Consider the following 60,948-nt stretch of genomic DNA (forward strand, 5'->3'; position numbering starts at 1 on the left):
AGTTCACTGTAGTCAGTTTTTCATTACAATAAATGAAAGCACAGACATAGCAGATTATGCCAGTTTAATGTACTTTGTAAGATATGATTATAAGAACACAATTCATGAAGAGTTATTGTTTTGTAGGCCACTTTCAACAATAACAACAGCTGATTAAGTTTTTATTTAGTCAATAATATCATAATTCAGAGTGGTATTCAATGGGGAAAATGTGTTAGATTGAGTGCCAATGGTACTCACTCAATGGCAGGTTCTCATGCAGGAATTTTCCAAAGGATCCGAGCAGCGACACCAGACTGTGAATGGGTGCATTGCAGCATTCATACATAGGCATTAGCCGTGATGTAAACGCCCTTACTTTTCAATTCAACTATGAAAGAATGTGTTAAATTCATAAACTATATAAAATCTAGTTTGTTGAATTCCAGAATCTTTACTGTTTTGTACAAAGAATTAGGAAATGAACACGAGCATCTCCCATTACACTGTAAAGTTCGGTGGTTATTAAAAAGAATTGTTTTTAAAGACTCATCGAAATGAAGAATGAAGTTATCTTGTTTTAGGAGCAACATCCCCCATCAGCAAAGAATGCAATATTTGAATGTAGAAACAGGTTTCATAATTTGTATTGGGTAATTACAGTGGCCTATTTATGTGACCATTTTTGCTTCTTAAGTGCAAACATAAATATTTTTAAAGTTCAGGAAGAGACAGAAGCAGCTATAAAAAAATTAACTTGTGGGTACATCGAATTGAGAAGAGAAATTATAACTCTTTCTATACTTTAACAGAATTACAAAACCAAGATGAAGAAGGTAGTATTCCAGATGAAATTTCCTTATCAATCAAAAAGCATCTTTTGGGGCTAAAATCACGTTTAAAGGAATATTTTCCTGTAATTGACAGCAATAAAATGTGGTTCAGAAACCCTTTTACTGTTTTCACAGAAAATGAGGAAGGATTACACGAGGAAGGATTACACGAGGAAGTATTAAACGAGGAAGGATTACATGAGGAAGGACTACACGAGGAAGTATTACATGAGGAAGGATTACAAATCTGCGAATCAGAAATGATTTTATTATTGAACTGTTGTTTGACACTGCACTAAAAGACCGTTTTAGTCAAGTCTCATTAATCACTTTTTAACTGAACTTTGTGCTGAGTATCCACATTTATCACAAAACAGTGAGATTTGTTATGCCCTTTGTCACGACTTATAAATGCGAATCAAGCTTCTCAACGTTGGTTTCCTCAAAAAAAAAGTACAGGAACCGATAAGATTTTAAGCCATATTTGACGATCAAACTGACTTCTTTTCCTTCTGATTTGAAGTTGCTGTAGGATGAAAAAAAGCATCGTTAGGTAAGTTATTTTTTTTAAAAGAGCACTAATAAATAAACAGTTAATATAAATATTAAATAACAGTTAAGTATACCTTTTTATTTCTTTTACATAGTAGTACTATAAAACACCTGTATATTTTATAATCAATGACGTGTTGATAGAATAATAACATTCAAGTTGATGTTAGGACTTAGCCATGTCTTAGCGGGTTATCCAATTAGGTATTTGAGAAGGTCAGGCCTCATGAAAAATTAGAAAAATAAACCTATCCCTTGTTGAAAAAGTTTGAGAAACGCTGTTCTAGCACCACACTTGCTACTCTTGTACAAAACTCTCGTGTTGCCTGGTAAGTCTCCAGTTTACGCCATAATCAAACACTTTTTTCTGGTCAGTAAACTTGATTGTGTTCTATTGTATTTTCATTCGGCTGTTGTAGCGTGAATATAGCAACAGCACAACTTTTGTTTTTGCGAAGCCTTGTTTGTGCATTTCAACTACTAATTTCACTCACTCTTTCTTCTAGGGTTTTTGCAAACATCTATCCAACGTGGTTTACTGTAAGGAGTTCTATCTATTCTAATCACAGTCTGTTTTAATACCTTTCTGTTTCCATACTGATACAATGATCATTGTTTACCAATCATCTGGTACTTTTCTTTCGTATCATGCAACGTTAAAAATCCTCGTGAGCTATAATATCCCAATCACTTTAGTTGTTTTCATGGTTTCTGCGATTAGACTCGATGCCTGTTCATTGGTTTACTTCGAGTTCACTTTCTGCTCTGAATAATGGAATAAACTGGTTTGTTTCTTTCTGCTTTTCTTTTATGATATAAACAGATATAATATTAGAATATATATAATATACCGAATATATTCGCAGGAGTAGCTAGGCAGTTGTTGAAACAAAAAAGAAGGAAATTCATATTTATAAAGTTATGCACGGGATTGTCAAAAGCGTTTAAACCTTATTTACGTTTCCTATATTAGTGAAGCGTACGAAAACAGTTTATTTCCAGTTAGAGCTATAGCGGAAATTATGATCTCCTCTTTTATATTTTGATTCTAAGAAATAAAACAAAATAATCCTATAACAGACATTCAATACAGAATAATATTTCCCTAGCGACATATAGTTCCAGTTTTACATTTGTGTGTACAGTGACGTGTTGTTAAGTCACTAGCATGCCAACTTGTTACCATCTTTGTGCTTCGGAGCATTTGATTACATTGGAACAAAGTGGCCCGGTATTGCTGAGCCTATTGACTTGTGAACAAATATTTTCAACAATATTGTCATGAAAATGTTCTCAGTTTGGACATTGAAATATTTGGTATGTAGGGGATTTTTCAATGAAGATATGATAACACCAAGAGAGGACACATTATATTTGGAGAAAACAACAACATGCTTTGACCAAATATTTTTAGTAATAAAACTGAAAATTATTTTCGAATCAAAATATTCACAGATAGTAAAAGTACATGTAGAAATATAAAAATGCGTAAATAACTTATGTGTCATAACAAAAGTAAATGTGGTCTACCCAGTGTTTTATTTCAGCTATAATTTACTATGTAGTTTTAAAATATCTTTTCACTCATGTGGTTCTATCATGAGAATACCCTTGCCTATAATCAAAACTGAAATTGAAAGAAATCTAATGAAAGTAAGATATTTGTATTAAGGAACGCCCAGATAGGGGTTGAAACTTGTACAATGACTATCCTGTTTCAGCTTTTGTGTAGAAACCAAAGTTTTATCTCATTTTTTTCTATCACTGGATCTTCATACTGTTGATTGAACAAATATATAATAGTTTAGGGGATATAGAGAAGTTTTAGGAATCGATGTTAGCTTTTGTCATATAAATTTGTTGTTGTTTTGAATTAAGCACAAAGCTACACAATGGGTTATCTGTACTCTGCTCACCACGGGTATTGAAACCCGGTTTTTAGCGTTGGAAGTCCGCAGACATACCGCTGTGACACTGGGGGGCTGTCATGTAAATAACAACAGTGGACAACACGTGTATGTTGGTGGAGTGTGTGATCCAGAGCAGTCTGGTGGACTGGAACATTTACAGATGTAAGAGATCCTTTGCAACATACAAGTGAGTACATATAAGCCACAGCAAGAGTTTTTTTTTTTTAATTTATGTGTAAATTCAAGTTTTAGGATATAATATAGTTCTATACAGGCCATTTCAGCTTTCAAGCATATATTTTCAGCTAAGACTTTGACGAGTCCAAATCCAGTTGAATTTACAGATTTGATATTGACTTCTTATACGTAAAATAAAATATCTTACTTGTTTTATCTGTCATATTTATTAATCTAGCCAGTTGCATTTCTACGTTCTTTATTATTATTATCTATTTTGTATTATGAAATACCGTCAATGTACTAGCATAATAATGTTTAGAAGTGATAACAACAGATGTGCATGTTCGTACGTGTGCAAGTTATGTTCACATAAACACTAATTAATATCAAATGGCTCAAACGCTAAAAGCAAAAATATTTAAGTTACAAATAGAAGGCATTTTTACCAAATATATCGTCTTATCATTCGAATTCAAAGCTTTATCAAAGACAATAAAGCCTGTGCCTATTATTTCAACCCTAAAAAATGAATTATCAAATTTAACGTATCTTACAAACATACAGTAAACTCAAACACTAATTAGAAGACAAAATCAGAGAATACGACAACTAATCAGGTTGCCACAATTTAATTTAATTTAAATTTACCTGATTCTAGTATAGTAAAAATCTTCTTCAAATGGCATTATAACAATAAAATTAGGCTACACATGCAGATCTACAGTTGAAAGGCCAAGGGTCTGCGCCGCAATGATACTGAACGCGTTCCATATTTTAAACTGTTGGTGCATATAAGAGTGACAGTTAATTCCATTATTCAGTTCAAAGCCCGATAAAGTCCTTGTGGCGAGGGTGCTGATGACTGGCTGTCTTTGTTTTAGTCAGTAGCTCAAAATTAGAGAGAGGTATACTAGAGCCAGAAGGTTCTCAATCTGGCCATTTAATTTATGTGCGCATACTGTCTGTTCTGTTATTAAGCACAAGGCAATACAATGAGCTATCTATGACCTGTCCACGAAGGGTATCGAAACCAGATTTTAAGCGTTATAAACCCTCAGAGTTATTTCTGAGCCTTCGAATGGAGGGTATTTCGGTATTTCTGCTAAGTCTTTCTTAAATTATTATTAACATTACATTCTTTCACATCTATTCCAGGTTTTCTTTTTATTATATTTGATGTTCCAGTTTAAACATCAACCTTAACGATCAGGAAAGAATCGAACATTTCTCAACTCAACAGTGATTGTAAAATTTAATTAACACAATTTATTTTGTTTATGAGTCCTTGGTTTGTTTTGAATTTCGCGCAAGCTACATGAGGGTTATCTGTGTTAGCCTTCCCTAATTTAGCAGTGTAAGACTAGAGGGAAGGCAGCTAGACATCACCAACCACTGCCAACTCTTAAGCTACTCTTTTACCAACGAATATTGGGATTGATCGTTACATTATAACGCCCCTACGGCTGAAAGAGCGAACATGTTTAGTGTGACGGGGATTCAAACCCGCGACCCTCAGATTACGAGTCGAGCTAGCGTAAATAGCCTTCGTGTAGCTTCGCGCGAAATTCAAAAACAAACAAGCATATGCAAAAATTTTTTGTACGACACAGCGCCCTCTCCGGACAAAATGTAAATGTTCGTCATTTTGTTTCTGGTAGCCTAATTAATCTGAAATTCATACCGAGAAAAAAAATTATCTCTATGCATTTGAGACACTACTTATATATCAATTGACCTTTATAGCGATTCTTTCGTTATCAAACCATTTCTTACTGTATAAATTATCTACTAATACAACATTCACTTTTAACGAATATAACAACTTTGATGATTTTTTCTCACAGTCGTTTTATCGATACTGCCGAAATGTTTGATATGTTGGATCTAGTGACATGTCTTTCTCATCAAATCATCCAGACACAAGTACAACGAACTGATGAGATTGAATAAATGACATTATTTGACAGTAGTATCCCATGCGTTTATTTTAGTATAAATTCTTATTCTCTCGTAGTTGTTTTGTACAATGTGAAATCAAAAAAAATAAATCTATATTTTTTAGATAAACCACATGTTTCCTTGCTGTCAGTTAAATATTATATTATTTCAAGTAGAAGGGTACACAACCCCAAAATAATAATTGTCTGATATTTCATCTGATTAAATACTACAACGAACAACATGAAACAGTGATTGTCAAACGTTTCCCTGATTTCGCTAAATACGATAGGTTTTCAAGAAGGGTTGTGAACAAGATGAAACAGTAATCGTTAAACGTTTCTAGATTTAATTAAATACTACAGCTTTATAAAGCAGAGTCGTAAACAGAATGAACCAGTGCCTGTCAAACGTTTCCCTAGTTTCGTTAATGCGACAGATTAATACAATAAGCTGTATTTCTCAAACGTTTCTCTAGTTTCGTTAATACGACAGATTAATACAATAAGCTGTATTTCTCAAACGTTTCTCTAGTTTCGTTAATACGACAGATTAATACAATAAGCTGTATTTCTCAAACGTTTCCCTAGTTTCGTTAATGCGACAGATTAATACAATAAGCTGTATTTCTCAAACGTTTCTCTAGTTTCGTTAATACGACAGATTAATACAATAAGCTGTATTTCTCAAACGTTTCTCTAGTTTCGTTAATACGACAGATTAATACAATAAGCTGTATTTCTCAAACGTTTCTCTAGTTTCGTTAATGCGACAGATTAATACAATAAGCTGTATTTCTCAAACGTTTCTCTAGTTTCGTTAATACGACAGATTAATACAATAAGCTGTATTTCTCAAACGTTTCTCTAGTTTCGTTAATACGACAGATTAATACAATAAGCTGTATTTCTCAAACGTTTCCCTAGTTTCGTTAATGCGACAGATTAATACAATAAGCTGTATTTCTCAAACGTTTCTCTAGTTTCGTTAATACGACAGATTAATACAATAAGCTGTATTTCTCAAACGTTTCTCTAGTTTCGTTAATACGACAGATTAATACAATAAGCTGTATTTCTCAAACGTTTCCCTAGTTTCGTTAATGCGACAGATTAATACAATAAGCTGTATTTCTCAAACGTTTCTCTAGTTTCGTTAATACGACAGATTAATACAATAAGCTGTATTTCTCATGTAGCTTAGTAATTGAACATTTAGAGATTAACATTACCAGCACCTTAGTCATAGAACAAAGAGTTAACCTGAAGATGACCTAGAAAGGTCGAAAAGGCAAAGCAACACGAGGCCTATCTGCGATAGAGTCCCTAATTTAGCAGTGTAAGACTAGAGGGAAGTCAGCCAGTCATCACCACTCATTGCCAACTCTTGGGCTTCTCTTTTACCAACGAATAGTAGGATTGACCGTCACATTATGACGCCCCCATTATGAGCATGTTTGGTGCGACCGGGATTCGAATCCGCGACTATTACGAGTCGAACGCCTTGACCCACCTGGCCATGCCGGGGCCCGACAACTTTGAATTCCATGTGATTATTGAAGGTGCTTATTTCAACTTTGCAACGTCGAATTAGCTTGATACTATTTAAGGTGTATTAACTTGTTATAAATTCTTGTAATTATGTGTTTAGTTTTTTAAGTTTTTGTTTTTAAACTCTTATTTATCTCCTCAAAATATAAAAAGGTTTAGTGTTCATAAGTTTCGTAAAACAAAAACTGTTTCAACGCTAAAAACGTACGGCCTCTGGTTCGAACACTCAATTCGAAAACTGAGGGTAAAGGGACCGAATCATGTCACGTCATATGATTCTACTTTTAGCTGTGAGAACGTTATAAGTGATGGTCAATCCAACTTTTCGTTGATAAAAGACAGGCCCCAGAATTGGCGGTGGGTGTTGTTGACTATCTGCCTTCCAACTAGTCTATTATTTCAAAATTAGGGACGACTAGTGCAGATAGTCGTTGAATAGCTTTGCGCGAATTAAAAGAAACAAGCAAAAAACGTTACAAAACAGCAAATTGACAATTAACCACAAAGAAAGGATATTAAATGCAACGACTTCTAGACCAGTTACGCCTTGTTTGTTTATTATATTCGTTATTATGCACAGAGATTCACAATGGGCTACTTGTGTTGTGTTCACGGCAAGAATCAAACACTGAAATTTAACAATATAAACCCCTGAGCCACTGAAAAAATGGAGACAATCGGTTAAGACATCATAGCCCTGGCGGTGTCACATATAAACTTTGTTAATAAATAAATAAGATACAAAACAAAAGTGTGATATAAAATAGTAGTTTTTGCTTCTATTTTTTGCAAATTTCGCGCAAAGCTACACGAGTGTTATCTGCGCTAGCCATCCCTAATTTAGCAGGGTACGACTAATCATCACCACCTACGGTCAGATCTTGGGCTACACTTTTACCAATGAATAGTGGGACAGACCTTTACATTAAACGCCCTCCCAAGGCATGTTAGTAACAACATGTCTCACTACACTGAGCTAAATAAGTAAAATATCGTTACTTCCAGAAATGCGCACATCTGCGTGAACTAAGATGTGTCGGAGTTATTTTCTGCGCACATCTAGATAAGTTAAGCATATTTTTAGGGCGTCTTTTCCTCATGCGTATTTAAGTATAGTGTGTTAGCTGTGTAGGACATTCCTGATGTATCCGTCATTTTAATCAGCAACTATTGACTCTATCTTTGTTTACTTAAAGCTATATTTTGCGTATTTAAATCTTAAGTCGTGAAAGATATTCCATAGAATGGATCGAAGAGTTACGAAGAAGTTTGCCTGTCGTGAATGAAGATATTATCGTATTTTATAGTTTAAAAAAATTGTTATGACTACAGTTAGTGCATAAATGAATTAGGAAAATATGATATTTATTTAATTCAGTAATTTTTCAAGTGAAAACACTATTATTATTTCAGCTTGTGACGAGTTTGTTTTCTAATATGTAATGAGTATCAGCAGTGCAGTTTCGAATTCGTTCTTTGACATTTGATTTGTTGTTTTTTGTTTCACTGACTATTCGTTATCATTTTTTTCTTTTTCAACATATCTCGACTTCCTGCATTTGCAACTAGAATCTGAAATCGTTCAGAATTTTAAAAACTTATCTGATTTTATGTCAATTGTGTCTTGCCCAGATGAAATGTCTTTCAAAAGCAGTATTCTTGCAGCACAAAGAAAGGATTTAAATAGGATTAGTCTTATTTAAAGATTAGCGTTATTAGCAGCTTAGTCATAGAACATTTACAGATTAGCGCTATCAACAGCTCAATAATAGAACTTCTCAAGATTAGTGTTTTCAGCAGCTTAGTAATGGAATATTTGGAGATTAGCATTATTAGCAGTTTAGTCATAGAACGTTTAGAGTTTAGCATTAACAGCAGCTTAATTATAGAACATTTAAAAATGAGTGTTATCTGTATTTTTTCACCTATACAAAACCATAATGGGTAATTTTGTGAAACAGGTATAACAAGGAAGAACGTACGTTTTGTAAAACTGCTTCATAAAGTAAGTCCTTACATAAACTGACTGTTCTGTTAGTATTGCTGGATCAAACGATGAAATACACACTGATTAAAAGGATGATACGTGTTTATAATACGTATATGTAACATTTAAAGGATACCTATCCTCTTTAAGATATTTTTAAATGATTGTATTTCACCATCAAGTGTGTTTTCAACTTACGCATAGATTAAGCAATCAACGATTTGGACAGAATTTCAATTTATCAATGATCCTAATATTATTCAATATATTTTACGAACTTGCCTGTCGTTGTTTGACTGTGCTATTACTTCTAATGATTTTGGATTGAAGAACTCAGTGCGCCGCGCTGACGAATCAGAAGATCAATGGTTCGCGTCTCTTCTGTGATTTGGAGATGTGGGTCGCTATAAAAATGACGGTTAAATTTTGTTATTCGATTATATAGGAGAAGCCGAAGAGTTGGCGGCAGTTGTTGCTCCAGCACACCACTTTATAATTAGTTTGTTTGTTTTAAATTTCGCTAGCCGAGTGCCTTAACCACCTGGCCATGCCCGGCTCCATAGTTTAAACCAAGAGTTATAGAATATTTTATATATCTGGAACTTAACAGTAAAATACACGTCAGTGATGACGTAAGCACAAATAAAATTATGAGAGTGTTATTAGTGCTGTGTCCGCTGAATATTTTTATTCACCTCAGTGATGTTAATAAAAGAAAAAAACAAAAAAAACGATGCTGCCGGACTTTTACTGCCGCGTAAAATTTGCCGCCCTATACCTGGGCGGAAATGCGTCACAAAGTGAAATGTCAATTCTGTCTTTTCTGAAGGTAAACGTTTTAATCAAATAAAATATTAATTTCTAATTACAACAACCTCGTGCTTTATTTTAAGTAGTTACGTATGACGAAACTATTGAATTAAAATACATTAACGATTTTTACTGTCCTTTTTTTAATAACAAAGTGTAGTAAAATTGTGCTACTTATGAAGAGGCGGAGGTTACTTAAATATATTGCTAATTCCAACTTTACAAGCTCTCTTTACCAGGATTTAAGTATATTTAATAGACTAGTGTTAAGGTTACTTTCGCAAATAATAGTTACTAATACTACACATGGAAAAGTAACACCAAAGATCCACCACGAGTGCACTGTAGTTCCTAAGGTCAGTTTATTGACGTCATGCACTTGACAACCTGGCGTCGTTCTCAAAAGCGGATCTCAAATTAGTCTTAACAGATATCAGATAGTTGATAAAGTTCTTTCAGTGATATGCACGATTTGGCGATAAAAACCTGTCGGTGCTAGCCTATCAAAGAACAATGGTTTAATATGTATTCCCACACCAAACTAAGAAATTGATGCCCAGTCGTCGAGAAACGTTGATTTTACGACATGGATTTTGGAAATTCGTACAGAGGTAAACATACGTCTTCGCACGTGCACGCTGAATGTACCTGTAGGTTTTTATTAAGGAATACCCTCTGCTTCTGCACTGTAATATGTCATACATTTTAAGGGCTGAAACATGAGAACAGTTCATGATTGTCGTAATCATGATTTATTCTAAGCCTTTGATTGAGTAAATCAACTCATTTAGTGAGCTCACGTGGCGAAAGAAACATCTTAATGCACATACACTAAACGGTTTATTTAAGTTAAACAGAATGTTTTAAAAACCGTTGCCAGTTTCAGTAATAACACTGTTTCTCCTCTCCAAAAGAAAATACGTGTAACCTAGCAGGTTATTAGCAGCGGTATTAAAGAGTTCGAGGTTCGACAAGTTACTACTTCATGAAATAACGATTCCGTCAAATCTCGATAAAAGTAGGGTTTAAACTGGTAATTCATGAAGATATAGTTTGAATCGGTTTGATAAGATGAAGTTCAGTCAAGTTACAAAATTTTTACTCTTTACAGAAAATGATTTACTATATAAACAACTAAAGAAGACACAGACTTAGTTTAAAAATTAATTTGTGTATGTCAGAAGTGATAAGACGTAATGCAGGGTTTCATATATCTGAGAAAAAAATGTTTCGTAACCGTTAAAGGTTTTGGTAGGACAGAACAAATCAAATTAAAATTAGAATATATAAACACACGTATTGTATAGTTACACACAACATTACACTTCAAACATTATATTTTTGTTCTTGTTAAAGGTTTGCTTGTTTTTGCATCAATCACAATATCACACATTGAGCTATCTGCACTTAGTCCACCATGGAGAATCAAGCCCCTGATCTTAACAATATAAGTTTGTAAGCATATCCATGACTCACTGAGGGATTTTTGTTAAAAGATGAAATTGTGTGTGTGTGTTTTTTTTCTTATAGCAAAACCACATCAGACTATTTGTTGAGCTCACTGAGGGGAATCGAACCCCTGATTTTAGAGTTCAAAGATGAATTTAAAAGTATAAATCATAAATCCAGAAACTTACTCCTTATTATTAAAAATGAAAGTTTGAAATATATGTTGCTAAAGGAGTCCCCCGATTGGATAGCAGTAAATCTACAGATTTACAAAGCTAAGATTTGGGGTTCGATTCCCCATGGTGAACACAGCAGAATGTGATGAAAAATAAATTATAAATTATAGAATACAGAGGCTGAGTACAGTTATATTAAAACGATTCTGGAGTCTCGCCACATTGTTACATTCCATTTTATTACGTCTGGTACTGTTCTACTTGGAAACCATTCATCTTGACAATAGCCCTGCAGCATAGTTCCTATTGTAAAGGCTTCTTCATAAGGCTGTCATGTGCAAAGCACAACATTCATCCCTACAAGTGCGATGCGTCTGCAACTTACCAAGTATGTCTTCGTAAGAAATAACATGGATGCTCTTTTATTCTCTAGCTGCTTGAAGTGCGAGGTGTCGCAGAAGTAATTTGTGTATGCGTGATTTGTGTTGTTTCTCCAGGTGGATATTCTCCTGTATGTTTAATAATGTTGTCCAGGAAACATGGATTCTCATCTGTTACAAGATGCCGTACTTTGCTTACCATGTCGCGGGTAAGGCTTGTTGCAAGTCCCTTTCAGAATAATCTTAACAGCCCAAAGTGATCCATATTGTATTATTTTCCAATGCTACTAAGTTCCAGGGATATCTCAGACTTGGAAATTCAAAATGCTTTATCTAAACACGTCTTTATGAATGTACGAATACTTGCATCAGAATGGACTGCTACATGTCCATCTTAAAGCTATTATTTTTTATATGCTTCACATTTCGTACGAATTGTCAAACAATGTAAAAATGCAATTCTCATACATTTAAACCAACATGACTTTATATGGACTAGATTTTCGCATGACTTGCTGACTTTTGTTTTGAAAATAGTTTTAATATAGCCCACTCATCTTCTCTACCTACAAATAACGTAATCGTTGTCCACGGTAAATTTTGATATTCTTTTACCTTTTTCCCCCACCCCCAGTAGCACAGCGGCATGTTTGCGGACTTACAACGCTAAAAACCGGGTTTCGATACCTGAGATGGGTAGAGTACAGATAGCCCACTGTGTGGCTTTGTGCTTAATTCAAAACAACTTTTACCCTTTGCGTTCATTTTAATCGATAAAAAGTGCCTGACACTTGGATTTTCGTGATAGCGAGATGGCGGGTGTGTCCATTTGGCGCGCATGTGCACTGAATACTGTCATAACGTTTTGTAGAAATTCACCCCTACTGATCAGACTTTCCATACTGGTGTAACTATTTTCCACATATTATCTAACATGAATTCTTGAAAGTTTCACGGTTCGAGAAATAGCTGCAGAGAGCGTTGAAATAGCTGTATATATATAATCATGGATGAAAAAGAGTGAAAATGAATAAAGAATGAGGTTTTATATCCCCCCCCCTGTGGCCTCTAGTGGCACAGCGGTATGTCTGAGGTCTTACAATGCTAAACACCGGGTTTCGATACCCATGATGGGCAGACCACAGATAGTTCATTGTGAAGCTTTGTGCTTAATTCTAAACTAACTATCTCACAACAATCCCCCTATAACAGATTCGAGAACCTACAAAAGTTTCATAGTAGCCAAAGGGTGGAAAATGAAATCATCTTTGTCACACTGAAGATGGTACTTTAATCTGAACGACAACTTATTATTATGGCCAGATCTAGGACTTCCTAATTTTTACCTACTAATTATGTGGTTATTTGTATTTGAAGTTAAGCACAAAGCTACACAAGAGGATATCTGTGCTGTATCAAAACCCGGATTTTAGCGTTGTAAATTCGCAGACTTGCCGCTGTGTCAGTTGGGGGGCTGATCAAGTGGAGAGCAGTCAGTTACTAACAGCCGTTACCACAAGGTCCTTTATCTGACTTTGGACAGAATAACGGAATTAAATGCTTTGGCAGTGCGAACTATAGACCTATCAATGCATATATTGGTTCATTTACTACTAGACCATGGCTAATCTATTAAAAATAAGAAATACTGGGAATAGTAGTTCATTTTGGTTACATAAAGACTGAAAATCCTTAAAATGTAAAAGACTCCAGGATATTAATTTTAATCTGAGGTTAAAGATGTAATGATTACCAGAGCTTTCAGAACCTTACACGACCTTGCTGGCTGTCTGCCACTCAAATACTGATCTCTTGAACGAAGTTTGACGAGAGTTTAAGTACGTTGAAACTACTTAGTGCAACAACATAGGAAGAGGCTCTCCACCCCCAAGAGGCTCAGCAGTAAATTGAAAGGTTTATAACGTAAAAAATCCGTGAAAAAACTTCGTAAAATGGACGGTAACTGCCTGTTGTGGAGACACAAATGTAGAGCACGAAGTTTCGAAAGTCTTCCGCCTCAGGTCTTCAGGTCATTGTGTGTGTATGTGTTGTCGGTCTTTTATAGTGTCCTAGATCAACAATACCTACACACACAATGACCTGAAGACGAAAGGCGGAAGACTTTCGAAACGTCGTTCTCTAAACTTGTGTCTTTACAACAGGCAGTTGCCGTCCATTCTACAAAGTTTCATTATGAATACCCTGCTAAACAATCTATCAAAGTTAAAAATCTGTTTTTTACCCCTTTGAGTTGCTTTGTGTGTATCAATAAACAAATAGACATACGAAGCTGATGTTATTCTATTTATACAACTATAAAAAGTACGGTGTAAAATTCGGATGCTACGTATTCTGACAGAACATTTAGACTGGCTGATTTAAGTTGTGATGATTAGCTATCAGTTTCTAAACGTGTGCTGTTTTCCTTAATCTCGGTTTTTCGGCTTGCTTCGAGTGGAAATGTGATCATTTCATTAATTAGAATTAACCAGTTAAGTGCACACAGAATTTTCAAATAAAAGATAGTTTCAGTACATCCTTATCTGGTACATCCTAAAGACCAGTCTTTAAAACAACAGAGTGACAAACTTGAAGCAGTAGCGACTGATAGTGAGATAACGTGTAAATAATTTGTGTTACAAACAAAACTGGCCCGCCATGACCAGGTGGTTAAGACACTCGACGTGTAATATGAGAGTCGCGGTTTCGAATCCTCGTCACACCAAACATGCTCCCCCTTTCACCCGCTGGAGCGTTATAATGTGACGGTCAATCCCACTATTCATTGGTAAAAAAGTAGCCCAAGAGTTGGCGGTGGGCGGTGATAACTAGCTGCCTTTCCTCTAGTCTTACAATGCTAAATTAAGGACGGCTAGCGCAGATAGCCCTCGTGTAGCTTTGCGCGAAATTCAAACCAAACGAAACCGTAATTTTTTTCTTCAAAAACAATTTATCTATAAAGTATGCAAGGTTTTGACTTTCAGGTATATCGATTAAAATCAACAAGTGGCGTTTTTATTTTAAAAATACGCGTTTTCAACAAATCATTAAAGTTTAACGTTTATTATCGAAAAAATAAACATTAGGTCATTAGTTCGCACTATAGGTGGTAAAATGGTGATATGAAGTAATCTTGAAAAGAATGTCAGTTGTTTTTATTGTTAGTTCACTCGAGTTTTTCAGCTAAATGTTTTGATATTTTTTTATCTTCTTTTCATCATTTAGTGCTGATTATATATATACTCTTAGACAAGGACAGTATAGCACCAGAACAATAGGAAAAGAAAATGTAGCACTAGAACAACAATTAAGGAAAGCATAGCACCAACACAACAGTAAAGTAAAATGTAGCACTAGAACAACAATTAAGGAAAGTGTACCACCAAAACTATAGGAACAAAAAGTAGCATCGGAACAACGGGAAAGGAAAGTACAGCACCAAGACAACAGTTAAGGAAAGTGTAGAACCAGAACAACAGTTAAGGAAAGTGTAGAACCAGAACAACAGTTAAGGAAAGTGTAGAACCAGAACAACAGTTAAGGAAAGTGTAGAACCAGAACAATAGTTAAGGAAAGTGTAGTACCAGAACAATAGTTAAGGAAAGTGTAGCACCAGAACAAAAATCAAGGAAAGTGTAGCACCAAAACTATAGGAACAAAAAGTAGCATCAGAACAACAGGAAATGAAAGTACAGCAAGGAAAGTGTAGCACCAGAACAACAGGAAAGGAAAGTATAGTACCAGAACAACAATTAAGGAAAGTGTAACACCACAACAATAGGAAAAGAGTAGCATAAGAACAACAGGAAAGGAAAGTGTAGCACCAGAACAACAATTAAGGAAAGTGTAGCACCAAAACTATAGGAACAAAAAGTAGAATCGGAACAACAGGAAAGGAAAGTACAGCACCAGAACAACAATTAAGGAAAGTGTAGCACCAAAACAATAGGAAAGGCAAATATAACACCAGAACTGAAGGAAAGGAAAATATAGCATCAGAACAACTTCCAAGAAATGAGTGATTTGTGTCCCAAATAAAGTTCAAATTTGATCTAGACATTAAGTAGATAAATAATAAACTTTATATTTATATTCTTTTACCATCTTTTAATTCAATTCTATAAAATATCGTATTACGCAAACCATGAATTAGATACCCCTGTAAACGTCACTTTGTGGAGTATAAGGGTGTAATACGGCGTAAATACAAAGTAAGTTAAATAAATTATGTGTGTAAATGATATGGTATCATTTACTTTTGCGTAACTTTTGGGCAAAATATATCCCGAACTTCATATTAGTTAACTAGAATTTTATATTAAGTAAGATTTAAAGAACATTAATATTATTACCTCTTAATACTCTCGTTAATGTTATTCAATTAATTTTTTATATTAATTATTCTTGTGTATGATTAAAAATATAAATTCCCCCTAGTGGCTCAGCGGCATGTCTGTGGACTTATAACGCTAAAATCCGGGTTTCGATATCCGTGGTGGGCAGCACAGATAACCCTTTGTGTAGCTTTGTGCTTAATTCAAAACAACAACAAGAATATAAAATAATTTCAAGATAACATTCTTTTGGTCATTTGGAAATGATAAAGTCCAAAGACAAACCTCACAAAGCTGTGTTGGTAAAAAATATGTAACAAAAAGTATTATTTTTTCATCCAAACCAGATAGGCTTAAAAGTGTAGAGTTGTGGAACTAAACTTAGTAACGAAGTGACATTTCCTTTAATGTTAAACAAGAATATATACTGTTAGCATCACAACAACACTGTAACAGCACGCTAGACTAGTATCCTCTGCGGATAAAAGACGTGTGACAACCAGGGTAAATATTTCCGTGGAGACCAAAGGTAATTTAATTTAGTATAAAAAAGTAACTTTTAATGAAACACAATTGGTTCGATTGACATGTGTCTGTTTATACTTTGAGTTAAACTACACGTATAAGAAAATTCGTATGTTTAAATCCAAACTAGTTTGTTACTTCAGCAATTGTTTTTGGAGGGTGGAGCTACTGTGTTCCTTGGGTGGTTCGTTAAATCCGGATGTGGTCTTTGTAGTCAATGTGAACAACAAACTCATCGGACGAACAATCTGAGGACAATCATTAACAATTCATTTTAATCCAAATATGGTCTACAGACAACAGTGAATGTGGACAACAATTTGGTTTGTTTTGGCAACAATTTTTTGAATTGAATTGCGCACAAAATCACACCAAGGTTATTTGCGCTAGCCATCCCTAATTTAGTAGTGTAAGACTAGATGGAAGGCAACTAGTCATCACCACCCACTGTCAACTCTTGAGCTACTCTTTTACCAACGAATAGCGGAATTGACTATCACACTGTAATGCCCCCACAACTGAAATGGCGAGCATGTTTGGTGTGACGGAGATTCGAAACCACGACTCTCATATTACGCGTCTATTGCCTATTGGTCTATTGGTTAGCATATTGAACTGTGAATCCGAGAATTTATGGATTACGTCCTGTTGCCCCAAAATCACGCTCCGCAATTTAGGAGCAGTGATGTTTGATGAAATAAACAATAAAAACCGACTATTTGATTAGAACAGCAGCCTAAAGGTCCGCAGTAAGTGCTCGTGACAAGCTGTCTTCCCTCTGGTTCATCAGTTTAAATTTAGAAAGAGGTGATGCAGATAACCACTGTTTAAACAAATACACAAACGCTGTTAGGTGTTTAGCTTCGTTTTAAATCGTTTATCCATTTTGATGAATAAAATCTCCATTTGTCACTGTATACTAAACAGCAATGTTTTTGTTGCTTTATTCCAAGTTACTATGTAGAGTCTTAGAGAAACGTTCCTATAATTTGCTTTTTCAAATTTCAAAACTCATGCAATAAAATTCACTGACCTTAAAGTACTAAATTAATGTAATGTTATCTAAACCTATGTGATGGTGTGTTTTTGACTCCTGTGGCAATATTTTATTTCGCTAGTTCTCAGGGAAGAGGGATGTAGAAGGTATTACTACACCTCTTTCACATTCGTTGATGACATATTTTCTAAGCAGAAGGCCCCTAAACATTCTTCGTTCTAACTGAGCCCCTCCCTATTACACCCAGTGAATCTATACATGATGAGTATTTTAACAGTATTTTCAATATTTGATCCGGCTCACTGACGCTTTACTTGAGTTCCAAGTTTGGCAATGTCTGCATTATAAAATGACACCGGTTTTTGTGACGTCCCCCACAACTTTAAAATCAGTCACGTCTTTATGTAAATTATAGCGTGACGGTCTTAACCAAAGTTTTCGTCTAATCTCTACCTCGACGACTTAACCAGCGTTTCTGATTAGTATTTATCACTATTTCTTATGCCTTTAGATTTGTCAGTGAAATATTGTTGCAAGTATAGCGTTCTTGTAATCTAACCCTAACATCTAAACAGAAAATCAAAGTACATTACTTCAATAATATTTATTATTTGACCTCTCGTTCAGGAGATGGACCGAACTGACAGTCTCAGATTAATTTATCTCTACGCTTTCAAAGATGACAAGTTTCTTTTGTCAAAGAATATTAATTTTGCATCAATCAAAGCTCAGTTCGAAACGTTACCGATCGTGTCTGTCATTGGTTTATTTGTGTTGTTTTATTTTTTGTGCCACGACTGTATTAACAAAAAAACAGAACCTTAACTCAGATAAGAAATTTGCGAAGTTGAAATTGAACTTTAATACATTTTGGTTTTTAAGTTTTTAAGTTTTGAAGTAAATGAATCTTAAGCTTTCCCGAACCCCATGGGACTCTTTTTAATCTCCAGCAATGAGGTTTCTGATAGCTTGAGACAGAGAATGTTACGTACACTGTGCATAAGCTTTCATATTCTTATTATGCCTAAATAGATGTAAGAAAAAACCCTGATAAATGACTGAGTAACTATGCGAGTGTGTAAGAAACAAAACAGATAGGTATGTTCACAAAGAGACCTTCGAGCCTGAAAACGTTTATTTTTGACAAGTTACGTTTCATGGAAAGATCTGAGTTTTTTTAAAGAAAAAGGTTGAAATTCTGTGTGTTCGGTAACGAACCCGATAATAAAAAGCGTCGGAATAAGTGTTTGAAGAATAAGATGTCGCTAATGCATTTTGTGAATTATATGCGATAAAACCTTTTTTTTTGTCCACCATACAGTATGTAACTTCCGATAGAATTTGTTTGTTTGTTTTGAAATTTCGCACAAAGCTACTCGAAGGCTATCTGTGCTAGCCGTCCCTAATTTAGCAGTGTAAGACTAGAAGAAAGGCAACTAGTCATCGCCACCCACCGCCAACTCTTGGGCTACTCTTTTACCAACGAATAGTGGGATTGACCGTCACATAATAACGCCCTCACGGCTGAAAGGACGAACTTGTTTGGTGCGACAGGGATTCGAACCCGCGACTCTCAAATTACGAATCGAAAACCTTAACCCACCTCGCCATGCCAGACCCCAGTTTAAAGTTAAGAATCACAAACACTTTTGCAATTGCTTTATTTTAAGCTTGTTTGTGTTTGAATTTCGAGCAAAGCTACACGAAGGCTATCTGCGCTAGCTGTTTCTAATTTTGTAGTGCAAGACTATAGGAAAAGCAGCTAGTCCTCACCACCCACCGCCAACTCTTGGACTACTCTTTTACCAACGAATAGTGGGATTGACTGTCACATGTAACGCTCCCACAGTTGAGAGGGTGAGTATGTTTGGTATGACGGGAATTCGAATCCGGGACCCTCAGATTACGAGTCAAGTTTCTTAACCACCTGGCCATACCAGGCCCTATACATAAAGAATCTTGAAGCGATATAACTAGCTTGTAAGAGTTTTTTTTTTTTTTAATGAGAATTATAAGATAATTTTGATTGTCATGGGGTGATAGCTTGTCAAGTTAGTCCGGAATGACACTGCTGTGTTTACACTGCACGAAGTTTTGTAGGAAATCAGTATTCTGCTGCTGTTTAAGATATATTTATTAATAACACAGCTTTTTTTTTCTGATTCAAAAGTATGAGTTTTAGGACTTACAACAGTAAACTTCTAGATTTAATCCTCTCGATAAAGATGACTCAAGTATTTCTTGCGTAGCTTTGTGTTAAAATCATCAAGCAACAATTCAAAGCCTGTAAATTTTATAATGGTGGGATTCGAGGTCCGATCCTCGCAATGGATATAGGTCAAATAATGTTTGTGTAGTTTTTGATAAAATAAATAAGCAAAGCTACAACATATAGTCATTTTTATGAGTTATTAAAGGTAACTACTAACCTGTCGTACAGATTGTGGGTTATATATAGTTTTTGTTTTGGAAATTCGCACAAAGCTACTCGAGGGCTATCTGTGCTAGCCGTCCCTAATTTAGCAGTGTAAGACTAGAGGGCAGGCAGCTAGTCATCACCACCCACTGCCAACTCTTGGGCTACTCTTTTACCAACGAATAGTGGGATTGACCGTCACATTATAACGTCCCCACGGCTGGGAGGGCGAGCATGTTTGGCGCGACTCGGGCGCGAACCCGCGACCCTCAGATTACGAAGTGCACGCCTTAACGCGCTAGGCTCTGCCGGGCCCTATATATAGTTAAATAATAAAATTAATTTAACCTTACTTGAGTCAGGTTTTGAATCAGAAACGAATGAAACTTTGTCGTTAAGTTCGCAGACGAGAATCTTTTAACTTTAATAATTTTGTGTATAATAATATATAAATAAATAAATATATATATAATATATAATAATATATATAATAATTTTGTATATGCTTTTCAATTTAGGATTAAATGGCAGCCACAGCCATGCAGTTTGAACGAACTCTATACGTTTTAGCGTTATATAAAAAAACGAAACTACCTTTTAATAAAAAAAAAACTGGTTAATCTTCAGCTTGAAACAAAACCAAACAAAGAAACTGATAAGTACCCAGTTTTGCCTTTTAAGCAAAGATTAAAAAAAAATTGGGCTGTAGATACGAGATGTGATTTACATATGAGTAACTTATTTTGCTGTGGAAGGCTTAACACAACTAAAGGGGCGCTGTTTCTAAGACTTGAAAACTTAACCATAAATATTATCCAAATCAAACAAAAATTGAACCAATCAACATCAGTATCTCAACATGGTCCGGAGTACATTATTGTTTATCTTTTTATTTGTTGAACGCGATTTAATAATAATAATGAAATGCATTGCGTGGGCTTAACTCAAGTGACGTTCGTATTTCCTGAGCCACTAGCTGAGTAGAGCGTGTTATATAACAGGATAAGTTGCAAGATTCGAAGTGACAGAAAAACGGACTCACGTTGCCTCAGCAGAAGGACTCCCGCCTTTTTGTCATTGGACCAAGCTAGCTTTGTTAGGAACAAATTGAACGTTCTCGCTTCTCACCTGAACAGACGGGACTGTCACTCCTAGCGCTGAAAGCTTCTAAACACCCTCTGGGTTCAGTATGAGGCCCTCGAGTCTACGTAAAGCTATATTTGCACTTCTCTTCGTCACTGCAGGTAAGTCATACTCCACCGAAAAATATATCATACTGCGATCGACTGTTGTTTAGTTTCAGCTTTAGTAATATTAATCACTGGTGAAAGATCATTTTGTCAATACAAATTGTCATAAAATTCTCTCTTGGTTTCTTACACTCGCATACGCAAAAAGCAATAAAGTTTTCATTCATATTTTCATTAATAAAAGCTTGTTATAACAGAAAACACTACTAGTTTTATCGACCAAAATATACAGTTTTTCAGACTTTATTTTTTGTAATTCAGTATCAGGTTTACTGAATTACTGCACTAAGTAATGCAATACTTTAGAGTCTGAAATAAAATATGTTTTAAGTAGCTTGCAAAACGTCTAGTCTCGATGAAAAGTTTTCAATTACAAAGCCATTTAACTTTTTTGTTTTTCAATTTCGCGCAAAGCTACTCGAGGGTTATCTGCGCTAACCGTTCCTAATTTAGCAGTGTAAGACTAGAGGGAAGGCAGCTAGTCATCACCACCCACCGCCAACTCTTGGGCTACTCTTTTACCAACGAATAGTGGGATTGACCGTCACATTATAACGAACCCACGGCTGAAAGGGCAAGCATGTTTGGTGTGACGGGAATTCAAACCCGTGACCCTCAGATTACGAGTTGAAAGCCTTAACTCACCTGGCCACCTGCCGGGTCAAGTCATTTAATAAAACACCTAATTCTGCATGTTTTTTTTTTTTTTTTACGGTAGGATAAGTGCCCTTTTTTTTCTCTCGAATGCACCACAAAAAAATATAGCAGGCCTTTTTTATTGGTTCCTGTTAAGCGCAAATCTACACAGTTGTTTATCTGTGCTTTGTCTATCATGGGTATCAAGTTGTAAGCTTGCAGATTTACCAGTGAGCCACTGGAAGGGGTAGAAATAAGCAAAAGAGAAAATTTATGGAAAAGTTTCTTAACTGATGAAAAATACAAAATAGTGTGATTATAAACACTTTGCTGGTATAACCTTCTGTGAAGATCCCATCATAAATGACTCATGGAGATCACAGCTTCTACAAATAAAATGTAAGGTACTGACTCCTGTTTTTTTATAAATTAAATAATTAAATTCCAAAAATATTGATATGATGTTAAACGAATTTTCACAAGACATTTGTCTTCTCGGCAGTATCTGGAACCTAAGATTATAAATAGTTGCATTCAGAAGAAAAGAAAGATGTGGTAGTAAAAAATGAAAACTGATACATTTAAAATATTTGTTTATTTCAGCAAATTTATCTTTTAATGAAATATTTTCATTAATTTTTATTACGTAATACTGAAATATTATATGCTGAAACAGTGCTCATTCTTTAAGAGCTTATAATGTTAAATCTCGTTGTTCGATCCCCGTGTTCAGCACATCGCAGTTAGCCTATTGTGTAGCTTTGCGCATAACAAATCAAAGCCAACAATTTTCACGTTTGGAACGGGATACCGCTTTACAGTCTTGAAACAAATCATTATTTGATTGAATAAATTGCCCCTAACTCTGGATGTTTTTAGTCTAGATGGCGCTACTAAAATGCAAATAATTGTATAGTTATATAAGTTTTGACCAAACTTCAATATTCCTTCCTGAAGATGGTGGTGTAAAAACGCCGAAATATGTAAAGCCTCTTTAGGACTAGTCCTTGTTTTTAATAAATTATTTTAACGTTGTATTCCTTTTATTTATATACAGTCATGTGAAAAAGTTGGGACACCCTATGAAAGCCTGTGTATTTTTGTAACATTTTTGGATATATAGATATATAATCTCAATTTTAACAATACTGAGAAATTATAGTAATATAACTAAACAATCAAAACTGAAGAAAAGACTTTTCAAGATCTTCTGTAAATGTAATTCTACAAAAATGCATATTCTAACTGAGGAAAAAGTTAGGACAATCCCACATTTATTTCCACTTAAAATGGCTCAACTCACACACAGGTATATCACATCAGGTGCACATAATTAGAAGATCGTTACTCAGCATTTTGAATGAGGCTTGCCCTATTTAAACCTCAGACATTTAGTTTGGTGTGCTCCCGACTGTTGAAGTGAGAGTGAGCACCATGGTGAGAGCAAAAGAGCTGTCTGAGGCCTTCAGAAAGAAACTTGTAGCAGCTTATGAGTCTGGTAAGGGATTTAAAAAGATCCCAAAAGAGTTTGAAATCAGCCATTCCACTGTGCGGAAAATAGTCAACAAGTGGAGGGCTTTCAAAACAACTGCCAACATGCCCAGGTCTGGTCGTCCAAGCAAGTTCACCCCGAGAGCAGACCGCAAGATACTAAAAGAGGTCTCCAAACACCCTAACATGTCATCACGGGACCTACAGCAGGCTCTGGCTACTGTTGATGTGAAAGTGCATGCCTCCACAATAAGAAAGAGACTGCACAAGTTTAACTTGCATGGGAGGTGTGCAAGGAGGAAACCTTTGCTCTCTAACAGAAACATCAAGGACAGACTGAAGTTTGCCAGAGAGAATGTAGACAAAGACCAGGACTTCTGGAATAATGTTCTTCGGACAGATAAGTCCAAAATTGAATTATTTGGACACCAGAGCAGAGGACATGTTTGGCGTAAACCAAATACAGCATTCCAGGAGAAGAACCTCATACCAACTATGAAGCATGGAGGTGGAAGTGTCATGGTTTGGGGCTGCTTTGCTGAAGCAGGACCTGGACAGCTCACAATCATAGAATCCACCATGAATTCTACTGTATATCAGAGGGTGCTTGAGGATCATGTGAGATCATCTGTATGAATATTAAAGCTGAAGCGGAACTGGACCCTGCAACACGATAATGACTCAAAACATACCAGTAAATCCACCAAGAACTGGCTGAAAACTAAGAAATGGAGAGTCCTGGAATGGCCGAGTCAAAGCCCAGATCTTAATCCCATTGAGATGCTGTGGGGTGACTTGAAACGGGCTGTACATGCAAGAAACCCCTCAAACATCTCACAGCTGAAAGAATTCTGCATTGAGAAGTGGGGCAAACTTTCTTCAGACTGATGTCATAAACTGGTAGATGGCTACAAGAAGCGTCTCACTACAGTTATTTCAGCCAAAGGGGGGTAACACTAGCTATTAGGGGGTAGGGTGTCCTAACTTTTTCCTCAGTTAGAATATGCATTTTTGTAGAATTACATTTACAGAAGATCTTGAAAAGTCTTTTCTTCAGTTTTGATTGTTTAGTTATATTACTATAATTTCTCAGTATTGTTAAAATTGAGATTATATATCTATATATCCAAAAATGTTACAAAAATACACAGGCTTTCATAGGGTGTCCTAACTTTTTCACATAACTGTATATATGTATGTGTATTGCACAAGTTACTTAACCTTAACCTATTTATACAAATGAGCCTTCTTTCATGACAATACTTTTCAAGGAATGTTGTTGTCTGGTAACTAAATAGTTCAGCTTTTGTCATGTGTTGACCAACACGAGTTGAAAACTTATTGTATGGCGGCGTCTATCTCTTCGTGATGTTTTATGGTGCTTAAAGGTTCTTATAATTCAGCTAAAATTCGTTGACAAAGTGTCGTGTTTCTAAAGCTTCAGTATTGGTTTGGTTTGTTTGGAATTAAGCACAAAATCACACAATGGGCTCTCTGTTTTCTGCTTACCACGGTTATCGAATCCCGATTTATAGGGGCGTGAGTCCGCGGGCATGCCGCTGTGCAACTGGGGTACCCCTCTGTAATGAAATGAAGACTAGAGAAGAATTAGGACACAAAAACAAATTCTAAATTTCGTGCAAGGGTACTCGAGGGCTGCCCGCACTAGCACTTTTTAATTTTAAAATGACAGGCCACTCTTTGTCAACAAATAGTGGAACTGACCGTCCCATTATGACGCCCAAAAGACTCAAACATTGAACATTTTCGGTAACAGGTTTCTATCCCGCGACCCACGAGGCTATGCCAGGTCTTCAATATCTACGGATAAACTTGTCTTTATTTTTATTTTTCGTTCTTTAGAGTTTACGCGTAAAGCTAAGAAAGTGCTTTCTGTGGTTTGCTGTCCGTCCCTAATTTTAAACTTATAGATTAGAGGGAAGGCGTCCTTAACTGCACCAGCACATATAAGGCCTAACGATACGGAACGAGAACACCAACTCCTGTCTGTGCAGCCAGTATAAAAAATAAAGTATTTGTAAAATTTTGTGGAGAGAAAACTGTTATAAAATATCACAAATATTTGTTTGTTTGTTTCTAGTTAAGCACAAGTATAACTTGGGCTATCTACGCTGTGCCCACCACCGCTATTGAAACCCGGTTTGTATTGTTATAAGCCTTTAAATTTACAGCTGAGCCAGTGTGTGTAGGGACCACTATAAGTAATACTTATCGATGTGCCAATACATATTTATATGACATTTAATTTTATAAAAGTCGCTGTTTTCTATCACATGTGTCAGGCAGCAAATATTGCGTTGGACATAAAATGAATCTCCTTGTACGCTTTAAATTCTGGAAAAAAAAAAAAAAAAGATAAGAGCCGTACAACCTGCGGGAAAGTTTGCTGATTCACTCTGAAATATTTACTGATTATTATCCGCAAGGTGAGTTAACTTGTAATAATTATCAGGCCAGTTGTGATGTGTTTATTGAAACTAGTTCATGAAACTAAATACAAGTTTCTTGGATCGTAGTAACAGATCACCTTAGATGTTAAACTATGGGTGTATAACTTTAAAAAAAAATCGAAAGAATAAAAAGTAAAAATAACTTTCTGGTTAAAAACTGCTGTTAAAAATGTATAAGTATCGTTACAAGTTTATGATATACTCAAAAAGGTACTGTGGAAACTTGTTGATAACCTGGTGTTTAGTGTGCAGGGATGTGGATCAGAGGACCTAGGGTTCGAGCCACAAGATGCTTTTATACACCCTCCATGTTTTAAGCTGTGAGAGCGTTGCAAGTGACAGTTAATTTTGTCATTAGTTAGGAGTAGCCCTGTAGGCGGTGGGAAATGCCGAATGATTACCCTGCCTCTGGTCACTAGTCCTGAGTTAAGGGTCAGTGGTAAGTTTATGGATTTATAAAGTTCAAATCTGGGGCTTGACTCTCTGCAGTACGCACAACGCATAGAGACCGTTGTGTAACTCTGCACTGAAAACACATATTAATTGAGGACAGAAATGGTTAACCCCTGGGCCTCTAGGCATCACTGTTTATCTCATACGTCGTATAAGGTTTTTTCTTCAAGTTCAAAATACTAAAATCCAGGTAATCTGCCACGCAACAGATAGTAACATATCTTGTTTGTGGTCTGTATTCTGAAACACGTGAGACTAAAGCGTACACTTCTTCCAGTTAGAAAAGAAAATTATTTTCAAAATAAGTAATGTATCGCGAGCTCATACGCCAAATAATGACAATTTCCACAGAATCACAAACCTTGCGATGTAGATTACTATTGTTTAAAGTCCAAATACAGTTTCACAAGAGCTCCACACTACAGTTTTTATATCTGTTCTCGGCTGGAGATATTTTATCTATTTGTATGACTGCATGAGATATTATCCCAGATAATGTCCAATATGCACGAGGCTAGGAAGGGAGGGCTAAACTTCCATTCGTCAACACGTAAGTCAGACACACCTCGGTCGTAAATTTCTCTCATCATCAATAATATTAGTCTAATGGAGCCGGAAATTGGGAAGGAAAGAAATAAACTGTGGAAAATAAGGTAAAAATAGATAAACAGTATTGTGATTAAGCAATGCTACATACAATTGCTTTCTTAAAAGCACAAAGTAATTTATTCTGATTCACCATCAGGTTTTTCGAATTTGTTAAGTTTCATTAAAATACACCAATCCGCAATATGTATATTCATATATGTGTGTGTATATATTTAAAATTAATTTAGTACATTAGAAGTTATCAAATAACGAAATCTTCCCAAAATAAACTCCACTTTATGTTTAAGAACACAACAAGAGTTATAATAGTACGTATCCAGTGGTTTGGTTGATGTTAAACAAAAAGCTACGCAATATGAGTTACCAGTGTTTTGCCCATCACGGGTATCGAAACCCGATTTATAGTGTCGTAAATCTAAAGACTTGCCAATAAGCCACTGAGGGGCGTATGTGTAGTACCTATACATGTCTGATATGCGCTGTATATTAATTTAGCTTGTGGCTTCGTATGTATGTATGTGTGTGATGTCCATCTGAGTGCTCCCATGGTTCTGGAGCTATCGGGACCAAATTTAACAGGAGGACCTAAAGGAGTCATTATCCCTCTACAAAGAGTACCAAGAGGGGTGTGAAGAAGGTTTAAATGTAGGTTTCTCAGGATTGCTGAGGCCAAATTTGTGTTCCTGACCTCCCTCGAGATCTCGGGGGTGCCAAACGTGGCATCAGTACACTAGAGCTTCTGTGAACCACGAGACAGTGTTTAATTAAACTCGTGAATAGAGCGAGAGTACATATGCTAACACGCTAACTTGACACAGGTCTGTAGTTGATTCGTTGACGATTTTTTCTACAGCTAATATCCTTCTCAATATCCGAAAAACTGGACGTGGCCTATTTATTGGCGTGCTAGGCTGTGGTTCAAAAGGTCTCAGGTTTGCGAAAAGATTCCACTAAATATTTTTCTTACATTCATTTGGCCTGGCTTGATCAGGTGATTAAGGCCCTCGACTCGTAATATGAGGGTCGTGGGTTCGAATCTCCGTCGCACCAAACATTCTCGTCCTTTTAGCCGTGGGGGCGATGTAATGTTTGGTCAATACCACTATTCGTTAATGAAAGAGTAGTCCAAGAGTTGGCGGTGGGTAGAGATGACTAGCTGTCTTTCCTCTAGCCTTACATTGTTAAATTAGGAATGGCTAGCGCAGATAGTCCTCGTGTAGCTTTCACGAAATTCAAAATAAATACATTAACCTGTAGGTGTGTTATAAGAATAACCGTCAGTCTCATTATTAAATTAATAACCATCAAAGTTTCTGGTTGACTTTTGTGTGGTTAGTAGTTAAGACTTATAGGGTACAATTTGGCTTAAGATCTAAGGGCATCCCATCTGACCGTTTAATCGATTTTCATATGATGTGCTGTTCAGGTTGAAAATGCAAAATACAACACGCGATATTTAAGAACAAGTTATAAAAATCAGGTTAAAACTTTTATTTGTACTTAGCATTCCTTTTATGTAAATCGTAAAACAGAGTGGACTTCTAATTCTTTTTGATATTCATGGACATAAACCGTAGGCAGGCAAAAATCAAAGAAATAAACCATTATGTTCATGTGAAGCACACTGATAAATACAATAAGAGAACCAACCAATCACCTGTTAAGTATGCTAACAATTACAATAAGACAACCAACCAATCACCTGTGAAGCATACTAACAATTACAATAAAGGAAACAACCAATCATCTGTAGTTCTTCAGTACTTATCAAAGTCACGTCTCCAGTCGTCTGTTTCTCTTATTGACTTTCCTTGCATTAAAAGTACACCATATTCCATTTATTTTTTTAACCATTTCATTTTTTGTTATTTTAGTCATATCTTAAGATCTTTATCTATGAGGCATATTATTAAAAGATATTTCACTGAATTTCAAATTAATACGAAAGTGTAAAGTATACGCAACATCAGTTTCGAAAGAACAAATACTCTTTGGTCCAAGATTTTCCCTCCAGGTGAAACTAATTTTTACAATGTGTTTCCATACTAGTTAAATAGTTCTTTGTTTTTTCACCTTCTGGGCACATAATTCTTTTATTTTCTACTCAAACGACTGATAGTTTGGAATTAAGCACAAAGCTACGAAATTAACTATCTGTGTTGTGCCTTCCACCGGTATCGAAACGAGGTTTCTAGCGGAGTGAATCCGCAGACATACTGCGGTGCCACTGGGGGACACTAATCTGTAATAGAATTTGTTACATAGCCTTGAGCCCATCGTTGACAAAAGTAAAACTTCAAACATAGCGTAAAATCAATTAAGTTATTGTGTGGTTTATTTGTTTTAGTAGGGTAAAATTACCTAAATTACTGTGTGATTTGTTTGTTTTAGTAGAGTAAAATTAATTAAATTATTGTGTGGTTTGTTTGTTTCAGTAGAGTAAAATTAACTAAATTATTGTGTGGTTTGTTTGTTTCAGTAGAGTAAAATTAACTAAATTATTGTGTGGTTTGTTTGTTTTAGTAGAGTAAAATTAACTAAATTATTATGGGGTTTGTTTGTTTAAGTAGAGCAAAATTAACTAAATTATTGTGGGGTTTGTTTGTTTCAGTAGACTAAAATTAACTAAATTATTGTGTGGTTTGTTTGTTTTAGTAGAACAAAATTAACTAAATTATTGTGTGGTTTGTTTGTTTCAGTAGAACAAAATTAACTAAATTATTGTGTGGTTTGTTTGTTTTAGTAGAACAAAATTAACTAAATTATTGTGTGGTTTGTTTGTTTCAGTAGACTAAAATTAACTAAATTATTGTGTGGTTTGTTTGTTTTAGTAGAACAAAATTAACTAAATTATTATGTGGTTTGTTTGTTTCAGTAGAGTAAAATCACTTACATTATTATGTCGTTTGTTTGTTTGTTTCAGTAGAGTAAAATCACTTAAATTATTATGTGATTTCTTTTACTGCAAAGCTACACAATTAGTTATATGCGCTTTGTCCACCGCGGGAACCGAACCACTGATTTTAACATTGTAAATCCTTAAACAATTTATCATTAAAATACCGGAGGACAATATTTTCTTAACTTGACAGCATTGTTTAGTAATTTATTTTACCTCGTGGTAATAGGGGTAAATTTCTTCTTCTTATGTTAAGGTGTTGTGATATTTTTATTAATAAAAATGCCAAGTTTATCTTGAATGACACGACTTCGTACTGGTATCTAAAGAGATGTGTGGTGTTCAGTAATAACGGCACCAACAGAAAGAGTATATCAATAAGCTGCCATGTAAAAAAGTAAACATCGTAATTTTGTATTAGGAAAACCTTCATGCTAAGGTGGTTTCAGCAATAATGCAAAATGTAATGGGTCCGGTATGTTCAGGTTGACTCCCTACCTGAGAGTCTCGGGTTCGATTTCTCGTCCCAGAAAACATGCTCGCCCATTCATCCGTAGGGACGTTATAACGTTATGATTTATCCCGCTATTCATTGATAAAAGAGGAGTCCAAGAGCTGATGGTGTGTGGTGATGATTACCTGCTTTCCTTCTAGTCCATCACTGCTGAATTAGGACGGCTAGCGCCGATAGCCCTCGTCTAGCTTTGCCAAAATGTGAGAAAACAAACTATTGTGTAAAAAATTATAAACGTGTACTTTTTCTGCTTCTTGTTTTAATATTTTTGTTTTGAAAGGAACATTTTTGATTTTTGTTTTGCTTCCCCGACTCCCAATTTTACATCACTGATAATGACATTGTCAGTGAGGTGAGAGTCATTAACACTAGTACAATATTTTAATGGTTTCTGAATGCGTAAACCTAACAGTGAGATAAGATGTACATGATTAATTATGGATATCTTAACGCCACTAAGAACGAGTGTAACAATATGTTATGCAAAATACGAATAAAATCTAAACAAATCCAGTACTATTGTATAACTAAAAACAGTTGTGTTGGTTTGTTATTCAGTATTGCGCTCACCGTCGGTATCGAAACCCAGTTTTTAACGATATAAGTTCTCAGAATTTCCGATGAGCAACAGAGAAATGACTAAAAACAAACAAATATTTAAATAGTTGCGTGATTAAAAGACAGTTCTTTATGTAGTTAATTACAAAGTGTGCGCTCGGAAGGTTGTGTAAGCCCTTGCCATCCTTTCCTTATGTTCTAAGAGTGCCCTTTCATTTAGTCATGGTTCATCATGACCAGGTGGTTAGGGCGCTCGACTCGCAATCTAAGGGTCGAGTGTTCGAATTCCCATCACATCAAACATGCTTGCCCTTTCAGTCGTGTGATGTGACGGTCAGTCCCACTATTCGTTAGTAAAAGAGTAGTCCAAAGGTTGGCAGTGGATGGTGATGACTAGTTGCCTTCCATCTAGTCTTACGCTGCTAAATTAGGAACGGCTAGCGCAAATAGTCTTCGTGTAGCTTTGCGCAAAATTCAAAAAACAGTCATAAAAATCTTCCACAACAACTAAAATATACACGTGATTCTACAGGCTCCACACTTTTGGCTGTAAGTGAGTTATAAATGTAACCAGTTGCTTGGTTCAAAGAACCAGAAAAAGCCTTTGTGGCAGCAGATGTTACCGTCTGACTACTCAGACACTGGCCGTTAGTTTAAAATCCCTCGATAAAACTGCGGTAAGTTTACGCATTATACAGGATTCAATTCTCCGTGGTGGACACAGCAGACCCTGTATGGCTTTGCTCTAAAAGAGAAAAACAAACAATAGTTTGAAATTATGTGTAAGTTACACACGAATCCTAGGGGTCTCTCGTCTGACCGTTAACCATGCATATGTAAGTTGCTATTTAAATTTTTTAAAATCCGTGCCCTAACACTCTCTACAACGTCAAACCTTTAAGCAACGAAACTTTTGTTAAGACTAAACGGAACAAAAAAATCGTACAAAGTTAGGGAGAGTGCAAGACATGATCGATCTGATAATAACATAATAAAGTCGGCACTCATTACATACTTTCACGTACTAACACTTAGTTCCTGGCTCATGTTCCACGAGTCGTTGGTGGAAATGTGTCTCAGCCATGACATTAACTCAGAAGAAATTGATTACATATCAAGAGTGCCGACAGGCACGCGCCATAACTCTGGAAATAGGGAAGTTAGTTCTATTTGAATCTTATCTTACAACTGCTTTTTCGTTGGGTCTCGCAAAACTGCACAAGTGCTAGCTGTTCCTCATTTTGAGCTAATAAGTTAGAGGAAAAGCAGCTAGTTAACAGTACCCACCGCCAACTGTTGGAATACCCTAATCAAGTTGATAAACGCCCTTATAATGCACCCACGCTATTAAAGCGAGGAAAGTGATTGTTTTTATTGTGATAACAAGATGTTAACCCCCCCCCTCAGCTCAGCCCATTATACACCAGACCACTTTCAGATCTACAAGTGTTTATCATTGAAGTTAAAGATAAGTTACTATGATATTTCAGGACTGTATTTGATTAAGTTGATTAGTTTCTTTAGCCCTGTAACTGCTTAGAGAGCGAACCGAAACTTCTTTCTGTGTCCATCTATACGCAAAATAATAGAAACGCAACATACTTATAAGCACAAATAGATGGATTTTCAGAATGTTATAAGTGTCTTGCACGAAGCTGTTAGAAACAAGTTGAACAAGGCGTGTATTTTAGAAACAATCGTGAAACTTTCGTTTTCCTAACCGAGTTTATGCTCTGGTCTCGCAAACACCCTTTGTACAGAAAATTCCCTCCATTTTTAAAGCTAAATCTCTCGCAAAATTACTGTTTTCTTCCTTAAAGTATGCATGTGTCTAAAAACATAAAAAAATTAGTAATCTGTCGGTGAGCGAGTAATCAGTAATTCCTGTTTGACTTACATAATTTTCTGTTTGTAAGTTTGATTCTTCTTAGAAAATGAACTCTGTTCGCTAAATCAATTTTACTGTGGAAAAGACAAGTACGATAACCTATTACATTAAAAGTTTTAAATATCCAACAGTACTTTGGCACTTCAGAATGAGTCACCTTATGTAGGTCTGGTCACGTTTATGGGGGGAAATCTTGTGAGTCCTGATTTAGGTCACAATTAATAGTTTGCTATGACTTTGCCACAAACCATCAACGAGTCCTGCAAACAGGGGAATCTTCATACAGGAAACGAGCTAACTTTATAAAACATTTATCATTTCCCTCAACCCCTCAACAGAATGTCAATTCAGGGGTAAAGGATCCTTTTCCTCGACTTGAGACTGACCCTTCATTTTAATTACAACCTACTATTTTTCGACGGGATGTTTGAATTAGTTTCCACGGATGGAGGAGAGTTTTCTTGAACACAGAATCTTAGAGGATAGTTTTCCGAAGACAGAACCTTAGAGGATAGTTTTCCTGAAGACAGAACCTTAGAGGATAGTTTTCCTGAAGACAGAACCTTAGAGGATAGTTTCCTGAAGACAGAACCTTAGAGGATAGTTTTCCTGAAGACAGAACCTTAGAGGATAGTTTCCTGAAGACAGAATCTTAGAGGATACTTTTCCTGAAGACAAAATTTTAGAGGATAGTTTTCCCGAAGACAGAACCTTAGAGGATAGTTTTCCTGAAGACAGAACCTTAGAGGATAGTTTTCCCGAAGACAGAATTTTAGAGGATAGTTTTCCAGAAGACAGAACCTGAGCCATCCTCTTAGTTCTAACATTTTCTTATTCAAAAAGCTTCCACGGATAAAGAATTATTTTCCTTGATACAGTAACTGAACCAAACTTGTGGGTAAAAAGTATGTTTCCTAGACAGAGAACTTGGACCAGTTCATGGGGTGGGGGACATTCCTCTCAACACAATGCATGATCCAACCTCGTAGCTACAGGATTTCTTTCTTTACCCAAAATATTGAGCTAACTTTAAACCATAGATTATTTCGATAAATTTCGCGGATAGTTAATATTACGAGAATTTCCCAATATTTTCTAACTGACATTATTAAAAGAGAAATAATAATAATAAACAGTGAGTAAAGTCTCGAACCTTTTCAATGGAGTGTTTTTCCTAATTGTTCATAGTGTCACGCAAGCACTAGAAACATAATATCTTTATTTTATGCGATGTCTTGCAAGATTTACGTATAAGGAGAAACACTTCCTGACCTCTGACAGGCCAGAGTGTGGTTAGATTTCCCAATAAGTTTAGGCTTCATCTCATTTATTAATGCTGACGAACGCTTCATTATTGGGGTTAACGTGGACGGAATGCATCAGGCAGCTACGTAATACATTTTGTTTGAACTAATTTCTCGATGCCCTCGTGGGATGTGAAAGTACGTTTTACTGCCTGTAGACTTATTGAAAGTCAATAGTCAACCATACAGAATTTAGTTTCTATAACACTGATAAATGCCCCCTTCCCACCAATGGCACAGAGGTAAGTCTGCGAACTTATAAGACTAAAACCAGGGTTTTGATACCAGTGGTGGGCATAGCAAAAATAGTCCATGGTGTAGTTTTTCGCTTAGCTTCAGACAAACGAAGAAATGCTAGTTTAATCTGATTTACCACTAGGCCTATATGGAATTTAAACTTTTTATTCGTTGCTGTTTGTGTTGTACTTAAAAAAAAGGAAGAAAGAAAATATATTTAGCTTTAATTTTTTTTTTTTTTGAAGAATCGGAAGATCGTGGTTTTCCTAATGTCGCTGGGTTAAGCAAAAACAAGTTGATTTGCTGGAAAGAACTAGACTTAAAATGGTTGTTTCTAAAAGTAAATTAATATTTTAAATACTATTTTTATTCTACGAAACGCCAACTGATTAATAATAAAGATAAGTAACTATTCCTTTCAGAAAATACTAATTATTGTTTCAATTTTCTGCAAAAACTATACAATATATGATTATTTCTAGCTCTGAACTGATAGTCTTGAAGGAATGTAGACAGTCAAGATCGCCCACCACCAACACTTGGTGTAATTTTGTCTGATAAAATAACGGTATTTATCTGTTACTCTTGTAACACATCCACAGCCCCAAACTGCGGAGTATGTTTTACAGAAATAGGACATGTGCATAACTTTGTCATACTTCGAAATGAAAGGTCCATTAAAAAGACCATTAATTCTGTTTAAAACGTTTCTGGTCAGGTGGTTAGGGCACTGTACTCCGCAATTTGAGGGTCGGAGATTCGAATCCCAGTCACACCAAATATGCTCGCCCTTTCAACCGAAGAGGTGTTATAATGTGACGGCCAATCCAATATTCGTTGGTAAAATAGATAACTCAAGCGTTGGCGGTGGGTGGTGATGACTAGCTGCCTTCCCTCTTGTCTTACATTAAATTAGGGATGGATAGCGCGCAGCTTGTAGCTTTGCGTGATATAAAACAAAACGTTTCAAAGGCGAATTGTTGTTCTAGTCGTCTTCGTTGCACTACTGGCATAATAGAAATATGTCTGCGTGCCTAAATGAATTATATTTTAATATTACAACAGACGCTCTTGATGCCGGCTAACAACAATGTTTGAATGTATGTATACGACACCAACGTTGTCAATCATTTATGTTTTAATTTCAGTATGTAATGCCGATCCAATAATAGTTTAATACAGGCCAGTATACAATCATTAATTCTAATTAAAATCAGTTAAAACACAACTCCTCTGTAGGAATAATACGAAACAAAAACAGTCTTACATTTAATATACAGTAGAATACTATATCAGACGGACTCAGAATCACAATTGGGTGGTTTACTCTGTGGCAATATCTGACAGAAAAAAAACCCAACAAAGTGACCGTAAAATGCAAAATTACCCAATTGTGGCTTATATAAAAATTTTCGGGGTTAAAATTTGAACATAAAATTCCTCCCCTCCCTCCCCCATTTCGTATCTTTCAAACAGCACAAGGTATGTGCACGTTGGGATATTTTTATTTTACGGAACGTCTTCTAAGGTGACATACACACATTCAATACCAATATTTGTGGCATGGTAAGGTTTTCAAGTCACAGAGCTCAAAGTTTAACCATTCGAAAATATGAGATGTCCAGGATTTGATCTTTAGTTCGAAATTCCCTTAAAATCGGGAACCAACACATACAGTTTAACACTTGTTCTAAACAATGTATTCTTTTGTGTATCTTTTACCCTTTCCAAGTATTCGAGTTTTCTTATTTGCTGTGATCCTGTATTTAAGAAACAATACATCCATTTGTGTCATTGGTGAACTTTATACATTACGTACCAACCTAGAGGAAACTTCAGACTTGTCTGTCAGCTACAGGTGAAACACCGGAAGATCACAGAGCGACTTAATAGAAATATCTCAGATCTCACGAAGTACCTTTCGAACTGCATCTTGCTTCAAGAAAACTCACATATATATTTGTATTACGAGTAGGTCTTTCTGTCCAAGCCTAAAAGAAGATTAAAGGCTATTGACAAAATTAATTTCCTTCCATCTTCTGTGCAGACAATTATCGAAAGGTAGATATAAAGAAATAAAGACATAAAGATATGAAGGTATAAAGGCAACCAAGTATAGATAGAGAGATAGACATACAGGTATACAAAGAGAGACAGACAAGTAGATAGGTATCGATACATTGGTTTGTTTTTAATTTCACGAAAACCTCCAGGAGGGTTATTTGCGCTAGCCGTCCCTACTTTAGCAGTGAAAGACGAGAGGGTTCCAATCTCGGTCACATCAAACATGCTCGCCCTTTTAACCGTGGGGGCGTTATAACGTGACGGTCCATCCAACTATTCGTTGGTAAAAGAGTAACTCAAGAGTTGATGGTGGGTGGTGATGATTAGTTGCCTTCCCTCTTACACTCTAAAATTAGGGATGGCTAGAGCAGATAGTCTTTATGTAGCTTTGCGCGAAATTCAAAACCAACCAAACCTTTATTTCCTCACATACCAGTTTTTGAAAGTATATTCTAGCCATGAAAACCTGCCTTTTTTGTACGGTATAAATAATTTTTTAAAGAATGCTGCCTGCAAATAGTTTAATGGTAAGTCTGAAGACTTACAGCCCTAGAAACTGAGCTTAGATACTCGTGGTAGGCACAGCACAGATAGCCCATTCTTTAGCTTTGCGTTTAATAACAAACAAATAATGAAGAAATTTCTTGAATGGAAATATCTTTCGGTTACCTTAACATCGGCCCCTATGTTAACATATAGAGATTTTTTTTTCGTGACCTTAAGAACTAGTCACTTCTAAACTGGGCCGTAGTTCAAATGTATACCAACATTCGTCAAAATTCACTGAGCCATTTTTGGGGAATTTTGGTGACAAACAGTCTTACAGGGGTGAAAACAAGTAATAAGAATCACGTAATTATAACGTTTGTGGTTTTATTTAATTATCTTCAAATATAAGCAAAAGTTCAAATGATAGACATATTCACGAATTTTGAATAGCGAGCGACGCTGATACATTCACGTGACGTCAAACGTTTTTGGAGTTTGCTTCATTGCTGTGACGTAGTATATCATCATAAAAACGTCATACTTTTGAACATGTGCATAACGTATTTTTCATGTCAAGATGTTTTTATAATAATTTGTTAATAATAATTTTGATCTAGGATCTCAAATGTAGCTCAGACTCCTCACTAGACGTTTCATAACGTGTTTTGACAGAACGTGATCGAATCATGTCGTAAAGCATCAACTTAGGTTGTCTTTAAAAAATAAAAAAACGATTAAACACATAATTAAACACATGATTTTCATTCGTTACTTTTCATATATTATCTTTAAAACACTATATAACACAATGTATGTGTTGTTCCTGGATAGTATGTTTTATTTCTTAATTGCTTATGTTGTAAAAGTACGGAAAATGGACATTATTCCCTTCAAACTTTGATTTTGTGACCTGGATAATGAAATTTAGAAATTAACTTATTTTCTTTGTAAAAACTGGCATTTTTGCACATTTTCTTTTACATCAGGTCTGAATAAAACATATGAATCAAGATTTATACTAAAGTTATGCAAAATGAAGTGAGTAGTTTTCGAGATTTGCTACTGTAATGTAAATCACTTTCATGTATCAGCCCCGAAATATAGTCTTCCATCACAATTTCGTTATACACTTCTTGGTAGCGGCGTTCAAAGTTCAGTACATCTTGGTGGAAGCGCTCGCCTTGCTCCTCTGAGTATGCTCCCACGTTCTCCTTGAATTTATCAAGATGAGCGTCAAGGATTTGCTGCTCTCTTCTGAGGATTGCTGCTTTCTCTCTGGCGGAGTGGGTACAGAGAGCTCAGGGTAGTGTTGCATAGGGGCGATGGATGATGGATGGAAGGTCCGGATACATGATAGCAGATGCATTTTTGCCAGCCCGACTTTTGGAAGGGTCCACCATGCAGAAGTACCAATTACTTGAGTGGTCAGTGGGTTCACACCAAATTCTTGGAATAGTGAACTTCATGGCTCTCTTTTCCCCTCTGTAACATCTTGCAAAAGAGCAAAATAAAATTGTTATTATGAAGAATAAATTTATTTCATCCACAACTAATGTGTAAGAGGTTCATATATTTTATATGTGATATTTTTTCTGTACTATTGGTAATTAAAAAAATTAAAATATATTTAAATTTAAAAGGTCTAAAATTTGTATAAAATAAAATCTTACTATTCAAGCAAGCAAAAAGTGTCCGTCTTACCTTCTGGAGTTTGTTTTTTTTCTTGCGGTGCTCGCAGGTAAAATGAGGTGCCCAGGGTTTGTCTTGATCCCCGTCAGGCATGTCGAAATATGTCTTGTAGGCTTCACACATTTTAGCAGTTGCTGTCACAGAGCATATTTTCGCTTCTGTCTTGATAAATTGGCCACATACATAGCAGTATGTGTATGGAGAATGCTTGCAGCTTCTTGATGACATCTCTGATAAAATTAGATTGGTCTATGTGTTCACTTAGGCAGCTAGAAATAAACTGAAGTGGTGAGTGGTGAACCCTTGTATATATATATATTACTATGGAAAATTCTAGAAAATTATGAAAGATTCTTCAAAATTATCGTAAGTTCTACAATATTATAAAAAATTCTTGTACGTTTGAGAAAATTCTCTATCAGCTACTCGGGACTGAATCTACCTGGAATGTTCTGGAAAATGGATAAATTTAAAAATTTCATTACCAGGTCACAAAAGCAAAGTTTGAAGAGAAAAATAGGTCTTTTCCATTTACTTTAGGCATAAGCAATTGGGAAATAACACTTTCTGCTCTGGAACAAGAATAAGGTAAAAATTTTGTTATATAGTGTAATCGTTTAATTTCAAACGGCTTAGAAAGTAGGTAAATATACAATACCGTGTAATGTAATATAAAATAAAGTTTGGTTCGGCATGACCAGGTGGTTAAAGCACTTGACTCGTAATCCGAGGGTTGCGGGTTCGAATCCGCGTCACATCAAAAACATGCTCTCCCTTTCAGCCATTGTGACATTATGACGTGATGGTCAATCCTACTATTCGTTGGTAACAGAGTAACCCAAAGTGGTTGGCGGTGGGTGGTTATGACTAGTTGCCTTCCCTCTAGTCTTACACTACTAAATTAGGGACGGCTAGCGCAGATAGCACTGAAGTAGGTTTGCGCGAAATTCAAACCAAACCAAAATAAAGCTTAAATTGACTGTAACGTAACAAAGCCTTCACATTGACAAACAAATGTTAGAAGTATCCATATAAATTTAGCAATGTTCTGTTATTGTGGACGTAAACTTTATAGTCGACTTCAAAAGTGTTCTCAAACCTGCATAAGATTCATCATGGCAAAAAATCTAATCCCGAGTTGTCGTTGTTGTTGTTTTTTGGTATAGTTGCTACGTCACATAGAAGTATTGGCACACTGTTCAATCGACTGTTTCCTTTGGTTCCCGAGAAGTGCTTCTATATCTGGAAGAACATTCATCAAGGAGATGTATTGATGGCTGATGGAGGGATGGAGACTTCACAGTCCACCAAAGACCCACTTCTGTTCGAAGAAAAGCCAACTTCCAACTTATGGCACGTTCACGAGAAACACCAGAAACGAAACTCGGACTGTATGAGGAAATGTATAGCGCAAGGCATTCTTCATCCTGTCCAGTGCCATTCTTTGTGCTGACGGTGCTTTCGGACGGTAAACCAAATGGATGTAGTATATACCATAATGAAACATTATGCATGTTTAGTATTTAGATGATATATACAATATATTTATTTACTAGCTCAAAAATAAATAAATAAATAAAGTTTCTTCACACAATAGGCTTTCACCAAATAAATTTAAGAGTTTTTGTTATGTTATCATTTATCGCTCATACCAGGTAGTTTTACATTACTACAAAATAGCCGGAAAAGAAGACAAGCCTACTTGTTATCAGTGTAACGTGATTACAGATCTTAAAAACAGAAATATTACTAGTTAAAATAGATTATCTTCATAATGCACCAATGGACGCTCCTCTGGTAGTTTGATTTTTCGCAGAACCACATTATAGGTTATCAATTCTGTGTCTACCATGGGTAACGAAATCCACTTTTTAGCATAGTTAGCCTTCAGACTTACGCCTGATAGAGGTAACTATCACTGTAGCCAATTAAAAAGCTTAGTTTTCCGTCGTTACGTAAATAAATGTATTCTGTGCTCAATGTCGCACTGTTTGGAATAGCACACAATTGGTTTTATTAAAAGATGGAAGAAAACCTGAAATATTTATTTCCTTTTCTTTGTTTCTTTTTCAGAGTCTGTTTGAGAACGACGGAGAAAACTTTCCTCCAGACGCCATATTTGTTAAATATCCATGAGAGAATCCTCTTTTTCTGTTTGTGTTTTTTTCGGAACTGATTAGATTAAATTAAATATGATGTGTAGATAGGTTATTAACATAATTTATTTATAAGGGAACATTTCTCTATTTAAGAGATGATTATAATGTAGTGAAATATTTTGTTTTGTGGTTGATATTTTAACAAAATTAAAACCAACAGATATTCCCTAAGAAATATTTGAATTTCACACCTTACAACCTTTTATTATGAGTTAAGCCTCTATGAGTTAAAATAATAAAGAGACCAAAGCATTATTTCCGCATTGTCGGTATACCACGAGGTCAATTATGCGCGTGTTTGTTACTAAGTTTATTTTAAATGATTTACAAAATGTCTATACATAATTCAGATACCAAACACAGTTATTGGTGTTTTGTAACTTCATGGTCCAGAACGAATTATCGTTTCAAGCATTTTAAAATCAAATACGAATTTGAGGAGGTCGTGTTATGTGCTCTTTCTCGATATTTTCTTGACATATGAGAAACACTTTTTACGGGTTATCTTTTTGAATTAATTATTTACGTGTTTACATACTTAGATAGCACTTGTTTACAACTATTGAATTATTTTTTGACTGCTGTTTATTCCAAAATATATAATTATACTGGAAAACACAAAATATCGCCGTCTAATGTACAAAATATCTCAGACAAGTAACAGAAAATCATACTTTCATCTAAAAAATATGCATCTTCTTTATGATCAGTTCCAATCTGAATACAACACAACATATAACAAAAACATTTACTATGAAATAGTCTGAAATTACACAAACTACAAAAAAAGACGTTCAAACAAATCACCCTTCTTACTTTGTTGCACAAAGCTACACAATGAGCTATCTATGCTGTACCCACAAAGGGTATCGAAATACGGTTTTTAGCGTTATAAGCCTTTAGGTTTTCGGCTTTAGCCACATGAGCTAAGCACCATCTATACATATAATAGCCACTTGCGCATAACTGTACCTAATTTTAAGCTTACAGACTATAAGAAAAGTAGCCAGTAAAAACAACAACAAACAAACAAAAACTGTGAAAATGGTCGTTAAGTAACTAATCCTTTTCTTTCATAGATTTTGTGGTTGAATTATGGTGTTTACAGACAGACACCAGTAAAGCAAAACGTAACGAAACTGGATATGAACAATCATGAAAGGAAGTGGTTTGTTAAGAAATGTAATAAATGTAAAAATACCAAATTTTACCAAACAAGTCTCTATACACCAAAACAAAAAAAGATATATGTATATAATACCTAGTTTGTTCAACAGGAGATCTAAACGACCAAAACGTGCGATTTCTTACTCTAAATCTTGGACTACTGATCATGAGTAACGAATCATTAATGTTCATGAAGAGAAGAAATAGAAAATACTCAGTTCAAGGTTTTCTGTTAGAGACTTGTTTTGTTTTTTTCTTAATTTCGCGCAAAGCAACACGAGGACCATCTGCGCTAGCCGTCCCTAATTTAGTAGTGTAAGACTAAAGGGAAGGCAGCTAGTCATCACCATTCACCACCAACAACTCTTGGGCTACTCTTTTACCAACGAATAGTGGGATTAACCGTCACACTGTAGCGCCCCCACGGTTGAAAGAGCGAGCATGTTTGGTGGGACAGGGGTTCGAACCCGCGCCCTTCGGAATACGAGTCGAGTGCCTTAACAACCTGGTCATGCCGGGGCACTTCTTTCAAGAGTTAATAAATGTGCATAACTTTCATTGTTGTTCCTAACTCCTTCCATTATCTGATTTGCTTTTGCTAATTACTAATTAAAAGAGAGTCGTTTAAACTGAGCCCAACTAAAATCTTCTGGTTTGTCTGTATCTGCGCCGTGCCTACTTCGGGTATCGAATCTCAACTGTTAGCATTATCAATCATAAGTCGTACAGTTGAGCCATCAGGAATTACAGCAGAGATGGCTTTTAGAGACTTTACTATGCATTTGACGATTAATTCCTTTATTAAAACTTTTAATACATTTGTTAACTGAAATCTTGAATAATATTTAACGTAAGACCAAATGTTTCTATGTACACTTCTGAAAAACATCTGAATAACTAAACGACTTTACAGTGAACAACTTGGACAAGACAAACATTCCTTTGTTTGTCGACGGAAAGCTACACAATAGGCTCTTGTTTCTTTTCTCACCGCTGACATCAAAGCCTAATTTTTAGCATTTTAAGCCCTAAGACTTTATACTGCTGAGCCACCGTGATGAGAGACAAACGCATTTCTATCTGTGGACATAACTCGTCTCAGTGTGTTTGTTGTAGCTCAAATAAGATGCCTGTGCTTACCCTAATGCGAGAATCGAATCCGAATTTAATAGTTTTATTTGTTTGTTTGTTTTTGAATTTCGCACAAAGCTACTCGAGGGCTATCTGTGCTAGCCGTCCCTAATTTAGCAGTGTAAGACTAGAGGAAAGGCAGCTAGTCATCACCACCCACCGCCAACTCTTGGGCTACTCTTTTACCAACGAATAGTGGGATTGACCATCACATTATACGCCCCCACGGCTGGGAGGGCGAGCATGGCGAATTTAATAGTCATAAGCACAATTGTTGGTTAACCAGAGGAGGAAAACAAAAATATATACAATCAGATATTTTAATGTCGTACGTGAACGTTTTTCACTTTCATTTTGAAAAACCTAGTGGAACGTATCGAGAGAGAATAACCTTATAAAACGTCTTTGAGTGTGGTCTTTCTGAATTTAGTGCAATCAGTGTGACATATTGTGGTTATACGAGGCTTGCAAGGCTAGAATGGTATGCAATTGAAATTCGTTGTTATTAACCATTTATCATCTTTGAAAAATAAAACATCTTTAACCTTAAGGCTCTTAGAATCTGAATAAGGTCCATTTATAACACTTAAACTATTCGTTTCTATGAAATAGGGGTCGAAGGTCGCTTGAAGGAGCCACCTGTTTTAACCTCCCGTACCACTGCACAGTAATGTGCTGTCTCTCAGTCAGTCAGTAAAGACTAAAATGATGTCACGTAATGACATTTATCGTTGCAATTTGTACTGTCGTGACGTGTGCATGCTATGAATCATGAGAAGGATTATTCGCTGTTTAAACTACAACACAGCAGGACATATTAACTTCAAAATCAAGGAATAGAAAAATTTCTTATTTTTAATTCTGGTTTTATTTAATCTTGAAACAGGACACTTTTGGAGACCTTGAGGAAATGCTTCTAATTAGTATATTTATTTGTGATCTTTTTAAATAATCATCAACAAATTTTCGTCGAATTTTAGTGCGCGAATTGTCGCTTTTCTTCTTTGCTCGAAGGAAAATATGAGAAAGCTGGAGCATTGAAAAGCTTGCTAAATATGAGAAAGCTGGAGCATTGAAAAGCTTGCTAAATATGAGAAAGCTGGAGCATTGAAAAGCTTGCTAAATATGAGAAAGCTGGAGCATTGAAAAGCTTGCTAAATATGAGAAAGCTGGAGCATTGAAAGCTGCTAAATATGAGAAAACTGGAGAATTGAAAAGCTTGCTAAATATGAGAAAAATATGAGAAAGCTGAGTATTGAAAAGCTTGCTAAATATGAGAAAGCTGAGCATTGCTAAATATGAGAAAGCTCGAGTATTGAAAAGCTTGCAAAATATGAGAAAGCTGGAGTATTGAAAAGCTTGCTAAGTATGAGAAAGCTGGAGTATTGAAAAGCTTGCTAAATATGAGAAAGCTGGAACATTAAAAAGCTTGCTAAATATGAGAAAGCTGGAGCATTGAAAAGCTTGCTAAATTATAAAAGGTAAAACACCCAAATATTTACTTCAGAGTTTCTAAAGTTTTCTGTTGTCCTCACTAATTTGAACCACTGTCAAAGGGAAGAAAGTCAGTTAGTGACACTTTAACACGATAAAGGATTAACTGCTAGCTTTATAACTGAAGAAATATTTAAAAAGCGAGGAATATTTTGTGGTATTAACAAATTCGAATGTGGCCCTCTAGTTCCGTAATTAAGTCATCAGTACATGATCATTTCGTGCTATAAAGTGGGATCTCTAATTCTTTTAGTAAATAGTGAATATACATATAATTTCTTCTTAGAGAAATAATTGTTTGGAACAGAAAACGAAAGGTATCATAAATTACAAAAAAATATAGTTTTTTTATAAAGAATAGAGGGCTTGATCAGCGTTTCGTTCTAATTTTTATTTCTAGTTATATCTTTTAAAAGAATATAATTTATATGAAAAATATTTGTTGCTAAACAACGTATAAATATTATTGAAAAGCAGAAAAAAAAACAGGTTGTCTTCCAACACACCAAAACCGGATTTATTTTTACTGAAACAACAACTCCTGAAAGCTAGTTTTACAACATATCAGTAAACTACTACTTTGCTAGTAGATGGCGCTACAGTATCTAAGGCACCTGGTATTAGCTGTAACCACAGTTTTATTTCATGGCATTTAGTAAACACTATTGTATGCTGATATAACAATATTAAATACACTAGCTGTTCTCTTTCGCAAATTACTTAAATGTGGCGAAAACGTTGCTGCTTGATATCATAATATAACTTGTTTAAATGTGCGATTAAGTTCAGTTAGAGGTAAGAGGAATCTAAATAAATAATGCAGTTTAACTGTGTTGGTGAGTAATGTGGAATTGTAAGAGCTGTTATAGACTACAAGCAGGCAACTTCTAATGTTAGAATTACATATTTCAGTTTTGATTATTCAGCTCGAGGTGTCTGTGTTCTGGCGGCCATGTTTACGGTAGGGGAGGTGCATCGGAAGGTATTGGCATGAGAGGAACACATCTTTTGACTTGACGTTATACAATTCTAAGTAACGTCGCCTTCATTTATGAAATATACTTTATGAACATTTATAACAGCGCTTCTAATAGCACACTAAGGAACTGTGACACTCACTCATAGTGAAGCCGCATCCTTTGGTGTCTTGAGTGCCTGAGTAACTACTCAGATGAGCAGTTAAACTGAGTAACTCTGATAAAACTAGCTTCAATCCTTTTCATAAATACCACAATCACGATGGAATTTTTTGATTAGCGCTTGTAGCGTTAAATCTCAATTTTGGTAAATTACGTATTTGCGTTAAGCTCTATTCGTATCTGTCTGTAAACTTTGATATTTTAAAGAAAACATTTTCGAAGTCTTTATCCTAACGCGGGGTTCTAAAAAAAAGAAAGAATACTCAATGCAAATTTATTGAAATTAGATTCAATAATATAACAGACCAATGTTAAATAAATATTCTTCAAACCCTATATAAATGTAGATTCACAACGGAGAGAAAAATACAGCTAAAGACACAAGATACATAATATACAGTCAATCATCAAAAGAAACCTAGTCTTGTTTTTCGATTTAAACTTGTCTAGTGCTAATATTGAAAGGGTAGAACTCTCCCAAACCGCTAATTTGATGACAGAGTGTGTTTCTCATTTATTTATATCATCTTAAACAACTGAATCTGATTTGTAGTTTGAAATAATAGCACCAAGCAATGTTGCTAAATCTTCGATCCCCACATAACTATACTATCAGTTATAGTAAATGGCACATAAGAGCATGATATATTGAACACAGTAGATAAAGGCTAAGAAGTGTTCAGAAAAACGTAGACTTTGGTAACCAGGAATTACTTGGATGACTTAATGAAAACTCGTGTTCTTCAGAACGAACTTACATACACGAAGCTCGGAAATTATCACTAACTATGAAAGGTAAACAACTGTTTGAAACAGATTTTCTGAAACTCAAGATTGTTTAAGTTTGCATCTACCAGACGTAGAGTTTAATCGCTTTCTCTTTAAACCAAACATAATTTCTGTAACTCGCCCTTTCAGCTGTGGGAGCGTTATAATGTGACTCTCAATCCCACTATTCTTTGGTAAAAGAGTAGCCCAAGAGTTGGCGGTGGGTGATGTTAACTAGCTGCTTTCCGTCTAGTTTTACACTGCTAAATTAGGGACTGCCAGCGCAGATACGCCTCGTGTAGCTTTGCGCGAAATTCGAAACAAACCAAACCAAACCTTTCTGTAAACACAGTTTGGCTTGCAACTACAAACCGTTTCTTACATCAGGATGTTACATCAAATTCTTCTCTATCTAACTTATGGTAAGTCACGTTCACGAACCTTGGTATTTATAACTATATAAATCAAAAGTAGCTTCCCGTAAAAGTTTACATTGATCTCACGACAAACACTACTGGATGGCACTTCATGAAAAGGTTAACATCGCGATTAAAAGAGTCTATCATGTAATTATTGTAGTTCTTATTCAACATAAACGCAGAAAATGATTTAAAGCTCTACGCAATATCGGTGTGAAAATGTTTATATTTCTAGACATTGCTTTCTGTTTTGGAGCAAAGCTACTAAAGAGACTATTCACACTTTGGGTACTGTAGCATTATTTTAACATCATTAATCCATAAATTTATCTCTAACTCACCAGGTGGACCAGTTGAACACAGCTATGTTTTCATTCTTAAATCACAGCCTAAACTAGTATCCTTTCAATATCAGGACTTAGTCTTACTATTAAGGAACATATGTTTCTAAATACAATTTTATTTAATAAATCAATGAATAAAGACCATCTTACGTCGTTCTTAATTTTGATTCGTAGACCCTACCATCAGCTCTAGCTGCTCTAGAAATGAGGTGACTAGAAGCCGTTTTTCATGGTTGGATAAGATGAAATTCACTGTCCAGTTTTAGGAGTTTTCAAATTCTAAAAAAATGTTGGAACATTTTAAAACGTGGAGTCAAAGGGTTTTTCAGGTAACTTAAATACTGACGCTAATATCCATTTGTTATCGAGCTTTTCTTGTGATAAAATAATTTATCAATTAATAAATGATCCCTACATGGATAGGTGATTAGGACGCTCCATTCGTAATCTAAGAGTCGCGGGTTCGAATCCCGTCACACCAAACATGCTCACCCTTTCAGCCGTGGGGGTGTTATAAGGTAACATTCAATCCCGCTATTCGCTGATAAAAGAGCAGCTCAAGAGCGTGTGGTGGGTGGTAATGATCAGTTGCCTTCCCTCTAGTCTTTGCTAAATTAGGGACGGCTAGCGCAGATAGCCCTCGTGTAGCTTTGCGCGAAATTCAAAACGAACAAACAAGCCTTAATGAGTATGTAATCTACTGCAAAATCATGTCAACAGTAAACAGTGAAACTTGCCTAGATGACGCTAAAAACATTATGAAACATAAAGCTCTTAGTATTTCATGATTCTTAAGCATCAGGTAAGTTTTCTCACACGAATCAAAAATGAAATCTCGGACACTCTCAATGAACGAAATTATTGTAATGTTGTGAAGCAATGAAAGAAACACTTCTTCTATAGTTTTTATTGGCATGCCCAGAAAATTAAATGATTTCGTCTTTCACCATATCTTCCAGTGGTATGACTTAACCGTTAGAAATTGGGGCAGAGCACAGCTCACCCTTTGTCTAGCTTTGTGCTTGGCCTGGCATGGCCAAGCGTGTTAAGGCGTTTGACTCGTAATCTGAGGGTCGCGGGTTCGAATCCCGGTTGCATTAAACATGCTCGCCCTCTCAGCGTGGGAGCGTTATAATGTCACGGTCAATTCCACTATTCATTGGTAAAATACTAGCCAAACAGCTGGCGGTGGGTGGTGATGACCAGCTGCCTTCCCTCTGGTCTTACACTGCTAAATTAGGGATGGCTAGCACAGATAGCCCTCGAGTAGCTTTGCGCGAAATTTAAAACAAACAAACAAGCTTTGTGCTTAATTCCAAACAAACACGGTTTTTTAAATTAAAACTCGGCTAAATTATGATTTTTGGAAAATGTTTAGACACTTGCTACTGGGAGGGGGTTAATTTGTAAGAGTTTTACATAAAGACGTCTAATGCAACCATGTTTCTCGACCACCCGTGGCACAGCGGTATATCTGCGGACTCCCACCGCTAAGAACAGGGTTTCAAAACCCGTGGTGGGCAGAATAAAGATAACCAATTGTATAACCTTGTGTTTAATTGTGAACAAAAACCATTTTTCTTCATTGTTTCCTGAATACTGTTAAAATCTACGTCACAGAGAGATAATCATATCGTTCATAACAGCGAGTCTTTATCAAGGTAACTTGTATCAAAGCAAATGGAAATTAAAAGGATTTCGGTGTAAGTTATCTAAAAATCGAAGACATTACACAGAAAACATCTGTCAACTATATATAATTCTAACCTTTTTCTATTGCATTTTAGTAACGATTCTTAGTTTCAGTTTTTGGTATAGAAAAAGTCAATTCCGAGTTGTTTATAAAGCTAGATAAAACCAAATAATAGGATATAACCTGCACAGAGTAAATTTTCGAGAGATAATAACAGCAGTCATTGCCTGTTAATTAATAGAATACACTAGATATGCTTCTGCAGAAGCCCCTAAAATGTTTTGTTTTACAGTGAATAAAACCACAATTAAAGTAGCAAATGTTTTCATATCTTGCTTTTAAAGTTCGTATGTCATGTTGAGTTGTAGTCCACAGAGTACATAATTTTTTTCGTGAGTAATGACAAATGCACGTTTTACTGACGTCATGCTAGTACAAATTGCAGCGTTAAATGTCGTTATGTGACGTCATTTTAGTGTCCACTGACTGACTGACAAACAGGTTACTGTATGGCGGTACGTGTGGTTAAAGAGGTAACCCCTCCAGGCAGCCTTAGGCTCTCTCTTGGAGAAATGATCATATATTACGCTGGTTTCTCCCTTAGAATATTTGAGAAAAGAGGTAAAATATTTTGTTTTATAGTTTATGGAGTTCATAATATTAGTCATCAAACAGGGGAGGTAGTGAGACCAAATGTTGTTGTGGAGTGCTTCTGCCCAAGATGTTTAATCTCTAACGTTTGAACAAAGTGTTGAAGTGGAATAAGGAACAAGATGTGGTGTTCTCATCACGCAAGAGATAAGAGTCGTGACGAAAACCCATTAAATAATTTCTACTTGAAAAGCGAGTTTTTCAGGCATATTTCAAGTCTATCGTCTTTGGAAGGAGCATAACAGAAGTGAAACTAGCGCCATCTTCATCAAACTCATTGAATTTTTGTTCCTGTCTGTTGGTTTCATAACCTTCAAAAAGTGTTTTTTTTTCGAGTATTAGATCTCTTTAATGTCAAGAAAACAAAAAATTGTTACAGTTAACTCAGTCAGCACGATTTAGCCTATCTCTATAACCATTTTGTGTTTCATGACCACAGTGTCAGCGGAACATGAAATCGTTGATTTTACTCTTTGCATATGGTGAATCACGTTTCGCACTTACTTTCAATAATTATTTGTTTGTTTTGAATTTCGTTCAGAGCTACACAAGGGCTATTTGCTCTAGCCGTCCCTAATTTAGCAGTGTAAGACTTAAAGAAAAGCAGTTAGTCATCACCACCCACCATCAGCTGTTGAGTTATTCTTTTACCACCAAATAGAGGGATTAACCTTCACATTATAACGCTCCTTAGGTGTTGTGTGAGTCATGCACTTATAAAGGAAGACTAATAATTATGAGAACAGGGTGAATGTTAGTGGAATTTCTTTTCTTTAACCCCTAACTTACAGCAAAGCTCTTAAAACATTTGAAGTGAACCAACAATCGCGAAAGATCATTTCCTACTTGTAAAACTTTTAAAAAATCAACAAAAAATTGCTATTGTCCAGGACTCAATGTCGAAAAATGAAGTTCCTGACAGCAAAAACAGACAACTCCATTATTCGAGACAACTCGCATATGACGTATCGGTTAATCTAGACAGAACAACGAAAACACTTAATTTTTTTTAACCAACGCGCGATTTCTTTTCACTTGCGAACATTGAACTTCATCGCGGCTGATTTTGTTTTTGTTCGTTAAGTTATGGATTAAGCAAAATATTAGAAAACAGTGTGGGAACCTGAGAATAACAAGGACCTATACGTTCGTTATCGTTTTAAAGAGTTATAAAAGCACTGACATATCTGGAGAATTAGCCTAGGAAAACGTGACTATGAAGCAACGAAAACGTCATTTCTATATAGCTGTTGTTTTTTTTTCTTTTGTATCTATGTTTTGTTTGCTCTATTTTCCAAGATTTTATTAGACAAATAAATGAGATGATACTAATATCCCGGGTTAAAGAAGTTTTATAAGAATTACATTTCATATAAGTGATACAGGTTATTTTATAAGCTATAAAATGCAAACCATACCTCAATATAATATATAAGGTAGAATACACCGTAAAATGCTTGAAATGCTTTTGTTTGGCCTGAGGAATAGTGTTAAAATATTCATCTGATGGAGGTTAACATTGTTATTGTGTCCGTTCTGCACAACTAAAATTTACCAATGAGTTTACTACCCGATATAAAAATTCTAGTAGATAAAAATGTCTTAGTTGCAAGCTATTAAAGATTAAACTTTTCGTTCACGTGGTAGAACTCTAGACTGGTATTGCGAGTCACGGGTTTAAATCCCATTATAGAACATGCTCGCTTTAAATTCAGCTAAACAGTATTAACTGTTTTACCTTCAGGCGGCTAAGATATCAACTGATTACAACTCAGTTTTTTTCAACTCTTCTACTGAGGTAAACGTACTTTTGTCTTTGTCCTATTAAAATGCATTTTATAAGTCACGCATATTTTTGTCCCTATCTGAAGCTACGGGTAGGTATTTAAAGAAAACAAAACGTTATTAACGACTGGACAAAGCGATTAAAAAGTAATTTTATTTTTATCTTGTATAATGAACTGGAATTAATTTCATTTCGTATTACGCCACTAGGTGTTTCCGTTACCGTTAACACTTATTCCATATTGTTTTTTCATGTCTCTCATAAGCATAATTGTCATTTAACTTTTCATCTAGCGTGCAAATGAATTTGATTTGTGTAATTCGTTAATGGAAAACTTTTTCCATTGCACCTTTAAAGGTGAATTTTACAGAAAAAAGAAAACTTTGCAGTCAAAAAAACTTCTCATACTGATTAATTTTGCACGTTCACATTTTTTATAAAAAATATGTGCTAATAAATAAAACATAGAACTTGCTGCAGAAAGAGCCCTTTCCGAACGGCAGTCCGAATGTTTTAGTTTTTACGTTTGCCGCTAGGAAAAGTACTGTGACGTAATAGTTGCCAAACAAACCACCAACACCAGCGCGTTAAATGTAAATAAACATGGCCAGTGCATACTGAGAAACAGAGGCGGAGTTAGTTTTGACTTTGTGTTCTGAACAGTGTTGAGTAGCGCCATATCAATTCGAACCTACTCTGAACGAACCTAGAACAGTTACTTTTGACACAGATCTGACAAGTTCTAGTGATGAGCGAGAGTAGCGGAACTGTGGGAGATACAGATAGCGCCCAGACCGGTTGGGAGTCGATCATACCTCCAGTGGAAGAATGGTAAACCTAAGTCATGACAACAAATATGGTCTGTATTATTTCACGTGCAATTTTAAGCATCTCGAAACCTGTCTCGTGTTTATAAATTATTGGTATCACAGACTGGGTTTTATTTGTTTATATTTTGCCGACTATGAAAACTAATACTCGGCCCTTTGAACCGGGTATCATTGCATCATTGTACCGGGTATTTATAACTCGTAGCAAAATGAATTTCAATTATACGTCATAATTCTGTTTATAAAATCAAACTAGATGTAGCAGTCTGAATAGTTAATTTATCTTGAAATGTTAAATTTGAAAAATGGAATTCTTCAAACTTTTCCATGTTTAAAAATGATACAAAAACATCTACAGAATGATCTACCATCTTTTAAATTTATAATATACTCTATTTTGGATAGATTTGTCCACTGTCTAGACTAGGAAATCAAGGTTTCACTGACTTTCAGGTGCCACAAATGCAAAACACGCTCATGAATGTGAAATGTGTATGTCTAGTTACATTCTTCAAAAACTTGTACTTTTTAAATTATTATATTATACTAGTTATTGTTTATCGCTTTATACTGCACACGTATTTTTAAGTTTGTTCTTTTCGTGATGGCAAGGGATGGCTTCAGAGGGGTGGAACCTGTACGTTGCAGGCTGAGATCAGTCTTCAGTTCTACACGAGGAAAGATGGTGGGGACGATCCTGTCTACTGTCGATGTTTTTTTCAATCTCAACCTGACTGGCTTGAAACCCATGGAATCCAAAACAGTGGAATCTGACACAAAACATGAGCGTTCAAAGTGATCTTGACAAAACTTTGCATGGTGTGAAGGAGTCCAGTTCTTCCCATTGACCATCCACACCCACTGTCGCCACCTTGCTGGTTCCTTCTCCTTGCACGGAAACGAAAAGAAGCTTTTGCCCGATGCCAAACCGTTTTTACAACCATAAGCAACGCAGTAAACCGTGTTATCATAAAACAAACATAAAGTAGCAATATCAAGACAAAAAATAGTCTCACAAAGTATGTAATCCGATAAAAGCACCGATAGATTTACATAAAACACCAGCACTGAAAGGAACAAACTGGTCGGCGCGCAACGAAGCGTGTTTGGCAACTATTACGTCATAGTTGTAAAACGTCACGGAAACAGCTGAACGACCGAGGGGAACTTGAGTTCGAGGACCCGCATATTTTGTTTCATTTCTTACTCAACAACTAAAGTGTTTAAAATATGGCAACCACACAGGAATTATACCTAACCTTTGAGCTCTAATATCAACTATATCTACCACTTGAGACGCTTTTCATTAGTAATTGATAATTAAATGTGATTTTATTAATATGTTTTTATTGCAATAAGAAATATGATAGAGCCCTCACCTTGGTTAACCTGTTAGCATAGATGGTAAAGCACTTGTCTGGGTTAAAGTCTTAGCTCATATGGTACTGCATTTGCCTGGGTTAACGTTTTAGCTAAGATGGTAAAACATTCGCCTGAGAAGTGACAAGTCTCAGGTTCAAATACAAGAAGAGTGAGAATAGAGAATCATAGAAACATAAATATCTGAGCAGAGTGGATTCTCATTCTAAGCTATCTATTCGTATTTTAGAGGACCAGAAAGTTATCCTATAGGGTTGTCCATAGTTCGAAACTTTATGTCAATTAACATGTTCCATTCTTTAATATATGGGAAGGTTATAATAATGCCGCTTAATTCTCTTATTCTGCGCAAAACCATGGGGAAAAATACGGTGGGGGCACTACCGCTGGCTGATGGATGATGATTTGTCCAGTAATTTATAGTTGTGGACGTTATGCCTGAATCCCAAGGGTTTCTGACCTAGTCATTTTCCCCACGTGCGAAAAGGAAGTCATTCAGTTTGTTTTGTTTTAATTTCGCGCAAAGCTACACGAGGGCTATCTGCACTAGCCGTCCGTAATTTATCAATGTAAGGCTAGATGGAAGGCAGCTAGTCATCATCACCCACTGTCAACTTGGGCTACTCTTTTACCAACGAATAGTGGAATTGATCGTCACATTATAATGTTTCCAAGGCTTTAAAGAAAAAAGATAAAATCAGCAATCTTCAGATTGCGTGTTAAGCGTACTAACCATCAGGCCACAGGGGGTGTCTTTTTAACAAAAGAAACGTGTATTTTTTCCTCTGCACAAATAATGTAGCTGTTTTACTTTAGCCTAAATTAACTTTCTAAAACGGAAGTATTTAACATTCAAGGTAGCAAAAAAACATTCGATCAACCACGACCCTCCCCGGCATATGGCCCCCGACGTTTTCTGCATCGTGTTTACGTATACACAGTAGTATTTTAAGCTCAGTTAACTTTCCTAGAGGTAATTGCCGACAATTAATCAAACAAAGTTAAAATATGTGATCTGCTATCATTACCACTAGCGTTTTTAGGCCTTTTTATCTGTAAAGTTAGTAACAGCTAGAATACACTAACTACCAAATTTCTTCAAATTACAGTACAAAAGTTTAAGTACGGTCATATTAAGGCATCGAAATGCACCCATTTTTGATAATTTCAGCCTGAAATGCGCCCCCAAGGTGACCAAAGAGAAAGCAACCAATCAGCAATGTCTTCTCGCAAGATTGATTTTACTTTCGAAGTACGTCAGTAAATAATAAAAGAAATTTAGAATTTAATTTAGGTAATGGTAACATTTAAATGGTCGCTAAATATTTTGGAGTCAATCACAATTCCTTGTTGTACACCACGTTTACCTTTTCAGAATTATTACATCCTATCAATTAATATTCTATTGAATAACTGGTTTTCAAAACACAATAATAGTTCTATATTATGCAACTATCTCCTTACATTGTCAAATATTATAATTTACTTTTTGTTTGTTTGAGATAAAACACAAAGCTGCACACTGTGTTATCGGTGCTGTGCCCACCACGATGTCTGTAGATTACCAGATGATATAATTTATTGTGCAGCGCTTAATTATTTGTCATTAAGATTCCACTTGTTGCCTGTTCTTTAAATTACTTTTTAAACGCTACAACTGCACAGCTCCATAATTGTCAACTCGCTTAATGACACATTATGATCTCCATGTAAGTATGTTTTTTCTGGTCTAACTGGTAACAGTTATTAAATTTTTATAGTAAAATATTTCCTTATCTTATGAATTAGAGATATAATCTTTATTTTAGTGTTTCATTTCTCTCAACACCAAAATTATACACTAATCACAAGCAAGCGACGAGCACAGCATGGCCAGGTGGTTAAGGCATTCGACTCGTAATCCGAGGGTCGCCGGCTCAAATCCCCGTCACACTAAACATGCTCGCCCTTTCAGCCTTGGAAGTGTGATAATGTTCGGTCAATCCCCCTATTCGTTGGTAAAAGAGTAGCCCAAGAGTTGACAGTGGGTGGTGATGACCTCCCTCTTCTCTTACATTGCTAAATTAGAGACGGCTAGCGCAGATAACTCTCGTGTCGCTTTGCGCGAAATTCACAACAAGCCAGGCAAACGACTCCCCAGTCCCCCGCTAGTACAGCGGTAAGTCTACGAATTTACAAGGCTAAAATCAGGGGTTCGATTCCCCTCGGTGAACTCATCAGGTAGCCCAATGTGGCTTTGCTACAAGAAAACACACACGACAATCCATGTACCAGACCGAAAACAAAATTGGGAGTTTGTAATAGTATTATTTCTGTCATAAATATCTAGTGTGCGTTACCTGTATACAGTCACATACACACACACATTTTTAAATGGGCAAATAATTTCCAATCATGATTAGGACACTCAACTCGCAATCAGAGAATCGTAAGATCGAATTTCTGTCCCACGAAACATGCCCTTTCAGCCGTTATAAGGTGATAGTCAGTTCTACTGTTCGTTAGCAAAGAAGTAGTTAAAAGAGTTGGCGGTGGAAGTTGACGGCGAGCAACCTTCCCTTTAGTCTTTTACTACTAACATACGGGAAGGTTAGCGTAGATAACCCTCGCGTAGCTTTGTGCGGAATTTAATACAATAGAATCATTAGTGTGCACATAGCAAACGTTTAATATGTGCTGTATTTCTCCGCGGGGAATGGAGTCCTAAATTATACTAATATAAGCCTCCGTGATCACTTCTGTGGGAGGGGACGAGGTAATAGTACCTAGTGCCAAACTGTTATTTATTACATCAGCAACTACCAGATTTGTGAAATCAGAAACTCTGTAGTCCGAGCAACTTCATGGTCTTTACGGCGCTTGACTCGCAATCTGAGGGTCGCAAGTTCGAACCTCCGTTGCTAAACATTCTTGTCTTATGTGGTTGCCAACCAGGCCACCCAACCGGACGTTAAAACTAGTTGTCAGTAAGATGGTAACAACAAAATAAAATCATTATTTATAACTACTCTACATGTGTCCATTTCTCCTGAAAATGGAGCATCTTAAGCACCGAAACAGGTAGAGTTATTTTAGACTTGGTTCCCTTTTAAAAAAATATTTATTTTGTAATTGGTTTAGCGCTGTACTCCTTTCAACTATATCTATGTGTATATTGCACAGGTGGCTGTTTAAAATTATTTATTAAATCTCTTTTTTTACTAGAGGCAAAGTGAGAAATCAGGTCAGATAATAGTTCGTTATAAATCCGTTTTTCCAGTTATCAATACATATGCTATATATCTTGGCCATTTGTTTTAAATAGAACGACTCATGTAAATACAGCGTGTCCGAAAAGTCCATGGGAAGATTTGCAGCTCGTAAGCCCGAACTGGGTTGAATGTTACACATTCCTAAAACATTAGATCAGCAGGCGAAGTTTCAAGAATGAGTCCCAAGATCACTGGACTTGATTTCAATGGACTGCTCAAGGCACGTGTGAACAAAGAGAAGATCAGAGACACCAGACATTTGTAACAACGAATTCGTGACGAGTGCCGGAACATTGACATTGACAAGAATACGTTTAAAAATGTTCAAAGACAATGGAAATTCCGTCTCCTAGAGTGTTTTAAATTATAAAGGTAGCACGTGGAACAACATAAAATTCGTTGAAGTATCTATGTTCCAGACTTTTCAGACATTCTCTCTGTATATAGGGCAATTTAAAATTGATAAGCACGTGTAGAGGGGAACTGAAATTGAATAAATATTTTTTACCCTCCTCTATAGCAATGATTTTAGGGCCCTGAAATATATATTATTTTGTTATCTAACACTTTATATGTACGTTTTTAAAAGTAATGTTTGTATTTTTTGGAATTTCGCGCAAAGCTACACGAGGGCTATCTGCACTAGCCGTCCCTAATTTAGCAATGTGAGACTAGGGGAAGGCAGCTAATCATCATTACTCACCGCCAACTCTTGAGCTACTCTTTTACCAATGAATAGTAGGATTGACTGTCACATTATAACACCCCCACGGTTGAAAGGGCGAGCATGTTTGGGGTGACGGGGATTCGAACCCGCGACCATCAAATTATGAGTCAAGTGCCTTAACCACCCAGCCATGTCTGGTCTTTTTAAAAGTAATTCCAAGTTGTATATTCATTTTACATTTAATTTTATTTAAATTTAATTTTGTATGCCCCTCAGTGACTCAGAGGTAAGCTTGAGGGCTTATAATTCTGAAATAGTGGGTTCGATCCCTGCGGTAGGCACACTATTTAGCATTGTGCTCAATAATTTTATATAGGCACTTCTATAATATCAAACCAGTGATTATAAAATATTTTGGTTGCTTATTTGTAGTTAAGCAAAAAAACTGTAACATGGGCTATCCGTGTTCTACCCACCACGTGCGTCGAAACCAGCTTTCTGGCGGGGTAAGTCCGCAGACATATTGTTGTGTCATTGAAGAAAAGGGTGTTTATTGTTGCCAATTCAGTCAACTATTTATTGTGCAATGGTCTGGCATAGGCAGATGATTGAGGAGCTTGACTCGCAATCCGAGAGTCGCAGGTATGGACCTCCGTCCAACCAAACATACATGACCTTTCAGCCGTGAGGACGTTATAACGCTACGATCAATTCCACTATTCATTGGTAACATAGTAGCCCAGTAGTTGACGGTGAGTAGTAATAACTAGCTGTCTTCTCTCTAGTCTTTCACTCCTAAATTAGGGACAGCTAACGCAGATAGCCCTCGTGTGTGGCTTTGCACGAAATTCAAACCGAATCTTTACTGTGAAATACATTTAATTCAATTTGTATATAGACTTTTGTTGTGTATTAACTCTATGCTAGTATAAAATATCTAAAGCATGACATTAATTTGAAGCTACAAATAACAACACAAAACAATATTTTTTAATTTGCACCGCTTTGTGTGAATTTTGTTTGTTTGTTTGTTTGTTTGTTTTGGAATTTCGCACAAAGCTACTCGAGGGCTATCTGTGCTAGCCGTCCCTAATTTTGCAGCGTCAGACTAGAGGGAAGGCAGCTAGTCATCACCACCCACCGCCAACTCTTGGGCTACTCTTTTATCAACGAATAGTGGGATTGATCGTAACATTATACACCCCACGGCTGGGAGGGCGAGCATGATTAGCGCGAAGCGGGCTCGAACACGCGACCCTCGAATTACGAGTCGCACGCCTTACGCGCTCGGCCATGCCAGGCCTTTTGTTTTTTAGACATTTTGTTGTAGAGATGGTTATAATTATAATGGTTTTGTTTGTCCTATACAGTTTGCTTAATTGATTGTCTTAACGAATAGGTTATCATAACTACCAAGTAAAATAAAACTCGAATTTTAAACTTGTAGGCCCGTAAACTTACCGTTGATTTACTGAGAATACTTGTGTGTGTGTGTGTGTGTAGGGGAAGGGGGAGTATAATATGATGATCATTTCAAATATTAATTAGAGTAGCCTAGAATTTGGCGGTGGGTAATGTTTATTAGCTACGTTTCTTCTAGTGATGCCCAAGCGTGTTAAGGCGTGCGACTCGTAATCCTAAGTTGATGCTTTGCGACATGATTCGATCACGTTCTGTCAAAAAAAAAACGTTATGAAACGTCTAGTGAAGAGTCTGAGCTACATTTGAGATCCTAGATCAAAATAATTATTAACAAATTATTATAAAAATATCTTGACATGAAAAATACGTTATGCACATGTTCAAAAGTATGACGTTTTCATGATGATTTACTACGTCACAGCAATGAAGCAAACTCCAAAGACGTTTGACGTCATGTGAATGTGTCAGCGTCGCTCGCTATTCAAAATTCGTGAATATGTTTATCATTTGAACTTTTGCTTATTTTTGAAGATAATTAAATAAAACCACACACGTTATAATTACGTGATTCTTATTACTTGTTTTTACCCCTGTAAGACTCTTTGTCAGCAAGACTCCCCAAAAATGGCTCAGTGAATTTTGACGAATGTTGGTATACATTTGAACTACGGCCCAGTTTAGAAGTGACTAGTTCTTAAGGTCACGAAAAAAAAATCCCTATATGTTAACATAGGGGACGATTTTTCACGCTATTTTTGCTCTATAACTTAGTCATAAATGATCGGATTTTGATGAAACTTGGTAGACGTGTGTATAATATTACTCCTCATTGTCCTGTAAAAAATAGTCTGTGTACGTGGATAACGACGGATATGCGGGTACATTTTCACATTTTTTGAGGACCGTATATGTTCCTCTTGTTATTCATAAGTTTTGTTCCGTTGATTTCACTGAGAACCAAAACATAGGAGAACATTTCCTTCGGGTTTGAGTATGAAAGACACCAAAGACTTTCTCAGCTGTTAACTGGTGGATTAGTAGTAAGTTTACGGACTTACAACGACAAAATCCGGGGTTCGATAACCCACTGCATATGCATATATGTATGTATAGTCTTCTGCTAAGAAAAATATTTTAAAAATTCTCTGGACTGTTTAGTAGTCTTGCTTTTCTTGTTATTCAAAACGTAAGGAAAACCAATTGTATTTAGCCGAATATCAAATACATTATAGACTCTCTGGGCTGTTTAGCAACCCCGTTTTTCATAATGTCCAAAAATTAGAAGAAAACTTTCTTCGGGTTTGGGCCTGGCATGGCCAAGCGCGTAAGGCGTGCGACTCGTAATCCGAGGGTCGCGGGTTCGCGCCCGCGTCGCGCTAAACATGCTTGCTCTCCCAGCCGTGGGGGCGTATAATGTGACGGTCAATCCCATTGTTCGTTGGTAAAAGAGTAGTCCAAGAGTTGGCGGTGGGTGGTGATGACTATCTGCCTTCCCTCTAGTCTTACACTGCTAAATTAGGGACGGCTAGTACAGATAGCCCTCGAGTAGCTTTGTGCGAAATTCCAAAAACAAAAAAACAAAACAATCTTCGGGTTTGCGTGATTATCAAAAACAGTGATGTAGTTCTGAACTTTGGTATTAGTCTAATCTTCACAAAGTCCGAAATACATTCAGTGAAAAATGTGTTGTCTGAAGCTTGAAGCGCATTTAAAGTCATTAGAATACCAGTTACAAAAATTCAACTATAAATTTAGCATTGAGTTACCGCGGGTTCCCTCTTCCATATATAATTTCATATATCTCAGAAGTTTTAACACTAATGTACAAACCACGTAAGCCAGATGTGGTCTAGTGGTTGGCTTACTGGGACTGGATCAAAATGACGAGGTTTGGAAAAGTTTGAGTGTATTATAAATGTGGCATTCAATGCCACTTTCAAATAGGAGGCCCGGCATGGCCAGGTGGATTAAATCGTTCAACTCGTAATCCGAGGATCGTGGGTTCGAATCCTCGTCACACCAAACATGCTCGCCCTTTCAGCCGTTGGGTGTTATAATGTGACAGTCAATCCCACTATT

At 36.0% G+C, this 60,948-nt stretch overlaps 1 protein-coding gene across 1 annotated transcript; it reads left to right on the forward strand.

Moving 5' to 3' along the window:
• The first annotated feature begins 21,044 nt into the window (after positions 1 to 21,044).
• On the forward strand, positions 21,045 to 40,969 carry LOC143238359 (uncharacterized). The gene is made up of 3 exons (XM_076478508.1): positions 21,045 to 21,260; positions 39,735 to 40,036; positions 40,642 to 40,969. The coding sequence occupies exons 1-2, from the start codon at positions 21,206 to 21,208 to the stop codon at positions 40,019 to 40,021; spliced, it is 342 nt and encodes a 113-aa protein (XP_076334623.1). The 5' UTR covers positions 21,045 to 21,205; the 3' UTR covers positions 40,022 to 40,036; positions 40,642 to 40,969.
• The last annotated feature ends 19,979 nt before the right edge of the window (positions 40,970 to 60,948 follow it).

The sequence above is a fragment of the Tachypleus tridentatus genome, chromosome 13 (genome assembly GCF_004210375.1).
Source record: "Tachypleus tridentatus isolate NWPU-2018 chromosome 13, ASM421037v1, whole genome shotgun sequence".
Taxonomy (NCBI): Eukaryota; Metazoa; Arthropoda; class Merostomata; order Xiphosura; family Limulidae; genus Tachypleus; species Tachypleus tridentatus.

Excerpts from the sequence above, each read along its gene's own strand:
- LOC143238359 (XM_076478508.1), top strand. The coding sequence starts at position 21,206 with ATGAGGCCCTCGAGTCTACGTAAAGCTATATTTGCACTTCTCTTCGTC. Across the intron at positions 21,261-39,734 it reads ACTTCTCTTCGTCACTGCAG|TTGCTACGTCACATAGAAGT; the intron begins GTAAGTCATACT and ends TTTTTGGTATAG.